The following is a 72,089-nucleotide window of genomic DNA, read 5'->3' on the forward strand; positions in this document are numbered from 1 at the left end:
TTTCCCTGCCTGCCCTGACTGGTTGACTCATTTCTGTTCTCAACTATACCAGTCTCAGATTGATCTCTTTCCTCACTCTCTCCTTGGTTCCCCCCCCCACTGACTAGCTAAAATCCTCCTGAGCAGTTCGTGCAAATCTCCCTGTCAGTATAATAGTCCCCTTCCAATTCAGGTGCAATCTGTCCTTCTTGTACAGGTCGCTTCTACCTCGAAAGAGATTCCAATGATCCAAAAATCTGTAAAGTTGAAATTATGCCCTTTAAATATACGTCTATGTAATTTATAAGCATCAAAAAAGCAAAGGTCCTGGTATGATTGGGTAGAAATGCCTCTTTGTACTCCCTTCTAGTCATTTCTGTCTCCATTTTACCCTTGGTCAATATCATATCCACAGGGCAACTGATCATATGATCCATAGATATCAATTTTCCGAACAAAAAATATTTTTTAAAAATTAGTAGTTATTCGGACAAGTATCAATTAACTGAAGAAAGTAAGCATGCATTTGTTCATTGTGATTAACTAATCGACAGAGATTTCCGATAATGGTTTGGTGGGGGTAATGTTGTTGATGTGGTGTACTTCCAAAAGGCTTTTGATAAAATGTCACACAGTAAACTTGCCAGAACAGTTAAAACCATAAAAAAAAAGGGACAGGGAAAGTAACTATTTTAGTAGGAATACCAAGGAGAGGACTATTAAGCAAAGGAACTGTATTGTCACATAAGGAGACTATCCGGTAAGTTGTCAGCTTTCCAGCCAATTAGAGTTACAGATTCGTAGAAATGTACAGCTCAAAAACAGACTCTTTGGTCCAACCCATCCATGCTGACCAGATGTCCCAACCCAATTTAGTCCCATTTGCTCGCACTTGACCCACATTCCTCTAAATCCTTCCTATTCATATACCAATCCAGGTGCCTTTTAAATGCTGTAATTGTACCAGCCTTCAACATTCTTCTGGCAGCTCATTCCATACAAGCACCACCCTCTGTATGAAAAAGTAGCCCCTTAGATTCCTTTTATATGTTTCCCCTCTCACCTTAAACCTATGCCCTTTAGTTCTGGACTCCCCCACCCCAGAGAAAAGACTTAGTCTATTTACCCTATCCATGCCTCTCATGATTTTGTAAACCTCTATAAGGTCACCCCTCAGCCTCTGATGCTCCAGGGAAAACAGCCCTAACCTCTTCACCCTTTCCCTATAGCTCAAATCCTCCAACTCTGGCAAAATCCACGTAAATCTTTTCTGAACCCTTTTAAGTTTTACAACATGGGAATGGGCTTTCTTATTGAGCATTCTATAGCAATATGGCTGAGTGTCACCAATGTTTTGCATTCACAGACCATCTCTGTGTTCAGTATCAACCAGTAAGGAATGCAGATGCTGGAGATTAGGATCAAGATTAGAGCGATACTGGAAAAGCAGTATTCAAGGAATAGGAAAATCGACGTTTCACCAGGAAAAGGGCTCAGTATCAAACATTCTGGACTACTTCCCTGGACATAATATCCTTCAACTCCTCTTCTAGGGTACATCAGCAATTTAATATGTCTCTCCTCACAGCCATAGCCTCTATTAGTAGGGGTATTGCTGATTTGCCAGCCCTCTAATCGGACCATGAGCTGTTGTTACATACTGCATTCCTCAATAGCGATGAAATGTCCTCCGAGTTCACCCATGGCTTGGAATGTACCTCCTACTGTTGCTGCTCACTGCAGTGGAATTGAGTTGCAATTTCAGCCCTGAGAATGATAGTTTGGTAATCCCTGTAAAATTAAGCTTGATGTAGGAGCAAGCCCGATAAGTTTGTTTGCTTTCTTTTAGGACAGAAAATAAAGCTTGTTGTAAGAATCTCTGGTGTGTACTTGAAGTTATAGGTGAGAATGTGTTTTCTTATAGTACCCTTTTTGTAATGAATGTTCTGAAGTGCTTAAAAATGGAGAAAATCTAAGAATGTTAGTATGAGGTTACATTATGATGTAAGTGTTAGCGATGTATTACAGTCAATTAACGTCAGTGAAAATGAAGGTGTTAACTGTAATTAATTATCACCTAGCCACCTAAAATTTGGAAGTGAACCCACAGAATAAACAAAAGCATTGCGCCACTGTCAGTGTAATACACAAACACCCTTGCTAATGTGATAGATCATTTAATGACTCAACCTGACTAATGGGTCTTTCCAACAGTATTGGAATCACATGAGAAACTGAGACAATATTCCAAATTTACTAATAACAAACTCCTGCAGATGCTGGAAATTCAAAATAAAATGAACTGCTGAGAAGCTCAGCAGGCCTGGTGTCATTTATAGGGAGAGAAAAACAATGTTAATGCTTTGAGACTGAGATGATTCTGCATGATAGTTATGAATAATTAATGGGAGGCACAGTGGCTCAGTGGTTAGCACTGCTGCCTCACAGCACCAGGGTCCCAGGTTTGATTCCAGCCTCGGGTGACTGTCTGTGTGGAGTTTGCACATTCTCCCCACGTATGTCTGGGTTTTCTCTGGGTGCTCCAGTTTCTTCCCACAGTCCAAATGTGCAGGCCATGCTAAATTTCCCATAGTGTTAGATGCATTAGTCAGAGGGGAATGGGTCTGGGTGGGTTACTCCTCAAAGGGTTGGTGTGGACTGGTTGGGCCAAAGAGCCTGTTTCCACACTGTAGGGAATCTAATCTAATCTAACTATGTTCTGAATGATGCTGCCGGATTTGCTGAGTTTCTCTAGCACTTTCTGTTCTGATTCCAGATTTAATTGCAAGCATCAACTGACTTAGACAATTACATTTGCTTTATTTCTCATGGGATAGTGACTGGTTTCTTTTACTTGCACTGATTGTGAGTAGAATTGTGCCAGCCAGGGTGAACAAGCTACATACGTATAACATTGTTATTCAGGAGCTGCATATATTTCATCATCTCATGTAGGCTAGCTGGCGTGTCTAATATGGTATTCAATATAAGATGGACTGTCACATGAACTGTGCCAGTCAAATCATTTGACACATATAGTGTCATAACCTTTGACCCAGAAGCATAGTGGATCAATAGTGGAGTCATTTTCAAGAATGTTTGGAAAGTATTTTTAGAAGTTTTTGTCAATGACAAAGGTATCATTTGCATTTTTAAAAGAAAAAAAATGGAAATACTGTCCTTCTGGTCTAGCAACACTTGACCTAGAAATAGTCCCAACAAGAAGGCAGTTAACATACAACAGCCATGTGGCTGGCAGATATAAAGCAGAACCAGCAGTACGAGAGTTGGAGAGTAAGAGTAATCAGCACACAGAGGCAAAGATTAATTTAAAGAAAATAAGCAAACTTCTCAAAAAGAGGGCAATTTTTATGTTCAGCAGTAAAGGAGACAGGAACTATTGGAGGCACTGTGTTAGTTGACTAAAATGATCTAAAACTTGAAAAGTTGTGCTATTAGTTTAGAGATGCTAAAGATCTAGGTGCCTTCCCAGAAGTTCCCAATTCATGAGCCAGGATGTCATTGATTAAAAGGAACTCTGGAAAGTTGCATCACTGGGGCTGTAAAGACACTAAAAGAAAAATGAGTTATAGAAGTGTACCTTGCTGATGGTAAACTTGTCAATGAAACTCAAAGGTGACAGCTGCTGTTGTAGTGAACTCTCAATCTCCCCTGAATGATTAAAGAACAGTACATTGTGGAACTGTGTAGCTATGTAATGTCTTGCATCTGTGGGGAATGATGAGGGTACTTGTAACTATGTATGACATAGCTTTTGTTGTATTAACAATTTAAATTGAACTTTACTTTTGTATTTTAAGTATCAATTACCTGCTAATTCTTGTTTAGTTTATGTTGCCTTTGATTCGTGTTTAAATATAACTTACTGATGTGGTAAGTTCGAATGATTGACCACTGCAGTCATGGGTATAGGTTTTCAATTGTTTATTCAAGTGTATGCAAGGAGTGTCCACTATAGACTAGCCGAAATGAAAACTTTGCTGAATACAAGAAATTCATCAATTTATATACCTTTAGTCACGTCCAGAAATTCCAACGTTGTCAGTATATAATCTTGAAATAAAAAGGTATATCCAGTCCCAGGTACATATCTTCATTCACCCAGACAAGAAACTGCTTAATCTTATCCTAACCTGACTCTGCATGGTAGTTTGCTCCATTCTTTATCATTGTCTGTTTATTCCCTCTGCCTCCTAATCCCTTCTGATTCCCAATGCCTCGCTTGAAGACTCTGCTGACACCAGCACTAATGGTATATAAGGTTTGCCTGGAGAATTTTGCTCACTATTAACATTTTACTATGAACATAGAAATCTGTATTTAACTCTTACATTACAAAAAGAGAAATCATATTGATAATTTCTTCATTTGGTAAATATCGTTATTTCCATTGATGGCTTCTCCACAAGGAATGTAATACTAGTTTGATGTTCCAGTTTCTTCGTAAGATAATGCACCAGTGTTCATATCCAGGCTCAGATATCCTGAGGGCTAAATTTGATGCCACTGAAAAAGAGTTTAGGTATCACGATGCATGATTACCTTCTTTCCATTGAAAGCAATACAGGGAACATGGCAACGGAGAACTAGATACTTACTTCAATTATGTCAGCACCCAACCAGCACTCTTCCACAAAAGCTTCCAGCATGTTCTGTTTTTATTTCAGATTTCCAGTGTCTGCAGTATTTTACTTTTGTGTTTCTTGGAAGTTTCTCTCTTAGAAACACGTTAATATTAATGATTCTGGGTTATGGCAGCTGACAACATCCTGGCATTAACGCTGATGGTTTGCACCCACAACTTGCCCTGACCCTAGCAGTGTTCCAATACAGTTACAAAACCAGCATTGACCCAACAATGGTAGAAAATTGCCAAGGTGCATCCTACATATGAAAAGCTGGACAAATCTAACCCGGCCAATTATCACCCCTATCAGTCTGTTCTTGATCATCAGTAAAATGATGAAAGTGGTCATTGGCACTGCTGTCAGGCAACACTTGTCCATCAATAACCTGTTCACTGATGTGAAGGTGCCAGTGTTGGACTCAGGTGGGCTGAGTTAAAAATCACACAACACCAGATTATAGTCCAACAGATTTACTTGGAAGTGCAAGCTTTCGGAGTGCTACTCCTTCATCAGGAATCATCAGGACAGCTCCAGAATGTCAGTGATTCCTAGCTGCTCAAACCATGAGCACAAAGGATGCTGGTGTATTCTGAGATATCAACATGTGGTTCTGGGAATGGTGCTTGTTAAGATGGCAAGGACCTTGAATATGAGTGACGTCATGGGGCACAATAGACAATTAATGAGGCAAGTTTGGTAAGATAGGGTGGGAGAACTTGTTAGGTGTCATGGCAACAAACCATCCAAACGACTTGTTCAGCTTGGATTTAGTCAATCAAAAGTAAGATCGAACCCTATATCTATTTTGTATCATTAGCTACTTCTAATCTTTGAGTGCATATGTATTTAGCTAATAACCTTGCGACTTTTACTTGATTAGTCACAGCAGTAGTTTTGCAATAAACTAACCTTTGTCTTCTTTTAAGTGTAAAACTGTGTTGTTCTTACTTTTAAATTTAAACATGAAACTTATACAAATACATCATTAATGGACTGCACCAAGCAGTTGGCTGGTGTGTGGTTGTGACAATAAGTTTCCAAACCTGGACAGGACCATCACTGCTTGGTGTGCTGTTGACAGTCCATTCGTGTCCAGTGAACTAATAATATTGGTCATGTGTTTTTTTTAGTCTATTTCATATATTTTATTAGGAACAATCTGTTCCTTTCTGAATCAAAGACATACATTGTCCAGCTGACAGGCTTTAAAGATTAGATTCCCTACAATATGGAAACCAGCCATTTGGCCCAACAAGTCTTCATCAACCCTCCAAAAAAAAACTCACCCAGACCCATTTCCCTATACTACATTCACCCTTGACTAATGCTATGGGCAATTTAGCATGACCAAATCACTTGGCCTGCACGAGGAAACCGGAGCACCCTGAGGAAACTTGTGCAGACACAGAGAGAAAGTACAAATTCCACACAGACACTCACCCAAGGTGGGAATCAAACCTAGGGTTTCTAGCACTTGAAGCAGTAATGCTAGCCACTGAGCCACCATGTAACCCTCAAACACTCAGGCCCTCTCCCATAGGGAACTGAACCCAGTCTCCTGCATGACAGGCAGGGATACTAACCACTATACTACCAAGGACAGTAAAGACTCCTCATTTGCCTTGAAAGTCTAAACTTTAACAGACAATCAATTATTCCAATTACTGTGGAAAACATAAACAGATATTGTGGGAAAATCTCAGCAGGTCTGGCAGCATCTGTGGAGAGAAATCAGTTCTTCAGAACTGCTGAGATTTTCCAGCAATATCTGTTCTCGTTTCAGATTTCCAGCATCTGGAGTTCTTTCAGATTTTTTGTTTACTGTGGAAAACATCATGCATTTCTGTTGGAGAATGTATTGAATTCTATAAAAATACAAAAAGTTTGATTTTGTGATCAAAGTTATGAATTTAATGACAGAGTTTGAAAATGTGAAAGTCTTGTTACAGTATAATGTTTTCTCTAATCTTAGAATGTTCCAAGCATTTCTGAAGTGTATTAACTGTAATGTGGAAAATGGAAATGATATCCAAATAGCCATGTAAGGTGGTTCAGGGCTGTTTGAAGGCTTTCCAAACATAGTACCTCAATCAGATTTTTGTTCCTCCTCTGCATAATATTTTTGAATATTGTTCTTTAAATTTCAGATTATTTAAGAGCAGATTATAATGCATTGAACTGTAGGCCTTGCAGTTCATTCAGGCCACACATGTGGTCATTATTAATAGTAGCATAGCCATGTTTACACATGTATTGGATCACAGGGTGTATCCACATGGTTTTTTTTAGATACAGTTAAATGTAGTTAAGAGAAGAGTCAACAATAGCAATTTACTTAAATATTAACATTTATTAAGTAATCAAAAAAAATGAAAAGAAAGACAAAGAAAGCAATGAGCTTTATGCTGTTCTGCTCATCGGCACCCCTCGATCGATGGCTGGTCTGGAGGCTTAGGTTTGTTCCTGGCACTATTTGTGAGCCCAGTCTGAAGTGAAGTCTGGCAACTTGGAATGAAACTATCTCTCTTATACCGTGTAACAAACAGCCAGCACAGAAAAGAAAACAAGTTGCTTGCAACTACCAAAAACAAGTTTTGATTGAGCCATCTGTGAAGCATACAGAAATGTTCACAGGACTCATTCAAGGCCATGTGGCTCTAGAATCTCATCAACAATTCTAGCCCTTCAGCCTATCCTATACAACATAGTTTTAGTTACCAGCCAGTTAACAATGCTTTTTCTCTTAAGAAAATGTAAAATGTACATATCTTGATCAATGGCTACCTGTGTAAATGATTCAAAAGATGCATGATCCCCACATTTGAATAAATATTGTTAAGACTTGAAGACAAAGTCTCCAATGTATTTAGTTTTACATCTTTTTGAAATGGGAAGGGCTATTTGGTTTTGAAGAAAGAAACGTTTGCATCAATAAAAAATAAAATTGCATTATATTGAAATTTAAGGCAGTCAATGAAAAATTATGAAGAAGTCTCGCAATTAACATAAGTTTAAAATATTGTGGTATTGTATTTAATGAAATATCTCTATATATTTATAAGCTAACTAGGTGCACTATGATTAAAGTAACTGTCTGTGCTATGCTTGTTTTTAATTTTCTCATGGGGCATGGGGTGTCACTGCTGGTCAGCATTTATGACATAACTCTAGTTGCTCTTGAGAAGATGGTGGCGAAGTGCCTTCTTCAACTGCTGCAATGCTATAGGTAGATCCACTATGTTGTTATGGAGGAATTTTGACCCAGCAAAAGTGAGGAAACAGCGATATATTTCCAAGTCAGGATGGTGAGTAGATTGGAGGAGAACTTGCAGGTAGTGGTATTCACATGCATCTGCTGCTCTTGTCCTTCTAATTGGAAGTGATTATGGATTGAATGTACTGTCTAAGGATCTTGAGAGAATTTCTGCAGTGTGCCTTGTAGATCATACACACTGGTGTTACAGTGGTGGAGAGAGGGTTAGTGGATCTGGTCCCAGTCAAGCAGGCTGCTTTGTCCTGGATGGTGTCAAGCTTCTTGAGTGTTGGAGCAGCATCCCCCTTGGCAATTGGACAGTATGATATCACATTCCTAACAAGTGCCTTGTGGACAGGCTTTGAGGAGTCAGGATGTCAGTTACTTGTTGCACTGTTCCTAAGTTCTGACCTGCTCTTGTAGCTATTGTATTTATATGGTGAGTCCAGTTTGAGTTTCTGGTCAATGATAACCCCAAGAATGTAGATAGTGGGGGATTTAGTGATGGTAACACCACTGAATGGCCGTGGTTATATTGTTTCTTATTGGAGATAGCTTTAACCTATTCATTGTGTGGCTGGAATATTAAATGCCACTTGTCAGCCCAAGCCTGGCTATTGAACAGATCTTGTTGCATTTGAACATGGATTGCTTCAGTATCTGAAGAGCTGTGAATGGTGCTGAACATTGCACCATCATTGGCAAACATCTTCACTTCTGACCTTATGATGGAAGGAAGATCATTGATGAAGCAGCTGAGAATAGTTCAGCCTAGGATATTAGTTGAGAGTGTGTTGCTGGAAAAGCACAGCACATCAGGCAATATCCGAGGAGCAGTAGAATCAACATTTCTGGATTCCTGATGAAGGGCTTATGTCCAAAATGTTGATTCTTCTGCTCCTTGGATGCTACCTGAACTGCTGTGCTTTTCCAGCAACACACTCTCGACTCTGATCTCCAGCATCTGCAGTCCTCACTTTAACCTAGGTTATTACCCTGAAGAACTCCTACAGAGATACCCTGGACCTGAGGTGACTGACCTCCAACAACCACAACCTTTTGACATAGGTCAGACATGACTCCATTGGGCAGAAGGTTTGTCCCTTGATTCCCTTGAATTCCTGTCTTGCTCGGTCTTCTTGTTGCTAGACTCAGTCGAATATGGCTTTGATGTCAAGGGCTGTCACTCTGACCTCACCTCTGGAACTCAGTTCTTTTGTCCATATTTGAACCCAGGCTGTAATGAGGTCAAGAATGAATGGCCCTGGCAGAACACAAACTGGGCGTCAGTTGTCTGATGGAGCATAAATTAGCTGGGTTTTTCCTCCCATCAACCAACCTGCTGTCCTGGTTTTTGTGTCCGGGGCAAACCTGGGCAATTTTCCATCTGCTAGGGTTACAACTGTATTGGAATAGCTTGGCTAGGGGAGTGGCAAGTACAATTATAGGGTCTAATTGCTGGAACATTGTCAGAATCAAATGCTGGAATTCAAAGTAGACAAGCAGTATGCTGGAAGCATACAGCAAGCCAGGCAGCAACAGGAGGTGGAAAAGTCAACATTTCGGGAATAACCCTTGTTCAGGATTGAGGGTGAGTGTAAGGGGAACTGCAGATGTTGGGAGAGCTGGGCAATGGGTGATGAGGTAGGGATAGATAAACACAGGTAGAGGGTATGACCAGGTTGGTCGATGGGAGGAATGAATCCGCTCAGTAACTGTAAGGAAGGGTCCACGAGAGGAATAGAAGGGAGGTGGAGTGGCTGGGAAGGGAGTTGGGGAATGGAAAAGGAGGTTATTTGAAATTGGAGAACTCAGTTTTGCATACGCCAAAACATTGTATGATTTCAAGAAAGATTTGGATATAGAACTTAGAGGTAAAGCGATCAAGATTATGGGGGAAAAGCAGGAACAGATTATTGAATTAGTTAATCAGTGATGACCATAATGAAGAGTGGAGCAGACTCGAATGGCTGAATAGCCTACACCTACTTCTATTTTCTATCTTTCTATGTAAGCATCCCGAAAGGATATGGCTGTGGCTATTGACTCAATCACTTTGCAAACAGCCAAATGACGCAAAGAGGATTTTAAATATTTTTTCCTATATCAGCTACTTTATGAGAATTACACCTCCTAGGAATGCATCAGACTAACTTTTATGTGAATTACATGTTCACATTCATAAAATGTTGAGGCATTAACCTGTTGCCACCAAATTTCATAAAGTATCACAGTATGTGTTTCATCACCGCTTTTCAGGTAGATTAGATTAGATTCCCTACAGTATGGAAACAGGCCATTTGGCCCAAAAACCCCGCACCGCCCGTTTCTACCTCCTGCCCAAAATCCACAAACCTGCCTGCCCCGGCCGACCCATTGTCTCAGCCTGCTCCTGCCCCACCGAACTCATCTCCCAATACCTCGACACGGTCCTGTCCCCTTTAGTCCAAGAACTCCCCACCTACGTTCGGGACACCACCCACGCCCTCCACCTCCTCCAGGATTTTCGCTTCCCTGGTCCCCAACGCCTTATTTTCACTATGGACATCCAGTCCCTGTACACCTCCATCCCCCATCACGAAGGACTCAAAGCCCTCCGCTTCTTCCTTTCCCGCCGCACCAACCAGTACCCTTCCACTGACACCCTCCTTCGACTGACTGAACTGGTCCTCACCCTGAATAACTTCTCTTTTCAATCCTCCCACTTCCTCCAAACTAAAGGAGTTGCCATGGGCACCCGCATGGGCCCCAGCTATGCCTGCCTCTTCGTAGGATATGTGGAACAGTCCATCTTCCGCAACTACACTGGCACCACCCCCCACCTTTTCCTCCGCTACATCGATGACTGTATCGGCGCTGCCTCGTGCTCCCACGAGGAGGTTGAACAGTTCATCAACTTTACCAACACCTTCCATCCCGACCTGAAATTCACCTGGACTGTCTCAGACTCCTCCCTCCCCTTCCTAGACCTTTCCATTTCTATCTCGGGCGACCGACTCAACACAGACATCTATTATAAACCGACTGACTCCCACAGCTACCTGGACTACACCTCCTCCCACCCTGCCCCCTGTAAAAACGCCATCCCATATTCCCAATTCCTTCGTCTCTGCCGCATCTGCTCCCAGGAGGACCAATTCCAATACCGTACAGCCCAGATGGCCTCCTTCTTCAAGGACCGCAGATTCCCCCCAGACGTGATCGACGATGCCCTCCACCGCATCTCCTCCACTTCCCGCTCCTCCGCCCTTGAGCCCCGCTCCTCCAACCGCCACCAAGACAGAACCCCACTGGTTCTCACCTACCACCCCACCAACCTCCGCATACAACGTATCATCCGCCGCCATTTCCGCCACCTCCAAACGGACCCCACCACCAAGGATATATTTCCCTCCCCTCCCCTATCAGCGTTCCGCAAGGACCACTCCCTTTGTGACTCCCTCGTCAGATCCACACCCCCCACCAACCCAACCTCCACCCCCGGCACCTTCCCCTGCAACCGCAGGAAATGTAAAACTTGCGCCCACACCTCCACACTCACTTCCCTCCAAGGCCCCAAGGGATCCTTCCATATCCGCCACAAGTTCACCTGTACCTCCACACACATCATCTATTGCATCCGCTGCACCCGATGTGGCCTCCTCTATATTGGTGAGACAGGCCGCTTACTTGCGGAACGCTTCAGAGAACACGTCTGGGCCGCCCGGACCAACCAACCCAACCACCCCGTGGCTCAACACTTTAACTCTCCCTCCCACTCCACCGAGGACATGCAGGTCCTTGGACTCCTCCACCGGCAGAACACAACAACACGACGGCTGGAGGAGGAGCGCCTCATCTTCCGCCTGGGAACCCTCCAACCACAAGGTATGAATTCAGATTTCTCCAGTTTCCTCATTTCCCCTCCCCCCACCTTATCTCAGTCGGTTCCCTCAACTCAGCACCGCCCTCCTAACCTGCAATCCTCTTCCTGACCTCTCCGCCCCCACCCCACTCCGGCCTATCACCCTCACCTTGACCTCCTTCCACCTATCCCACCTCCATCGCCCCTCCCCCTAGTCCCTCCTCCCTACCTTTTATCTTAGCCTGCTTGGCTCTCTCTCTTATTCCTGATGAAGGGCTTATGCTCGAAACGTCGAATTCTCTATTCCTGAGATGCTGCCTAACCTGCTGTGCTTTGACCAGCAACACATTTGCAGCTGTGATCTCCAGCATCTGCAGACCTCATTTTTTACCCAAAAAGTCCACACCAACCCTCCGAAGAGTAACCCACCCAGACCCATTCCCCTATCCTATATTTACCCCTGACTAATGTACTTAACACTATGGACAATTAAATGTGACCAATTCACCTGACCTGCACATCTTTGGATTATGGGTGGAAACCAGGGCACTCGGAGGAAACCCATGCAGACATGAGGAGAATGTGCAAACTCCATACAGAAAGTTGCATGAGGCAGGAATCAAACCTGGGACCCTGGCACTGTGAGGCAGCAGTGGTAAATACTGAGCCACTGCGCCACCCATTCTTGTATACAACAGCTTACATGAACTTACACTACCAATGGGATTTGGTTAAGTAAGTAAAGAAAAATTTTTTTTTAGATTAGATTACTTACAGTGTGGAAACAGGCGCTTCGGCCCAACAACTCCACACCGACCCCTACATTTACCCCTTACCTAACACTACGGGCAATTTAGCATGGCCAATTCACCTGACCCGCACATCTTTGGACTGTGGGAGGAAACCGGAGGACCCGAAGGAAACCCACGCAGACACGGGGAGAACGTGCAAACTCCACACAGACAGTTGCCTGAGTCGGGAATTGAACCCAGGTCCCTGGCGCTGTGAGGCAGCAGTGCTAACCACTGTGCCACCGTGCCGCCCGTTAAATTGAGAAATTTCACTTCAGTTTATTCAGAATTTTGATCATATGCCAACAGGGGTATTACATTCACATAGGGCACTGGAACACAAGAAGATATTTTCAATTTGGAAGAAATACAATGCAGATTGACAGATTAATACCAGAGATTTAAGGATTTTGCTAAAGCGGGCATTTTGCCAGAGTGGCGGGGGGAGAAGGATTGGTGAAGCATGGGGTGACGGGAAGGGTGAGATTTCCTGCATTAAAAGGGACTTACCTCGGGAGTCAGGCCTCTATTTGCCGAGAGGTGCAAGGGAGGAGCGAGGGACTTCTGGAAAGTTACCTGAAACACTACTCGGGTAGTGTCTCCCACCCATCCTCCTACACTAACCAAAAAAAAAGTTCTGTGCGCCAGATTGGTAAGGTAATGAGTTTATTTTTTATTCCTTATTTTGTCAACAGTCTCTTTGAGAATTTAGAATAGTGGGAATGGAGGTTAGGGCAGTTGAACGTTCCTCCTGCAGAATGTGAGAGATAAGGATCACCACTAGTGTCCCTGCTGACTACATCTGCGGGAAGTGCACCCAACTCCAGCTCCTCGAAAACTGCGTTAGGGAACTGGAGCTAGAGCTGGATGAACTTCGGATCATTCAGGACGCAGAGTGGGTTATTCAGAGGATTTACAGGGAAGTAGTCACTCCTCAGGTACAAGAAAAAGGCAGATGGGTTACAGTCAGGGGATGGAAAGGGAACCGGCAGGCAGTGCAGGGATCCCCTGTGGCCATTGCCCTCTACAATAAGTATACCGTTTTGGATACAGTTGGAGGGGACGGCTTACCAGGGGAAAGCAGTGGGGCACAGGGCTCTGGCACAGAATCTGTCCCTGCTGCTCAGAAGAGAAGGGGAAAGAGGAGCATGGCAGTAGTCATTGGGGACTTCATAGTTAGGGGGACAGATAGGAGGTTCTGTGGGGATGAGAGAGACTCACGGTTGGTGTGTTGCCTCCCAGATGCCAGGATTCATGATGTCTCTGATCGTGTTTTGGGGATCCTTAAGGGGGAGGGAGAGCAGCCCCAAGTCGTGGTCCACATAGGGCATCAATGACATAGGTAGGAAGAGAGATGAGGATTTAAGGCAGAAATTCAGGGACCTAGGATGGAAGCTTAGAGCTCGGACGAACAGAGTTGTTGTCTTTGTTTTGTTGTCCATGCCACGTGCTAGTGAGATGAGGAATAGGGAGAGAGAGGAGTTGAACACATGGCTACAGGGATGGTGCAGGAGGGAGGGTTTTGGATTCTTGGATAATTGGGGCTCTTTCTGGGGTAGGTGGGACCTCTACAAGCAGAATGGTCTTCATCTGAACCAGAGGGGTACCAATATCCTGGGGGGGACGTTCGCTAAGGCTATTGGGGTGGGTTTAAACTAACCCAGCAAAATTGTAGTTCGAGTATAGAAAAGGTTGAGAGTAGGGAGGTCCAAAATCATGTCTCATGGACGCAAGATGGCACCAGCAAGCAAGAAGTTCGTTTGAAGTGTGTCTACTTCAACACCAGGAGCATCTGGAATAAGGTAGGTGAACTTGCAGCATGGGTTGGTACCTGGGACTTCGATGTTGTGGCCATTTTGGAGATATGGGTAGAGCTGGGACAGGAATGGTTGTTGCAGGTTCCAGGATTTAGATGTTTCAGTAAGAACAGAGAAGGTGGTAAAAGAGGGGGAGGTGTGGCATTGTTGGTCAAGGACAGTATTGCAGTTGCAGAAAGGATGTCTGGGGACTTGTCAACTGAGGTAGTATGGGCTGAGGTTAGAAACAGGAAAGGAGAAACAGGAAAACTCCCTGTTGGGAGTTTTCTATAGGCCTCTGAATAGGATAGCAAAGATGATTCTCGATAGGAGTGAGAGAGACAGGATAGTTGTCATGGGGGATTTCAACTTTCCAAATATTGACTGGGAACACTATAGTATGAGTACTATAGATGGGTCAGTTTTTGTCCAGTGTGTGCAGGAGGACTTCCTGACACAGTATGTAGACAGGCCAACTAGGGGCGAAAAGCCACATTAGATTTGATACTGGGTAATGAGCCCGGCCAGGTGTTAGACTTCGAAGTAGGTGAGCACTTTGGTGATAGCGATCACAATTCTTTAGTGATAGAAAGGGAAAGGTATATACCACTAGGCAAGAGTTACAGCTAGGGGGAAGGCAATTACGATGCGATTAGGCAAGATTAAGGAAGCATATGATGGGAAGGAAACATAGAAATGTGGAGCTTATTCAAGGAAAGGCTCCTGAGTGTCTTCGATAAGTATGAATCTGTAGAGCACGGGAGCCGTGGTTTACGAAGGAATGGAATCTCTGGTCAAGAGGAAGAAGAAGGCTTATGTTAGGATGAAATGTGAAGGCTCAGTTAGGGCACTTGAGGATTACAAGGTAGCCAGGAAATACCTAAAGAGAGAGCTCAGAAGAGCCAGGAGGAGACATGAGAAGTTGTTGGCAGATAGGATCAGGGTAAACTCTAAGCTTTCTATAGGTATTTAAGGAATAAAAGAATGACGAGAGTAAGATTAGGACCAATCAAGGATAGTAGTGGGAAGTTGTGTGTGGAGTCAGAGGAGATAGGGGAAGCACTAAATGAATATTTTTTGACAGTATTCACTCTAGAAAGTGACAATGTTGTCGAGGAGAATACTGAGATACAGGCTACTGGACTAGGTGGGATTGAGGTTCACAAGGAAGAGGTATTAGAAATCCTGCAGAGTGTGAAAATAGATAAGCCCCTGGGCCGGATGGGATTTATCCTAGGATCCTCTGGGAAGCAAGGGAAGAGATTGCCGAGCCTTTGACATTGATCTTTAAATCGTCATTGTCTACAGGAATAGTGCCAGAAGACTGGAGGATAGCAAATGTGGTTCTCCTGTTCAAGAAGGGGAGTAGAGACAACCTGGTAATTATAGACCAGTGAGCCTTACTTCAGTTGTTGGTAAAGTGTTGGAAAAGGTTATAAGAGAAAGGATTTATAATCATCTAGAAAAGAATAATTTGATTAGGGATAGTCAGCACGGTTTTGTGATGGGTAGGTTGTGCTCACAAATGTTATTCAGTTCTTTGACAAGGTGACCAAACAGGTAGATGGGAGTAAACCGGTTGATGTGGTGTATATGGATTACAGCAAGGCATTCGATAAGGTTCCCCATAGTAGGCTATTGTACAAAATGCAGAGGAATAGGATTGTGGGAGATATAGCAGTTTGGATCAGTAATTGGCTTGCTGAAAGAAGACAGAGGGTGGTGATTGATGGAAAATGTTCATCCTGGAGTCCAGTTACCAGTGGTGTACCGCAAGGGTCAGTGTTGGGTCCACTGCTGTTCATCATTTTTACAAACGACCTCGATGAAGGCGTAGAAAGGTGGGTTAGTAAATTTGCAGACGACATGAAGGTCAGTGGAGTTGTGGATAGTGAAGAAGGATGTTGTAGGTTACAGAGAGACATAGACAAGTTGCAGAGCTGGGCTGAGAGATGGCAAATGGAGTTTAATGCGGACAAGTGTGATTTTGGTCAGAGTAACCAGAATGCAAAGTATTGGGCTAATGGTAAGATTTTTGGGAGTGCAGATGAGCAGAGAGATCTCGGTGTCCAGGTACCCAGATCCTTGAAAGCTGCCACCCAGGTTGACGGGGTCGTTAAGAAGGCAAACAGTGTTTTAGCTTTTATTAATAGAGGGATTGAGTTCTGGAACCATGAGGTTATTCTACAACTGTACAAAACTCTGGTGCGGCCGCACTTGGAGTATTGTGTACAGTTCTGGTCACCACATTATAAGAAGGATGTGGAAGCTTTGGAAAGGGTGCAGAGAAGATTTACTAGGATGTTGCCTGGTATGGAGGGGAGGTCTTACGAGGAAAGGCTGAGGGACTTGAGGCTGTTTTCGTTGGAGAGAAGAAGGTTGAGAGGTGACTTAATAGAGACATATAAGATAATCAGAGGGTTAGATAGGGTGGACAGGGAGAGCGTTTTTCCAAGTATGGTGACGGCGAGCACAAGGGGGCATAGCTTTAAATTGAGGAGTGATAGAAATAGGACAGATGTCAGAGGTAGTTTCTTTACTCAGAGAGTAGTAAGGGTATGGAATGCTTTGCCTGCAAGGGTAGTAGTTTCGCCAACTTTAAGTGCACTTAAGTCATCATTGGCCAAGACTATGGACGTACATGGAATAGTGTAGATTAGATGGGCTTCAGATTGGTATGACTGGTCTGTGCAACATCGTGGGCCGAAGGGCCTGTACTACGCCTTAGTGTTCATTGTTCTACGATTAAATTATGTGGGTATAGGCCTAGTTTGCATTGCTTTCATTGTAGATGGTTGAGGGTGATCCAATGGAGATATTTAAAATGATGAATGAAAATCAACAAAATTAGATCCAATGAAAGTATTCCTTCTGGTGGGAAAATTCAGAACAAGAATGTGTAACTTTTTAAATAAGAACAAGTCCATTTCGGAGTGAAATCAGACATAACTTTTTTTTGAGCAATGTCTGGTGAAAATATAGATGAGGATTCAGTTGAAGTTTTCAACAGATTGTTGCTCTAGGTAAGATAGATAAAACAATATGAATCTAGTTGTGCAAATGGAATTGAGGTATAGGTCAAATCTAAGCATCTTATTCCTCCTCATGTGCTCCAACAGGAAATATTGCATTGACTTTTGATTCTCACTATGTGTCATCATGTTTATATGGCTTTGCGTATGGAATGAAAACCAAGGATAATAATTAGAATTTGTGTTTTTCTCAAGGAAGAAACTGTTCACAGCTCTAAGAAGAAAGTGGTGCAACAGTTACTCCACCCTGAACTAAACTATTGTACTCTGACATTGCATGAGGAAGTATTTAAAATTGTAAAGAAAGTTTGAAACAAGGAAGAAAGAAAACATTGATAGTTGTTGGTTTATGAATTTTTGCTTCTTTTAACTTTATTGTACCCTGTATTAATGGTCAGCCACTAAATCAATAAGTATTCATATCACTCTTAATGAATCCATTGCAATTGTTTATCCTTCTCTAGTCTTGCCTGTGAAAGATCAAATTATTTGTATTACATCTGACTCTACTAGTTCTTCACCCCACACAATGTCACTCCCTCAAATCTTCATAGTACCAGATGCCAACCAGAGAGAACAGTGAATGCTGATCTACAGTTAAACTGGGATAGCTGCTGATGACATCAGAAGGAAGGTGACATTATCTGAGGGATCAAGTAGTCTCTCAAATGAAGAGCCTATCGATCTGCATTTAACCTTTTAAGATTTAACATTCTGCATTTTCTTTCGATCCAAGCAAAGGTCATTTTTCTATGTCATATTAGGAGAATAGGCTCAGGATGGGCTTCTGTATTTGCAAAGGTCCCCTTCAGCCCCCTCCGAGAAAACTGCAACCTATGAGAAATGGGAGGGAATGCCAACATGCCCCAGTTCAGTTTAAGAGTGGACTATTAGTTTATTCACTTTCTTTCGGAACTTGCTACTGGCATTTACGTAAAAGTTGTGTACAATTTTGACTCTGCTGAAGTGTCACATTTAATATCACTTTTTCCTATGGACAATTGACACCCTAAGCCACAATCAATCCCCATTGGTCCCTTTTGGGAGGGCTGCACTAGGCTGAATCCCCACTCTTGAGGAAGCTGTTAAATATTTCCACTTGTTATAACAACCAACATGTGTTAACCTCTTTGAAGGTGAAATGGCAGAAATACACATCAAAGTGAGTTTCGTCCTGTACCTGTCACTGGATTAATGAGGGAATGGCAAGAATCCCAATCTTATAAAATCAAATAGGCTGGAACCTGACATAACCTGATCCCAGCTTAATTTCCCTTTCTTTGTCACACATTTGTTGAAGATTTATATGAATGCACTAGACGATCCAACAATTCCACATTCAGAGTTTTACTAACAAATTCAGATAAGTATATTGGAAGGATGTTGTGAAAGTTGAAAGCGTTCAGAAAAAATTTGTAAGGATGTTGCCGGGGTTAGATGAATTGAGCTACAGGGAGAGGCTGAATAGGCTGGGGCTGTTTTCCCTGGAGGGTCAGAGGCTGAGGGGTGACCTCATAGAGGTTTATAACATCATGAGGTGCATGGAAAGGGTAAATAGGTAAAGTATTTTTCCTGGGATGGAGGAGTCCAAAACTAGAAGGCATAGGTTTAGGGTGAGAGGGGAAAGATATAAAAGAGACCTAAGGAGCAACTTCTTCACACATAGGGTGGTGTGTGTATGGATTGAGCTGCCAGAGGAAGTGGTGGAGGCTGGTACAATTGCAACATTTAAAAGGCAACTGGATGAGTATATGAATAGAAAGGGTTTAGAGAGATACGGACCAAGTGCTGGCAAATAGGATCTCGACTCAGGCGACTGTCTGTGTGGAGTTTGCACGTTCTCCCCATGTCTGCGTGGGTTTCCTCCAGGTGCTCCGGTTTCCTCCCACAGTCCAAAGATGCGCAGGTCAGGTGAATTGGCCATGCTAAATTGCCCGTAGTGTTAGGTAAGGGGTAAATGTAGGGGTATGGGTGGGTTGCGCTTCAGCGGGTCGGTGTGGACTTGTTGGGCCGAAAGGCCTGTTTCCACACTGTAAGTAATCTAACCTAAAAAAAAAATTAGGTTGGGATATCTGTTCAACATGAATGAGTTGGACCAAAGAGTTTGTTTCTCTCTATGTACACCTCTATGACTTTAATTATATTAGTTGTCATTTGATAGGATGGAACTTGAGTATTGCTTCAATGAGACACATTTTATCAAAGCTTTTCTTCTTGATTTCATCAGGACAATTCTCAAGAAATACCAATATAAAAAGAAACAACATTTTACACTCTATGACCACAGCATGCTGTTTGGTTGGCAGGTTCTGATTGGTAGAGATATTGTCATGGACAAAGCACTAGTTAGGAGGTGATTGTAGAGGGCATAAAAAGAAACAAATATCAAAACAGTCATGTAGTTGATATAGCCAATGTTTAACTCTATAAATACCAAAGAGACTGAGTGAGAGTTGTCTCCAGTGCTTCAGAAAATGTCCTGAATTATAACAATAGCTCATTGTCTAGACGTCTAGGGTTAAGGCTAAAAGCAAGTGTAAGCCCTCCACCTTTAGTTCAACTTCATTTTCCTGGTGACATCTATCCTTTACTCCAATGATTCCTCCAAATAACATAAATGTAAAGGAATTTTTCCATAAATTATCACTGATATAAACTTAAATGACAAGAACTGAAATTTAAGTACGAAAACTGGCAGAAATTATCTGCAAATCAATTACAGTCAAAATAAATGTTCATATTTTAAAACTCAAGAATTTATCTGTTTTGTAGAATCCAAAAATTAAGTTAAACTGGTAGCTATATTTTGAATATTAACTTCCTATCAGAGTTAAGATGGCAATGTAGAATTCCTGTTTGATGTAGGTGCTTAGATATGTTACATGCCTAGTGCAAATGCCAAAAATTTAATATTTTAATCAACCTTTTATCCACTTTCAATGTTTATAGTTTAGCAGAATATATTGGGATTCACAAAGTGGGCACAGATCCAGAGAGTTTTCCAGACCTCCATATCAGGCAATACCATTAACAGTCACAATATAAACAAAAATGGTAAGGAACTGAAACATTTGATGTTCAAAGTGCACAAGTTGGTATGAGTTGTTTTTTCTTGTAATTGCTATTGTGATGGTACTATGGCTTTGAGAAGTGTATCTTGTCCTGTTTTTTTTTAAGTGAGGTTTTAAGGCTGAGGTGCCATGCAATCTACCACAGCCTAACAGACATTGAACATTTCTGATAAAAGTTGGAACAATGGAGGCAGCCTGAATGGGTGTAGTCAAGCTCCCACAGAGCCAAGAGCTTTCAGCTTTTAGCAGTTGCTGTTGGGGTCTTGAAGATGTGGAAGCAATGTTTCCTTCTCTCAGATTTAGCCAAAAGCTGGGGATAGGTTTCCTGATATTGGAGTGACATATGAGACAATCTGCTTTCTGAATTTGTCTTTTGCCAACAGTGTGTTTTGTGGGATGTTACTATATTGAAACAGTTTATTAATAATAACTACTGGACCTATTGTTCTGTTAAGTTTTCCAATTAAGTCCATCCAATTCCTTATTTCTTTTGTTATATTTTAGCTATAGCAGATTAATAAATTGTGTTTTGCTTTAAATCTGGTAGTTTGGCTAATCAAATTGCATCTGGAATGCAACACCTTATATTTAACTCCAAAATAAGCAAAAGTTATGGTCTAGACTATCCTCCAAATATTTTGTGGGAGTTTGATCTGGTCTATAACACAATCAAGTCCAGATTCCACGAAAACATCAGAAGTAGTATCTCGATCATCTTAATTTACTTTTTTTTTACAAAAAGAGATGGAATTGCAGTTACTTCATGCTAAATAGGTAAAATATTGTCATTATTTGACCTTAGCAAATTGCTATTTGTTTCTGTTGCACTGCACCAGGTGTGCTCCAAAGGTTTGTGTGATTTCAAATAAACCTGCTAGACTATAACTGGTGTCATGCGTTTTTTGACTTTCTGTGATAGTGAAAATAGTTGCTGACAGACTCACCTATTGAAACTATTTTACATATTTTTATTGCGTATGTGTTTAACTTTATAGCATTTCATCTGTATGTGCAGTAACTGTATACCAAATTACTGGATCATTCAACAATGACATATTATGATAATATAAATTTTAAAGTTCCAATGCAGGAGTATATTCCTGGCATAAATCTTGTGAGTGAGAGAGAGGAAATCATTCTTTTGAACATTCACCAGGTCTCTGCTCCAAATAGATGGAATAACATTTCTCACTCTATCTTCCACAACTGTCTTGATAAGAATACAAAATGGTTCTTTATTCATGTACATGAATTTATATGAGTGAATAACTATTCAGCCATCAGTTTCTGAATTAGACGTGGAAGTATGAGTGTTAAAACCTTCCATTCAAGGGAATTGTAAAATGCAAACAGAATTCCTCACACATGGATAAAAGGAAAGTTTTAATGGGTGAGCAACTTTGTCAGTAGAATTGGACACTAAATGTAGGATTTAATTTAAAATTGTCCCAAATAGAGATGTAATGCTTGAACAGTAAAATGGTGAAAAACAAACACACACCAAACAAAAGCAATTGGCTGTTTGGATTCATCAATTAATATACTTGCCACCTACAAGCTCCAGCACAATAACACTGCAATTTTCTTTTCCATGTCCCCACAATATTTCTATTCAAGCTTCTTGTGATCACCATTTTAGCTTTTCATGCTGCTCCATACGCAATCATTTTAGAAAACATGTTTTATCACAAGACCAAGTCTGGCAAGTACTCAATCATAACAAAAACATGTAGGACTTCTGACCTATCTTCCACGACATTTATTTTTAAGTGTGATTCAAACAGCAGATACAGAGTGCATACAAATCAAGGAGGACCTGACCGACATTGAAGAGCTCAGTTACTCTTACAGGATGTTTTAAAGCAGAAAATCCGGATTACATAAAGGATGCAAAATCACTAAATAGAGATAGGAACAAGTATTAGATAAATTTACAACATTATAGCATTTTTCCCAAAGACATATTTTATTAATTATTAGGTCATTTCCAATATTGAAATAAAAATATTTAACACATTAATATCACCAATTGATGATTTTATGTATATTATAGAAGTATTGGTTTTATTCCTGACAATACAGATAAAATAATTAAATTGCTTGCTATAAAAATAAGCAGAACTGTAATTCATTGATGGTGCAGAATGATTTCAGCATAAATAAACTCATTTATAAAATAATAGGTACAACAAACTCAGCCATCTGCAATCATTTCTCGATATGCCATTATCTAATACTTATCTCTTTCCCAAAGCCCTGCACTTAATGGAATCTTGGAATTGATAACATATGCAACTTAGATCTACTCTCGATAGTTCCTTTCTTATGCCTGTACACAACAGCATCAGGATATGCCCTAAAAGCTTACATTGCTCCGCAAGATTGTTGAACCGTATTTGCTTTTTAAGTACCCCTCTTGTGGGTAAATTACTCAAATGGAAACAGCTAACCTTTGTATATACGTGAGAGTTTCCAAACAGAAAAAATTTCATCACCTCTATTATACCAGATCATTAGCCACTCTGCATTTGATTTTGTAATTAGCACAGAAAGCACCTACAAGCTTGTACAATGGTTCATGTTTTATGTGCACAACAGCATTATGACATACTTGTGCAGATTTTGTTCATTGTTTTACCTAATCCATGTCAGTAAATAAATGTGAGGTGCTGTATTTTGGGAAAACAAATCTTAGTAGGATGTATACACTTAATGGTAAGGTCCTCGGGAGTGTTGCTGAACAAAGAGACCTTGGAGTGAAGGTTCATAGCTCCTTGAAAATGGAGTCGCAGGTAGATAGGATAGCGAAGCAGGCGTTCGGTATACTTTCCTTTATTGGTCAGAGTATCGAGTACAGGAGTTGGGAGGTCATGTTGTGGCTGTACGGGACATTGGTTAGGCCACTTTTGGAGTATTGCGGGCAATTCTGGTCTCCTTCCTATCGGAAAGATGTTGTGAAACTTGAAAGGGTTCAGAAAAGATTTACAAGGATATTACCATGGTTGGAGGATTTGAGTTATAGGGAGAGGTTGAATAGGCTGAAGCTGTTTTCTCTGGAGCATCAGAGGCTGAGGGGTGACCTTATAGAGGTTTACAAAATCATGAGGGGCATGGATAGGATAAATAGACAAGCCATTTCCCTGGGGTTGGGGAGACCAGAACTAGAGGGCATAGGTTTAGGGTGAGAAATGAAAGATATAAAAGAGACCTAAGGGGGAGACCTAAAGGGCAATTATTTTCATGCAAAGGGTGATACATGTATGGAATGAGCTGCCAGAGGAAGTGGTGGGGGCTAGTAAAACCGGGAAACATTTAAAAGGCATCTGAATGGGTATATGAATAAGAAAGGTTTGGAGGGATATGGGCCAGGTGCTGGCAGGTGGGACTAGATTGGGTTGGGATATCTGATCATCATGGATGAGTTGGACTGAAGGGTCTGTTTCCGTGCTGTACATCTCTATGACTCTAATGAGTGAGGATATTGGCATGGACCTACAGATTCAAGTCAAGTCAGTTTAAATTATCATCTCATCAGGCCATTCAAGAGCTTTATGGCAGTGATTGAAGTGTTGTCCTCCTTTCACAGATGGCCTCTGAGAATTTCCATCTAATTTTGGAAAACTATCTTCCTTAGTAGAATTAGATTTCTTTCAGTATTAAGACGCTGATATCTCTAATTGCTGTGAGATTCCAAACTGGAGGCTGTTACTGATACGTTTGTAGGTCAATTCATAATCTTTTGTCATTTCTGAAACATTGTTTATTTTATGACCTTTACATTATTGCAGGTGGAATCCTCTCCTCAAAGGAACACGACTGTTATTTTTTCTCTACCAGAATCATTTTCTTAGGAATCTCAAAGCTCTGCTCAACCTTTATTGTTCTATGTTTTTCCCTCTGGGAAAATCTACAAAGATATGATAGTTATCTTTACAAATTCCTAAATTTGTCTTTAGAGGTACCAACTCAACAGCTTGAGAACAGCAATTTTTGCTCTGTTACAGTCAGCTGAGTGCTACTGAGTCAACTACACTTCCACAACATTTCCCATGAAAACACTATAAAGGCACAGTCCTATCTTCTTAAGGCCATTTTAGTTTTTTGACAACTTTCTCAAATGACACAAAGTGCATTTCGACACTTTCCCACCAAATTTAAGCACTAAACAAATACTCCTCCTCAAATCAGAAGTTTGAGTAGTGGGTGCTGGCTTATCCTCACTGTTCCCTTCTAATGCCTGGGCTTTAAGCTTTATTCTTTCAGATTCTGATGGTCTTTCTTTCTCATTATGCCATTCTTCTCCTTTGAGTTTTATTCTTTCCAAGATTAATTTATATTTCTGTGTTGTTCTTTCTCCTTCCAATTCATTTCTTTTTCTGTTTCTCTTTCAAACTTGCATTTCCTCAAATTTGAATTGTCTCAACTCCCAAGTTCTTGTTAATGTAATTTTAGGCAATTACGTTTAACCCCCGATTTCCTCCTTAAGCTTCAATGCTGAGCCAATTCTTCAACAATCTCAGCTGACAATTTCAAGTTGACTCCTAATTCCACTGTTACTCCCTTCAAATTGTCCTTTTATCAATTGTCACACCACATCATCATGGCACATCTCTAACTCATTTGTGATATAGTTCAGCCTGTCCACACTGCACCTCAGGGCTCCCTGACACCATACATTGCAATGCTGCTGGCAGACTGCTTTGTTACCCATTTCGTGCATCACAGCAGAGTGCACTGCAGGAGTCTTTGCTTCCTCTCAGCACAGACACTATCACTAGTTTCCATACAAAAGCAAAGAAGGACAGATCTTGACTGGGATAACACACGGATCCGAGGACAGGTGAAACAAAGATGCACACAAGAATTCTTAGAGGCAGGGCATTCTAACCAGAACTCCATCAATAAACACATCGACTTAGATCCCACCTACCTTCCCTTGAAGAAAAAGAACTGGAAATGACATTACCCACGTTAAAAAAACCAAGACCTGTAAATAAAGAGGCAGGAATTACCACCAGCACTTCACTGGAAACTCTCACTCATGATGTTAACTAATCATGGTGATGAAACATCTGAAAATAAACCTTCAAGCTCAGCGAGGTAACTTATATATTTATCATCAACCCGAGCTACAAATCTTCTCAAATATCACTAACACTTCGAATTAACTTCCTACCTCTGCCTTGCAATTTTGCACATTTTTGTCCCATTCAGGACTTTCAGGCTTACAAAATCAGACACAATCTCTTAGGTTTGGCAACAGTCATCAGTCAAAAAGACATCAGGCATGTTTCTATATGATGCTGTGCTACATCATTCTCACATCTGCAGCGCGTGCCACCAAGTTACACAGCAAACACACTGCATTTGCTTCAGTTGAATGTTTGAAAAATTAAAGTGAATGGTATTCTGTCAAGTCTTGGAGGCCGCCAACAGTCAGTGGACACCAACACAGTATATCAAGAGCATCATTCAAGCTCAGCCCAGGCAATGGGACATTGTTAGCTGATCATTTTGGGCGTTCAGGGTCTGAAGTTCCATGTTATTATACGGAGGTGAAAATGTGTTGCTGGTTAAAGCGCAGCAGGTCAGGCAGCATCCAAGGTACAGGAAATTCGACGTTTCGGGCACAAGCTATTATATGGAGGTGCCAGAGTTGGCCTGGGGTGGACAAAGTTAAAAATCACACAACACCAGGTTATAGTCCAAGGGAGTGGGCCATAGTCAGACTTGCCTGTACCGTCTGGGAATTAACAGTTGTCAGTTTGGGAACTGAAGAGAGGTCAATCAGATGTTCTGGGACCTGGGTTTGAAGCTGCCATGGCAGCTTGTGGAATTTGAAGATAATTTTTTAAAAATCTGGAATTAAGAGTCTAATAGTGACCATGAAACTATTGTCAATTGTCAGAAAAACCCATTTAATTCACTAATACCCTTCAGTGAAGGAAACTATCCTTGTTGCCTGGTCTGTCCGATATGTGACTCCAGATCAACAGCAATGGGACTGCCCTCTGGGCAATAAATGTTGGCCTGACCAGCGGTGAGCACATCCTGTGAATGAATTTAAAAAATGAAAATTAACCATCTTCATCTTGGTAAAGCAGCGTAGCTGTAGGTGACAACCTTAAGCGTGACACCTGAAAGGTACAATTCACAAAGACAATCTCAACGAGGACAGAACTGAGTTCCTCTCACCATGAGTTGTAAGTATTTTCAAAAATGTTTTTTTGTGCAACACTACATTTCTTGGGTGTGGAGGAGGGTGGCCAGGTTTCCATCATCCTACCATATTTACAATCTCCTACTGTACTCGTGCTTGTGTACATGCAGCATACATTGAATATCTAGACTATATCAAAAGTCCATGTGCAGGTATTCCCACCTATTAGAGCCCATGTTCCATTTTATGAATGACTATAGGAAACTGTCATTCGTGCCTAATGACTACTCATATCACAAAGGATCTATTCTATATCAGATATTACCTGTGTAGGTTCATTTCAACCATACCCAATTGATAGAACCATGAAACTAGGAGGAGTAGGTTATTTGGCCCTTTGGCTGATCCACTCTTCAATATTAATATGGCACATCATCCAACTCAGTACTCTGTTCCGGCTTTCTCCCCAGACACTTTGATCCCTTTAGCCTTAATCTAATTTGTTCTTCTAAACATTTACATTTCTTCTAAATATCTGGAATTAAGAAGTTTAGTGATGCCCATGAAGCCATCATTGTTTGGCTAAAGCCTTTTAGAAAAGGCAAACTGCTGCCCTTGTTTAGTCCGACCTGTATGTGATAGCAATATGATTGTTAACTGTCTTCTGAAATGGCCTAACGCCTCAGCCAGTTGTAAAAGAAACTCTCAAAAATGGAATTAAACAGGGTTGATCACTTGTTGACCCTCCTTACTGACATCAAGGGGTGAATGTCAAAATTGGGGGAGCTGTCTCACAGATTAGTCAAACAACAGCCTGACATTGGGTGCAAAGTTTGATTCCATGAATATGACAATATCTCCATCATCAGCATCCCTGGGCATGTTCTTGTTCACCAGCAAGACAAGTCAGCAGAGGTAGTGCACAGTGGCACACAGTCAGAAGGGAGTCACAAAAAGAGAATTTACAGAAAAATCTCGGTAGGTCTGGCAGCAACTGTGAAGAGAAATCAAAGTCAATATTTTGGGTTCAGTGCCCTTCTTCAGAACTATAGTAGTTAGAAAAGAAGTTTTTTTTTATTGGAGAAGTTATGGTGGGGGTGGGGGGGGGGTGGGTTAGAAGTAAACAATAGGTAGAAATAGAGCTCAAAGAGAGAGAAGGACAGTTGGACAGACAAAAGAATGGCTAACAGTAAGCCTAGGAGAATGAATGGTTGCTAGAGGGTACTGTTCATGGCTATTTATGGATGGTGTGTGAAATAAATCCATGACGCCGGTATCCAATCACCAAGTCATTCACACATGCATAATACATGATACTGATCCAGCTAGCTCAGAGCCTGCTCCTATAGTGACCAGAACCTCTGCCATTCCTGTTTATATCAGTCAGCCAGGAATTCTTGATTGGACCAGGTTAACAGCCCCAGTCAGGGAGCTCATATTTCATGATTTGGAGACCTCATACCTCATGACGTCCACCTGGCTGACTCCATTCCAATCAATATAATATGTAATAGCAGACCTGGTGAAAACAAGTCCTGGTGGATGGATGAACATGGGAGTAAAAACATGGGAGAAGGTGCTTCATGCCCTAAAATTGTTGAACTTGATATTAAGTCCAGAAGGCTGTAGAGTCCCCAAGTGGAAAATAAGATGCTATTCTTCCAGCTTGCGCAGAGCTTTGCTGGAGCAATGCAGCAAACCTGAGACAGGTATTGCCCATAGAACAGGGTGGTGTGTGGAAGTGGCAGACAACTGGAAGCTCATGGTCCTTTTAGCAGACGGAACATAGGTGTTCTATGAAGCAGTTACTCGTCTGTGTTTTGTTTCCCCAGTTAAAGAAGATCACATTGTGAGCAACAAATGCATTAGACTAGATTGTGTGAAATGCAGGTAAAGTGCTGCTTCACCTGGAAAGTGTATTTGGGCCCTTGGATACTGAGGAGGGAGGAATTAAACAGACAAGTGTTGCACCTTCTGGGGTTGCAGGGAAGGTGGTGTGACAGGTCTCCCAGGAGGGAATGATCTTTATGGAAGACAGGCAAGAGACAGGAGGGGAATGTGTGTTTAGTCGAGGCATCTCGCTGTAGGTGGCGGAAATGACAGCTAACAATCCTCCAAATGTAGATGCTGGTAGGATAGTAGATGAGGACGAGGGGTCACTATTGCTTTTGTAGAAGAGAAGAGAGGGTGATGTGGGCTTAAGTACGGAAGATGGGTTGAATCCGACTGAAGGCTTTGTCAACTGTGGTGCTGGGGAATCCTAGGTTGAAGAAGAAGTTAGACCTTTCGGAGGCTCCCTTGTCTAAGTTGGCATCATCAGAACAGATGCAGCAGAGACAGAGGAACTGGGAGAATGGAATAGAGTCTTTATAGAAGGTAAGGTGCGAGGATGTATAGTCAAGGTAACTGTGGGAGTCAGTTGGTTTATAGTGAATATTAGTGGCCAGCTTATCTCCAGGAATGGAAACAGAGATGTTGAGAAAGGGCAGGGAGGAGTCGAGATCGGCCAAGTGAAGGTGACAGTGGTATGGAAATTAAAAGCAAAATTGATAAACCTTTTCAATGCCAGATGAGAGAGGGAAGCATCACCAATGATATCATTGATATACTGGAGAAAGATTATGGGTGCATCCAGAATAGGATTGAATCAAGGAATGTTTGACCCATCCCACAAAGAGACGGGCATAACTGGGGGCCATTTTGGGTACCCATGGCCAACCCTTTGACCTGAAGGAAGTGAGAGGAGTTAAAGAGAAGTTGTTCAGGGTGAGGACAAGCTTGGCCAGGCTGAGGAGGGTGTTGGTGGATGGGGATAATTCAGACCTTTTATCCAGGAAGAAGCAGAGAGCCTAAAACCACCTTGGAGCCCACAAACTGAGAATTCTGAAACTGATACAAAGCATCAGAGGAATCTCGGATGTAAGTGGGAAGGGACTAAATAAGGGGAGAAAATAAATGAGTGGAGATTGGAAGAGACAGGTTCTGTGGGGCAGGAACATGTACAAAACAATGGGTTTCCTTGGGCTGTCATGTTTGTGGATTTTGGGAAGGAGGTACAAGCGAGACATGTAGGCTTGGGAGACTATGAGTGTGGACACAGTGGGGGAGGAAAGGGAGATAACTGGATGAAATAAGGTTCGTGACCATTGTGGACATGATTGCCTGTTGTTCCATGGTGGGGGAGATAGGTAGATGTATCTAAGAGCTGGCACTCAGCTTCTGCAATATTGAAGTCAGTCCACCAGGCAACAGCAGTACCACCCTTATCTGCTTAATTATAAAACTAGGGTTAGATCTGAGAGCACAGAGTGCAGTCAGTTTACAGGAAGATAGGTTGGAATAGGTGAGGGGGACAGAAAAACGGAGAAAGCCAATGTCATGTCAACATTCTCAGTGAACAAGTCAAGTGCAGGTAGAAGGTCAGAGGGATGGGGTCCAGGTGGAGGGAGAATGTTGGAACTGGGAAAAGGGGTCTGTGGGCATGGAGAGGACTCTTAGCCAAAGAAATGAGCACAGAGGCAATGGAGGAAGAGTTCAACATCACGTTATGCCAGGAATTCACAAAGGTGGGGACACAGAGGGCTAAACTGAAACCTTTGCTGAGTATAGAATGTTCAGCATCAGAGAGCAGAAGGTCAGACAGATAGTAAATACATGAAAGAGGTGGGGTTGTGAGAGGGGATTTAATCAGAAGGAAGGAGAGGAGAGGAAGGTTCTGGAGGGCTATGGATATCTGATTGCATCTTGTGTTCCTTGATGCTTGAAAGGAAAAGAAAATGCACATTGAAAATGTAGAGGATAAAGTGGAACTGGGGAGCAGTGCAGCTTTGACCGAGCACCACATGATGCTGTTGGAGAGAGTGGTCGAGAATTTGCATATGATTATGCATGGCACTGAGAATGAATTTCAGTATATGGTGAGAAGTGTTGAACATCATAGAGACACTTGTGATCCTGAGTAGACTCAAATCTTGAAGGATGAAACTTGAATTGGAATTCATGTGGGGTGAGTCTGAGCTACAGGCAATCACTGAGGAATGTGATGTAGCTTTGGAAATTAGTTTACCAAGTACCTCATCAAACTCCAGGAGCGACAGCGAAATTAATGACGGTGAATAAGAAAAAAATTGGAACTGAAATCCTGTCAGAGAAAGGAGCAGAACATCTTCAAGGTGGACACGCCTGGAAGAGATGTGGCACTGAGTTAAACACAAAATAAGATGGGAGTTATCTGGGAGTCTTCACCATTGGTCTGAACCCCACGATGTCTCAAGGCATCAAACATGGGTAAGGAATCGTCATGCTGATTTCTAGGTACCAAACCCTTTGGCTGCTGAATCAACACTGTTCCATGTTAAACTCCCCTTTGAGAAATCACTGAAGGGATCAAGGGTGTAGGGTGTACTCTGGGTGGGTTCTTGAATATCCATCACCAAGAGTGATTCAGCAGCATTGCAATGTACCAAAAATGGTAAACCTTATCATCTGTTTTCTCCAGCTACTTAAAGAAGGAATCAGAATTTATATTTGACCAAATCAGAAATAAACAGACAGAATTCCTTGCCTAGCAAGAGGCAATGTCTTTTGTTATTAATATGTCAAGGTAACAAGGTACCTCGGTGATTGGCTACCGATTGGAATTAAACAACAATTTATTTTATATTTCTATAGTATCGATAATGATGTAGAAAATGTTCCAAAATTTTTTTATAAAAGTGTAAGAGAGTAAGACACTGAAATCATATGCTTTTTTTCTGGGATAGTCCGAGCATGATCCTAGGCAAAATCAACAGAACAGCTGAAAAGCCAGAACTCCAAATTTACAATGATGCCCTTGTGGGGTAAAACCAAGCACTGTCACCTCCACCATAGATTTCAGGAAGATCAAGGGACATTATTAATGATTGTTCAGTCAAAACACCATCATTGTTCAGATTGTCTTTTAGTCAAGTAAGAAGCAGTAGTAAGATGAGGAAGTCCTAGAATTTGTACCACCATGTAAAGATAAATTACTGATACATTTCCTTCTAATTTTCCACCTTTCAAAGCTTTACATCCATATTTCCTAATAAGTTGATCGTTTGACATGATGATCAATTTTGTGTCTCTGATCTGCACCACCATGGAATATTTCCCTTGGGATTCAGAACTGAATGCGATCGTCAAGGTGCAATCTCTCAACTTCAGCATAATAGCTTGAAACTCATCATGCAACTGATACGGCAATTTGTTTCAGCTTTCTGTTCCCTTTGTTGGTTGCAGCTCTGGATAATCAAAGCTACTTGCAAACTGCTGAGGTCAATCAGAGCACTCATCTTAGAAATTGGTTTGTGCTGTTCATGATTTTCTAGCCATTAAAGAGGGAATGTTTACTGAAAGGAGCACAAATGTTTGTGAATGGTTGGAGGGGGCTGAAAGCTTAGAAATTGACAACACAACAGGAAGCTGGTAGTTTCTACATTCAACTGCACCTCTAAAGGTAACCCTTTAGGCATTTTGTTAATTTCAGTATGTTAATTGCTCATCAGGAGAGTTTGGCATGAAATCTGCATGCACAACCTCCCATGCTTCCCAGAACTTATCTGCAAGCAACACGAGAGCATTGTAGTAATTTGAGAGTACTAAAGAAAGGACAGGTCAATATTTTTCATTCTGATCAAAACTTCACTCTGATGTAAGAGCAGAAGTAAACCATTTAGCCCAATAAGTCTGCCTTGCCATTCAATGACATCATGGATGACCTGATCATTGTCAATTCCACTTGAATTTCTTGTGGTAAAGAATTCCACAAACTTACTTTTTTCTTTTGAGAGAAGGAGTTCTCCCTTATCTTTTAGTTTTTAAAAAGGTGCTCATGAGGAAAATGGCTGGGTGAAGGGCCAAGGTCCTTTTCCCAGGGTATGGGAACCCAAAACTAGAGGGCACAGGTTTAAGGTGAGAGGGGGAAAAATTTAAAAAGAACCTGAGGGGTAGCTTTTTCATTTAGAAGGTACATGGAGCAAGCTGCTGGAGGAAGTGGTGGATTTCTGTACAATTATAACATTTAACAGGTATCTGGATGGGTATATAAATAGAAGGGTTTAGAAGGATATGGGCCAAATGCTGGCAAATGGGACCAAGTTGGATTGGGATGTCTGGTAGGTATGGATCGAAGGGTCTGTTTCTGTGCTGTATAACACCATGATTCTATCTGTGCACAATTACACCCATCTCCTTCCACTCAAGCATTCCAGAAGTATTGTACCCTTACTTTGTATTGCCTGTCCTTGTTCTTCCTCCCAAAATGCATCACTTCCCAGTTCTCCACATTATACTTCATCTGCCACCTGTCTGTGTACTCCACCAACTTGTCTATGTCCTGATGAAGAGCTCTTGCTCGAAGCGTCGATTTACCTGCTCCTCGAATGCTGCCTAACCTGCTGTCCTCTCCCAGTACCACTCTCTTGACTCTGTCCTTTTAAAGTTCTACGCTCTCTGCTTCATTATTTAAAAAGTCTCATAGTTTGAAAGGTTCATCGCATCCACACACTTTTGAAATTGTCCCCTGCACACCAAGATTTGAATCAATAAAACATATTAGAAGGCAATGATGTGATGTTAAGACCATAAGACACAGGAGTGGAAGTAAGGCCATTTGGCCTATCGAATCCACTCCGCCATTCAATCATGGCTGATGGCATTTCAACTCCACTTACCCGCATTCTCCCCGTAGCCCTTAATTCCTTGTGACATCAAGAATTTATCAATCTCTGCCTTGAAGACATTTATCGTCCCGGCCTCCACTGCACTCTGCAGCAATGGATTCCACAGGCCCACTACTCTCTGGCTGAAGAAATGCCTCCGCATTTCTGTTCTGAATTTACCCCCTCTAGTCCTAACGCTGTGTCCACGGGTCCTAGTCTCCTCACCTAATGGAAACAATTTTCTAGCATCCACCCTATCCAAGCCGCGTGTTATCTTGTATGTTTCTATTAGATCTCCCCTTAATCTTCTAAACTCAAATGAATACAATCCCAGGATCTTCAGCCGTTCCTTGTATATTAGATCTATCATTCCAGGGATCATCCGTGTGAATCTCCGCTGGACACACTCCAGTGCCAGTATGTCCTTCCTGAGGTGTGGGGACCAAAACTGGACACCGTACTCCAAATGGGGCCTAACCAGAGCTTTATAAAGTCTCAGTAGCACAATGGTGCTTTTATATTCCATCCTCTTGAGATAAGTGACAACATTGCATTCGCTTTCTTAATCATGGACTCAACCTGCATGTTTACCTTTAGAGAATCCTCGACTAGCACTCCCAGCTCCCTTTGTACTTTGGCTTTATGAATTTTCTCACCATTTAACAAGTAGTCCATGCTTGTAACATAATGTTATTGTCACTGGATTAGTAATTCAGAGATCCAGGTGATCTGGATCATGGTAGAGGCTCTGATAATATTCCTGCGTCATTGCAATCCTGTGCTGTTTTCATTTTGTCCAGTCATTCACAGGATGTGAGCGTCAATTGCAACTTTAGCCTCCACTTTCTGTCACAAATTCTCCTTCAGAGAGTGGTGGTTAGCTGTCTTTTTTAGTTATTACTGTCTTTGTGGTTTAGGAATATTGCTGTGCATTTAGGAAGTGATTTTAACCTAACAATGTTGAAGGAATTGTGATATAATTACATGCCAGCTCATTATGTGCTGAGCTTTGCAAGCAAGAGTTGGGGTGAGTATAGTCAGCCCTCTGCCAATTGTGAACAATCAAAGAGATGGTCCGCACATCGTTGGGAAGATTGGTCTTTCCTCACCTTTTTTAAAAAAAAAAGTTTAGGACAGTAGTTCCCTGGCACATTCTCCATGGCAACACCTTGACCATTCAGTATTGGCTTGCCAATCAATAGGTCTTCTCTCATGCAGTATAAATTGTTCCCTTTTTAAATTTGCCATTTTTGTAATTGACGGTTGCAGGATGAAAAGATTCAAAAGCATGCCTCCTTTTCAGTTATACTCCAGTTATGGGATGTATTAGACAAATTTTTGGGCATCATTTGTTGACTGTAAATCTGGGGAAGAAAAGTGATATTGGATTAAGGTGAAGATTATAATCCATCCAGTGCTGGTTTGATAGATAGGGTTATAAGGAATCGGGTTGATAGAAAGCGCTTCTCAAAATGGAATGTGTTTGAATGTGCCACGGTATTCGGCTTTCCTGTATCTGATTGAGTCCTTTATAGTGCTTTTAGCATTTAATCCTGCTGCTGAACTTCTGAGCAACCTTCAGTCATGTATTTTAGCTTTCACTGGCATACTACTTCCTTAGTCATTAGGCAACATTATCTCCCTTCACACCCTTACAGCCATGAATCTTGTATCCAGAATGCATCACTAAACTGAGGCACAAATCTAGAACAATGGAATTCCATTCCAACAATTTTATATTATAGTTTCCCATTTCTAGAATCTATTAAATGTTATCTTTACAATGTTTCTTTATGTACAGGAGTTGAAACAGATTCAGATAGATTATTATCATACCTGATTGATACATCCTTAGGCCAATTACATTATATTGGTTGCATTAAAAGGAATCATTACCAGATGCACTGCAGTTAATTCCAGGTTTACTGCATGCAACTATATCCCCACCTGTTCACCTTTGCACTCAGCATGTTATCAAATTAAAATCGAACACTGCACGTTTCTCATATGGTTGCCGAATAGTTCCTGTCAGCAGAGTTATCTGGTATAAGTGCCTCTTGTTTTCCAGTATACTGTAGCCAGTATTGTAATAATTGAGAAAAAAAACACTAAAATTACTTGCTGTTCAATCAAAATATTTTACCAGAAATCAGGCAAACATTTTGGGATACTGTTCTAGTGGTTTAAATTATCACTGGAAAATTATAAATGCAGTGAATTTGTACACCAATTCTTCAATTTGCATCCCATTAAGCAAGGCTCCATGCCAGGTATATCCCATTACAATGTTTACTGATTTATATTTTAAATGCAGATATGATTATGTCTATTCAATGCCAGATAATTTGGTGTTCCCACTGAAGTTGGCACTTTTACAAAATATCCAGTCTAACAAAGGTAATAAAATATTAAATAGCTGTACTTGGAGATTGAAATAAAAAATTTTCCAGCCAAAAAAAAGTGATGCATTAAGAATCATCAAAGCTTGGTAGAGAGTGCTCCCTGCTGTTTGGTTCTCAGACATTGCACCATGATTATGTCTGTAATTTTCTATATGCCTTTTACTTCATAAGCCAACTGGAAAGTACTTGTGAAACCATTAGCAGTGAACATTGCATGTAAATATCAAAATCCTCAATATTTTATGGAAAAAAGCACTTTTTTTTTCTTGGGTTAAGGAAGATAAGCCTGTGACTAGAAACTGCACAGAATGCAGGTGTGGAAAACATTACTACAAATAGAAGTTAGAGTTTGTATTAAACAGAAGGTTCAGCCCCAGTTGCATAAATTGTTTTGGCTTATGAAGTCAAAACAGAATGTAATTCACTTGGAAATTTGAATTTGAAAGGCCACAACACATTGATCTCAAATGCTTATCGCCAAATCCGATACAACTGTGAGTAATTTATATATAAAGATCGGGAGGAGGGAATTCTCATTCTTCATTTTATTTTGCTTCTTTAGATTTTTGCAAGTTTGTGTCAACCTTCAGGGGAGTTAAAGATAGCCTTAGATCAATAGCGGAATATATAAAAGAAAAGCTTGACAAAGACAGATGCATATCCATCAAAGCAGAGACAGAAGAGTTCATAACAGGAAATAAAGCAATGGCAGAGGCCAAATTTTAGATATGTTTTAAAAGGGAATGTGGGCATCGCTAACTAGGCCAGTATGTCATGTTCATGCCTAGTTACTCTGGAGAAAGAACTGAGCTGTCGTCTTGAAACACAAGCTTTCGAAGGAGCTTGTACTCCGAAAAGCTAGGACTTCCAAATACATATGTTGGACTATAACCAGGTCGTGCATGATTTTTACCTTTGTCCACCTCCTGTTCAACATTGGCACACCCAAATCATGGCTTCTTAACCCACAGCTGTCCTCAGTTCTTGGTGTGTGGGAACTCCCACAGAGCAGTAAGGAAGGATTTTGTCCCAGTTGCAGTGAAGAAATGACAACATAAATCCAAGTCAGGATGATATATGACTCAAAGGGGGACCTGCAGCTGATGGTATTCCCAAGCATCTGCTGCCTTTATCCTTTAAACTGATAAATGGCACAGGTTTGGGTGGTATTATCAAATGAACTTTGGTGAGTTAATGCAGGGCATCTTGTAAATGGTACGCACTGCTGCCACTGTACATCAGTAGTATAGGGAGTGAATGTCAAAATTAGTAAATGGGGTGTCAATCAAGTGGGCTGCTTTGTCCTGACACACAAACAACAATTGCTGAAGGGACTCAACAGCTCTGGACAGCATCTGTGGGTTGAAAGCAGAGTTAACATTTCAAATCCAGTGACTCTTTATCCTGTCCTGGATGGTGTCAAGCTTCTCGAGTACTGTTGAAGGTATACCTATCCAGGCAAGTAAGGAGTATTCCAACAATCTCCTGACTTGTGCTTTCTAGATAGTGAACCAGCTTTGTGGAAACAGGCAATGAGTTAGTCAACTCTTATGGTCTTGTGGCTGCAGTATGAACATGGCTGGTTTAGGTCCGTATCTCTTCAATGAAACCTCCAGGACATTGACACTTGACAGGTTCAGCAATAGTAAAGTTATTAAATGTCAAAGAGCTATGAATAGATTCTCTCATTGGAAATGGCCATTCTAATTTTTTGGGTGGCACTGTGGCTCAGTGATTAGCACTGCTATTTCTCAGTGCCAGGGACCCAAGTTTGATTCCAGCCTCGGGTGACTGTCCTATGTGGAGTTTGTACACTTTCCCCATGTCTATGTGGGTTTCCTCCCAGGTGCTCCAGTTTCCTCCCATAATCCAACGATGTGCAGGTTAGGTGATTTGGCCATGCTAAGTTGCCCATAGTGTTCAAGTATGTGTAAGTCAGGTGAATTAATCAGGGGTAAATATAGGATAATAGCATAGGGAAATGGGTCTGGGTGGGTTACTCTTCAGAGGCTTGATATGGACTGGTTGGGACAACGTGCCTGTTTCCACACAATAGGGATTCTAATTCTAATTCCCTGACATTTGTGTGGCATGTATGGTGGTTAGCACATATGCTGGTCGCCACTTATCAGCCAAACTCTGGATATTGTCCTGATCTTATTGTGAATGGACATGTGTGTTTCAGTAGCTGAAGAGTTATGAATGGTGCTAAATATTGTCCAATCATCAGTGAGCATCTCCACTTCCAATCATATGTTGGACACCACAAGGAAATTGATGAAGCAACTGAAAATGGTTGGGCTAGGACACTAACCCATGGACCTCTTTTGAGGTGATGTCGTGGGGCTGGGTTGATTGAACTCTTAAAACCGCAACTGTAAATCTTTGTGCACAGTACGACTCAATCACAGAAAGATTCCTGCGCCATTACTTTGTATCTAGTTTTGCTGTGTGATCATCTTCAGAGGAAGATTCAAGAACATTTGTTAAAATAATTCCGATCTAAAGGTTTAGTTTTCACATGAAACAGAATTAAGTATTAGTAAAGAAAAAAGGTAGTATTGAAGAAATTAATAGGATTGAAAGGACCCAATGGCCTACATCCAAAAGTGTTGGAAAAGCTTGATAGTGAGTACTTGGGTGATTGAGTTTCAACTACTGTAATGGTGTCTGCAGATTGGGTGTACATTTACAACCTTTCATTCTTTTAAGAAAAGAGGAAGAGAAAAGAAAAAGAATTTTAAATCTGTTAGCCTAACATCATTCAGAGTGAAAATGGTACAATCTATAATATGAGAATTTCTGATGAAGTTCCACATGAAATGCTACTAAACAAAATTAAATGACGTAATCACCTAAGACAATTAAGAATTTTTTAACAAATAGAAAGCAGAGTTGAGTAAATGAATCATTCTCCAGTTGATAGACTGTGACCTATGGAGTACTGCAAGGAATCATGGTTAGGCCTCAGCTGTTCACAATCTGTGCTGAAAAATGTGTTGCTGGAAAAACTCACCAGGGAGCAGGAGAATCGACGTTTCGGGCATAAGCCCTCCTTCAGGAATTCTCTCCTCCTTGGATGCTGCCTGACCTGCTGCACTTTTCCAGCAACACATTTCTCAGCTCTGATCTCCAGCATCTGCAGTCCTCACCTTTCTCCATGTTCATAATCTGTATCAATGATTTGGATGAAGAGGCCAATTTTAATTTTCCCAGGTTTGTATATGATCCAAAACTTGATGAGAATGTGAATTATAAAGAGGACCTAAAAAGGCTTAAGGGAAATTTTTAGAAAGGGTGAGGAGTGAGCAAAAGTATGGCAGATGGAATATATTGTGGAAATATTATATAATCTGTTTGGTCAGAGGAACAAAGGTCAGAGTATTTCTTGAATGGTGAGAGATGGGAAAGTTGTGGTGTTCAAAGAGTACAGTATAGTATAGCACACTGGTGAGGCTGCAGCTGGAGTGTTGTGTACACTTCCAGACCCCTTGCCTCGGAAGGGTACATTTTGCTATAGAGGAAGTGCATAGAGGTTCCTAACACTGATCCCTGGGATGGGGTGAGATTGTCCTAAGATGAGAGATTGAGAAGATTTAGCCTGTATTCTCTGGAGTTTAGAAGAATGAGAAGCAATTTCATAAAACATAAAGTGTTAACTAAGAGCAGGATAAGTAATTCAGCTACTTGAGTTGCTCTGCCATTTAATATACTTCTGGCTGATCTCCTCTCAACCTCAACCCACCCTATTTTTCTCCCTGCTCCCATAACCCTTTAACACATATTTTATTAAGTAATGTTTATTTGCTCCTTATATTTAATCAGTTTCCTGGCATCCATCAAACTCTGGGTTGAATTCCCCAGAGTCACAACCTCTTTAAAAGAAGTAATTTCTCCTCACCTCTGTTTTAAATCTGTGCGTCCTTAGGGTAAAATTATGATATCTCATTGCAGGTTGCCTCACAAGAGGAATCATCTACTTTTTCAAGTCCCTTGTACATGTTACGTACATCAATTGGATCTCCTCTCATTCTTCCAAACTCGAACGAGTATAGGCCTAAACTGCTTTATCGCTCCTCATAAGACAAGAAACTTACCAAATTCTTAAAAGGATAGACAACATGCAGGAATATGTTTCCCTGGTTATGGAATCTAAAACCAGAGGACACAATCTCAGAATAGAAAGAATTGAGGACTGAAGTAAGAAGGGAATATTTCTCTCAGTAGGTTGTGAATCTTTGAATTTTCACAACCTGAAAATTTCAATCAAAGAGTAAGTTCAAGAGAGTGATTTGAGAGATTGAAATTATTAATGATCCAAGAGTATATGGTTTGGTGCAGGGATATGGCATTGAAGTAAGTTTGATCAAGCAGGATTTAAAATCACAAACTAGGCTTGAGAGGATGAATGGGTTACTCCTGCTCCTACGTTGCTATGGTACTATTTTGAAAACACAAATCATCTCTTTTGTTAGACAAATAGTATGACATTTAAGTCATTCCGCCTGATAAAATTTAAGACATTATAGATCACTGTTTCAGGATGCAGTTGAAATTAATAAAATGAACAAAGCAGGATAGCAATTGGACTTCTTGTTTATTCCCATTTTAAGTGCAAGCTGTCTGGAACGAGGGATGTTTTAGAGGATCAATGCCCTCTGCTTGAAAGACATTCTCTGAAAAACAAGCCCACAGGGGTCCAGTTCAGGATGTTCAACATTGTGTGAGCAGCATCAGAAAATCACCAAATGAAATATTGGCTCAGGTACTTCAGAGGTGCCACAGCATCTACTCCCCATGGAAACATGGTCCATGTGATGCCTCTGCTAACACTAAATAGACCTGAGGCCCAATATGTTGAAGGAATATGGATTTCAGCAGAAGCATCAGTGTAGCAGAAATGAATACACATACAATCTGAATAGTTTGGTGAGGGGAGGGTAAAACTTTAAAAACTTGGGCCATAAGATGTAGGAGCAGCAGTAAGTCATTTGGTCCATGTCTGCTCCACCAATCTAAAAATCATCAAATCCACATGGTTGCCTTATCCCCACTACCTTTTACTGATTAAAAGTCTTTCTCATCCTTGAAAATAGTTAACAAACTAACATCGAACAGCTGTCTGTGGTGAAGAATTCCACAGATTCACTACTCACTGAGCTCCTCATCTCTCTTAAATAATAACCCCTGACTCCGAGATTAGACTAGATTCCCTATAGTGTGGAAACAGGCCCTTTGGCCCAATCAGTCCACACCAACTCTCCACAGAGTAACCTACTCAGACTCCTTTCCCTCTGACTAACATATCTAACAATATGGGCAATTTAACCAACCAGCACATCTTTGGACTGTGGGAGGAAACCCACGCCGAGAATGTGCAAACTCCACACAGTCTCCCAAGGCTGGAATCAAACCTGGGACCCTGCTACTGTGAGGCAGCAGTGCTAACCACTGTGCCATGTCCTCCTAGACTCTTCCACAAGGGGAAATAACTCTCAAAATCTACACTGTCAAGTTCCCTAAGAATCATATATTTTAATAAGGTTATTTCTCATTTATCCAAACTTGAATATGTATGTGCAATCTTCTAAACCTTTCCTCACAAGAAAATTCCTGCATTTCTGGGATCAACTTCATGAATCTTCGGACTGTCTCCCTTTCCAACATATCTTTCCTTAGATCAGGAGACCAAATTGTTCACAGTATTCTATGGGTGGATTAATTAGTGTCGTGTGTAGTTTTAGCAAGTCTTCCTGTCTTCATATTCTGTTCTTTTTGATGTATAGGCTACTATTCCATTTGCCACCCCTATTACTCACTGAATTAGCTCTTTCTCATTCATGCACAAGGATTCTCAAATACCTCTGGGCTGAAACAATCTGAACAACCCTAGCAACCGAACAGTAGTCTGCTGTATTGCTGTGGACACGGGCAGTATTCACTGCTCCTCGTAACTCTACATCTAGGTGAGGTTGAAACTTCCTTTGACAGACTCCAGTGATCTTTTTTGAGAACTGCCGAGGTTACCACTGTAGAACTGGAGCAACACATCCCTTCTAACCTGTAGAAAAAGGGGTCCTAATTCAAGCAGTGAGCCCTTTATTTGAATATGAAGAACCAATATGTATAATAGGCTGATCTCATTCACTATGACATTTGACCTATTTCTGATGCTCTTTGGGTATAAGAGTTTAACTTAAATTGGATAACTATGCTACATTTTTCTACATGGGAAACAGCTAAAATGACAGCCAATTTTACCCTGCTAAATTTGCATTTCTAAGGAAGTGTTGGTTGTTAGAACATTTTTCATATTTTCCTATTAGTTTTGCTAAATCCAAAAATCACAAAAACAATGACTAATTTGGCTGTTTATACATGGCAAATTGCCTAGAACTATTTGTATGACTGAAATTAACCAGAGTTCACTTGAAACAATGATCCAAGACTTGACACTTGTTATCCTTAAAAACTAACAAGGTTTTGTCTCATAATGGGATTGAAAATCAACAAGGCTTCAGGGGCAGCTATGTGTGTGTTTTTTTTTAATCAAACATCACAGAAGGGGGTACAAAAGAGGAAAGTTATTTCAGACCCCCTACAGCATTGAGAAGAGCACAAAGAAGTTTCTGAACACCAAGTTCAATTTTGCAGTAAATAGAATGTATGCTTTTATAAGGGAGCAGAGTGCTGATTAGATGTGATTCAGCTGTGGGTGCACATGAATGTTTAATGCAAGCCACAAGTAAAGCAAGTTGGTGCTACAAAGATTCTGATTATGGATTTATAATCTGTTTAATTTGGCTGCCAATCATCAATAATAGTGATAGAAACGCAGTTATTTAGCACTTCCTTCAAGAGGTGTTTCGTTTACATGGTTTTAATTTAAAATTTTCAAAAAATACTTAAAATATCACCAGTGACTGGTAAGTATTTTAAAAATAGTTTACATTCTTTTTGAGAAAAAGAGACCAGTCAGTTATTTAGCTCTTGTAGAATAGGTATCAGCCATGACTGAACGATGCTAACTTTGCCTCAGCCAGAAGATTGTGGTTTCATGTCCCACCCGAGCAATTTCATCCATATTGATACTCCAGTGCAATGATAAAGAGATGTTGCATTGTTTGATGAGATGTTAGCCCATGTTAGAGCTATCCTCTCACATAGATATCAAAGATTCCAGGATATTTATTTGAAGACTCAAAGTTCTCCCAATATTCTAACCAATACTTATTTCTTGACTGCCATCACTTTAAAAAAAAATTATCTGCTCATTATTACATTTCTTCTTTGTAAGACTTCCTTGTGTGTAAATTGTCTGCCATGTTTCCTTTGTTATAATAGTGACACTTCAAACGTTAACCCCTTTAGCAATATTCTGAGATTGTGAAAAGTGAGATAAATCCAAGTCTCTTTTTTGTTCTTTTTAGCTTGTCTGTTTGAAACAATTGTCATTAAGTTCAGAACATCAATGGGCTAATTGAAATATTAAGTAACTTTGAAAATAATGGTGAACAGAACAGAAAGAAAGTGTTGTAGGTTAGTTTGAAGTTCTCTTACTACAGCAAATTACTGAGTTTTATGACCTGAGATCGGTGACATTGGACGTTTAATGCAGTGCAGTCACAAGGCATAAGTAAAGCAAGTTGGTGCTACAGGGATTCTGACTATGGATCTAAACCATTTAATGTGGTTGCCATTCATCAGTGATATCATTGATAAACCGTGTTTACTTACTTAGTGTGGAAACCGGCCCTTCAGCCCAACAAGTCCACATCGACCCACAGAAGCGCAACTTACCTAGACCCATTCCCTTAAATTTACCCCTTCACCTCACACTATGGGCAATTTACCATAGCCAATTCATCTAACCTGCACATTTTTTTTGGACTGTGGGAGGAAACCCACACAGACACTGGGAAAATGTGCAAACTCCACACAGCCAGTCACCTGAGGTGGGAATTGAACCCAGGTCTACTGGTGCTGTGAGGCAGTAGTGCTAACCACTTTACCACCCATAATTATCCAGCACAGACAGATGTACTCTTCAATGAATCAGAAAATAATGCAACGTATAATGGTCACCGGACTGATCCATGGGTTCATAGACCTATAAGAACAGCTTGAGGAGATTGGGTTTAATTCTCTAGAATTAGATTAGATTAGATTACTTAGTGTGGAAACAGGCCCTTCGGCCCAACAAGTCCACACCGACCCGCCGAAGCGCAACCCACTCATATCCCTACATATACCCCTTACCTAACACTACGGGCAATTTAGCATGGGCAATTCACCTGACCCGCACATCTTTGGACTGTGGGAGGAAACCGGAGCACCCGGAGGAAACCCACGCAGACACGGGGAGAACGTGCAAACTCCACACACAGTCACCTGAGGCGGGAATTGAACCCAGGTCCCTGGCGTTGTGAGGCAGCAGTGCTAACCACTGTGCCACCGTGCCGCCCAATTAGAAAAATGAAAAGCATGCAAACTAATACAGGGTTTATCAGGGAAGATGAAGGAAGGATGGTTTCTCTGGCTGGGATGTCTGATCAGGGGACAGAGCCTTACACTGGATAAACCACTGGATAAAGAAGAATTTCTTCACTCAAAGTGATGCACCTTTGGTATTCTCTAACCCAGAGAGCTATGGAGGCTCAGTCATTGAGTATGTCCTAGAGAGAAATCAATAGACTTAAAGGAATAAGGTGAAATGTGGGAAAAAGGTATGGAAGTAGAAAATCAGCAATCGATAAAATGTGGAGCTGGAAAAATCAATGGCTAAGTTTAATGGTAGAGTGAAAGGGCAACTGCTGCTCCTATTTACTGTGTTTCTAAAATAAAGTAGGATAGGATGTACAGTGTTGGTCTGTTACTCTGAGATGTGATCCTTAATGGCTTTGAGTTATTGCTTCCTCAGTCTGGCTGAGGCTCCTGTCCCATTACACAGGTTCGTGCAGAAATATGCTATGGTTTTGGCAGCATTCTGGAAAGAACTGGTCAGTTTCAACACTGGTATGCAGTGTGACTTGGAACACACTGTCTAAAGTCTGCCAAATATAACAAGCAAACTTTTTTGCATGATCTCACAAATGCAAGACGTGCCCAGTTCCAATCTGACATACAAAAGCACATTTCATTTAACTAATATTGATGTTCCTTTCTATATTTCAAACTTTAATGTAATTTTAATTGATAATGTGTGATCAATTTGAACTTCACACCCAGAATTAAGGAATCCTCTCATCCATTGTTCATTGCAACAAATACATTCAAGTGGATAAAATGCATTTTAAATATAGTTTTGTTGCTCTTGAGTGAATTTTCAGTTGTTACATCTGTCTTGAGTCTTAGACATGTAAAATAAAATTAGGATGGGCAAAAAAATGGCATTTATTATGAGCTGGAAGTGTGTGCTCCTGTCGTATTGGTAAAGACAAAGTCTGGAAGTGTTTCAGATTAATCCTCGATTTGTTACATCCAGTCCCAGGTAAGGTTCCCCAATTTATGATTCCAGATGGATTCCCAGATGAGGGATGAACTGAGTCCATTAACTTCATGTTTTAAAAGGAGTTATTTTAACCAGGCTTTATTGAGTTGACAAAACGTTAGTTTATTCATGACTAAACACAAGAAGAATTAGTAATACAGGGATTAGAAAAAAAGGAGACTTCAAAAGAATAAAAGTTAAAGAAACAAATTAATCTGGTTCTGAATTGTTCATGAAAACTGAATAGCTGAACATTGAGTATATTGCGATGGAGATTACCAACAGTGTTTACGTTGGTAATTGAACAGTCAGCTTCACAAGCCTTAGTTTTGCAGAATCAGATTCTGTAGTTGAGTCCTTTTGATTACGATTTAAATTCAAACATTCCAAAGAAGGAGTTATTTTGTTGAACTATATCTTTTTTTGTCTGGCTGTTCACTCAAAGTGAAAGATTTCCAGCACTCCAAGTGAGAGAATCATTTTACCTGTAACACAGGGGTGACTAGAGGATAGTTTCTTGACTGTAATCCCCACAGCATGGCTACTATTTGAATCTAAGCTTGTATACAAGAGAACATTCCAGAAAGCATTAAAATTGGTTTTTATCCCTTTTACTTGTGTATTTGTAAAGAGGAAACACGTGTCTGCAGTTTGGGACATAATCCAAAGGGGATGGCCTTCTATTAACCAAGAGATCATCAGCCCCTCATTATCTTTTAGAGTCACTAGGATCACAGCCCAATGCCTATTGTCTTGCCTCTTCTCTGCTTAGAAGGCTGTTGTTTCATGTTCTCTTCCTCCATTGGTGTGACATGCTGTGGCATGTTGCTATCCAGGGAGCCACCTATTTTATATCCACAGCTATTTTTGGCTGTATCAGCTACCTTTTTAAAAATGCATTTCAGAATTACAACATAAAAAATGTCTACAATACACTTTGGTCATGATATCATAATACTTTTTTTTCATTTTCTTCCTTCTAAAAACAAATGTTACAAAATAAAATTACCTTTCCCCTTGTTTCCATTTTGGGATTAACATCTACAACTTGAGATAAAACATTTGCTTTGGTCTCTGATCTCAGCCTAGTTCAACATGGTGGGCATTGTACGTTCCGGTTCTGGTTCTGGAGTGAAAAGATGAGTCTTTTGATTGGATTATTGTAAATGAACATTATTGGAGGGGAGATGAAGGCAGGATTGATTATGACTATGACACTGCCTGCAATAAACTAATTTGTTGATACTGACCAGTGAAGTGCACTTCAACATCAGTGAGTGGGATTGACTTTCATCCATAGCACAAAGCGATTCAACTTTAATCAGGAGGAGAGCAGAGTGAACAGGCTGTGGAGACAACTAAATATTATCTGATTTGAAAGTTATTAACCTTAAGTGATTGGTTTCTCTTAACCAATGTTTCTCTCCCCTCAAAAGCAACCTGAACTGCTTAGAATTTTACAACCTTGCTATTTTGCTTTTTAGATCTCCCCGTATTCATGTTATATTTGCTTTGTTTTACCGCTGGATTATCTGCATCATTCTCTAAGGGGTATGCAATGTTCCATGCAAGCAGTTATTTTGAATAGTCTATCCAGCTGCTATTTCAGAGCCAAGGAATAGGAATGAAAATCAATACACTGGCTTCAAAAAGCACACAGCAAGGGAAAGAACTGACAAAAAAAAATGTAATAAGGTGAAACTTTTACCCTAAAAGGTAAAGTTTCAAAAGTATGAAGGAAAGGATAGCAAGATCTCCACACGTCAGTGACATGAGTTGAATCATAGAATGATTGGTATGCACTACCACAGTTTTGTACTACTGAGAGCAGATGAACTACATTTAATTTTTGACGTAAGTGAAATCTTAGCCCAGCTGGTGTTGGAATGACATCAGTGTATAAAATAATAAATTCTGTTCTAAGTTGCAGTTAATACTTGAGCACGAATCCAGAATCACACCACAATTCTTCACAGTTCTACCAGAGCCTTCTCAGCTCATGACATTTTTTCTGCAACTTGCATATTTTTATCCCTACTTATATTTTTTTCTTTTTTTTTCATGATAGAGGTGAATGGGAGCACACTAACACAAAGTATGGAAACCATTTAAACTGCCCTGAAATCAAGGTACACCTCAAGAATTGCCAAGCAGAAGGAAAAGGTATTGGATATAGGAAAAACACCTGTCATCTTAATGCTATTCTGTATTCTTCCTACCAATGATTTTTCTCTTTTTTTTTTTCCTCTTCCTCCTTTCTTAATTTTGTAAATTGCATTTTTCCCTTTGCTAACTTGCTTGTCTGTCAATAATTGCCCTGATTTTGGTTAAACTTTGTTTGGATTTTGTCACCTTTTTTGGTTCTTTCTCTGCCTTCCTCATTGTTTTTTCTTTAGCAAAGCTGCCCCTGGAGGACAGAACTTCACTTTAAGATGTATCTTTGCATCTGTTTATTTATGATTTTCAATATTTTTATTTGAACAGTGATACTGTCTTGGACATACTGAGGTTGAATTAACCAACTTATACGTGCTAGGAGGATACTTTATAGAGTGATGGTGGGGTGGCTGTGATGGTTCTTAACATGTTCTTGATTAACCTCTGATTAAGCATATGGGATACCCACCCACCCGAGAGAAGTGGTATCCTACTAGATAATCAAATTTCCCAAAGTTTTTAGATTCGTGGCAATTAATTGAGTGGTCATTTAAAGGCCAGTTTAAGCAGTTACATTCTACTTTTCTATGCACTCTTTCTGAGATAGGAGAACTTTCTCAAACCTGCAAAATGTTCTTGGACTTATGTAGCCCCAATGTTGTTTCTCCACTCCTGAATCTGTGGTGCAGCCAAACCACACTTCAAAAAACTAACTCTCTTCGTCAGGGATAGTTCCTTTACATGTTTAGTACCTGATACATTTTCCACTTTCATCCATTAGCCCCAGCTTCACTCCCATTTGTTTTGAGGAGGACAGTGATGCTCTATTAAAATCAAAACTGTTGAGTTAAAATTATTCTAGACTCATTGCTGAAAACTCACTACATTTATTCATTACATCTGCATAAAGTAGTTGAACCAAAATGTACCTACATTGTTTTTTCTCCTTACCTTGTGCCTATGGCTCCTTATTCCAGAAGATGAAGAAATGTCAAATGCATAGTTTTGCTTATTTCTGAAGAAGCTTAAAATTGAAGAATTCGGTTTTGGGAAGTTTTTTTTGTTTCTTTGTTTTTAAATTTTAGTCTGGCTTCAGGTCAAATGAAAGAATGCCTTTTCTTGGAGCAGGCTGTTTTGTAAGCTTTCAGCTCATGGACAATTGATGCTGAAGTAAGCATTACATTGATAATGTTTCTGAAAATGCTGATGATGTATAATAGCAATGAGATTGTGAATGATCTGCTTCATAAGTGAGTCTAACAGCAACTGTCTGAAAGGCTCAGGGCTGGCTGTGACACATTTACAGGTTCATACATTAGTACGACAAAAAACAACTTTGACTTCTTGATTTATTAAAGTGTATTTCATATATCTTCACTTCTGCCTGAAGGCAGGGACCTTGTTGTTTATTCATGAAACACACCAAAGTGCTGAGTTTTCTTATTACTATGAGGCCAACGGGTTTAGGTAGCCTCTTAACAAATAAACTAACTAATGCAACCATGACTTAGTCAGTCAGCACACCTAAAAACAGAGGGACAAGCTCTAATCCCATGCTGGATACATGTGAGGCCAACATTGCGTCAAAGAATTCCCAAAGTGGAAATTCCTCACCCCCATCCTTTCATATGTTGATGGACAGGTTGAAGGTAGATGGAAGCTCCAGCACCATCAGGCATCAAAGATAGTTCAATACTGAACTATGACTTGTTAAAACAGTTGCAATAAACAAGTAGATTTCAGCCGAAGTTATAGTGGGAATTTACTAGGAAGATTAGGAATATCATGCCCTACTAAAATTACAGAGAAAGAATAAGGAAGTGGGGTAGTGGTTATCTCCATGTCAGTTTTCAGTCTATCTGTTCTGGTTCAATTCTCAATAGTACATTACTGTTATCTGCAAGATATGCCCACCTCCAGCTCTGAGGAAAGACAGATGCCTCAAAGTACCAGTAATGCTGCCTCCTACACCCACCACTGCACAGATGCAGACACCTTGGTGGCTATTTTTGCCATGTGTCATTGCCGTACCTCTTCAGCTGGTTGCATAAGAAATTCCCAGGTTGCTGGCACTCCGAGGGCTGTCACCTGCTCGCCTCTAGATAGCAGAGGACTCCGTGGTGTCAGGAATCAGGGTCTACATTCACGTCAGTGGGGGATCTGTGCAATCTAATACAAAGGTTGCATAACAGTGGCAAAACCATTGGGACTCTGCCTCGACCATGTGAGTATCTGGCTGCCTCCATAGACAGGTTGGCAATTGCTAGGTCCAGCAGTCTGAGTCTGCTAGATCTTCACACCATCTTGCCCTCCAGGTGTCCAGTCATTGGTCAGCACCAATAGTAAGGTAACAGGGGAAAGAGGAAACTTGGCCTCGCTCCAGGTGCCCATTCCTGACAAGGGCAGTGCCAGTAGACACACAACCTGATAAGGAAAGACATAGATTCCCACAGAAGTCTCCTCTCGGGATAATCCAAATGTGTTGAAGCCTAACTGATTCTAGTAGCAAGTAGTCATTTAATTCCTCTGTTGCCCCAGTAACTGCTTATTTTGTCTATTCTAAGATTGTTCATGACAGGTGTGGATGCTTGATTAGTGAACAATAAAATAAGGCTGAGGTTCTCTATTAGGAATCTAGAGGTTTGTTGGCACTATGTGTTACAAACTGAATAAGGTAGACAGTGTGAATACACATGATCAGTGCCAAAACTGCGCCAGCTGCTATGTTGATAAAGACTAAAATATAGCTGTCCAGCCACAAGGCCTTAAACAAACATTAGGCCCTTTCATGACGTTCAAATTGGGCTTGAAAGTTTATTTCAATGCATGTTCCCAAAATTGACAGAGCAACTCAGCAAGACTGCACTTTCCAATCTGGCAATCTCTACCACCAGGAAGGACAAGGACAGCAGTTACATGGGAACACCACTCTCTGCAAATGCCCCTCTAAGCAACTCACCATCCTGACTTTGCAATATTTTTCCATTTCTTCACTGTTGCTGGATCAAAATCCAGAACTTCCCTTCTTAAATGCCCTGTGGGTGCACTTACCTTGCCTGGACATGAATAGTTTAAGAAGCAAACTTTGTCCTGAATATATTGTCATGTGGAATGCTTTTTACATCCTGGGAACTGACAGTTGCTGGCCTATTTTGAATGTCTCCGTTGCCTCCATATTCTTCTCCGACTACCATAACACCCTTCTCAAAATCAACCTGAGATCAACTGCCAGCTGTATTGAGCCTACAATGTAAGTCTCCCTTGCTGGGGTGCTGCCTGGTTTTAAACAGCAGCTATCTGCAGATCACCAAATAAATTTAAATGAGGTTCTGATGACTCTGCCTTGAGTCCATTCGTTCTGCAGGGAGCATTCCATACATTGAGCTGGCACTGCCAGGCTGTCAGTATCCAAAGTCAGATTAACTTTTTCTGCAAATGCACATTTTTCTCTTAATGTGCATCTTACAGTTGTGGGATCCACCAACTAGATTGAAAGGAGATTTAGACTGATGGGGATTGTATTTGTTAGTTTATGGTGTTAGCTGATAAAAATCAAAATAATGCTGCTAAATAACATGGTGTGTGTGGTCAAATTTTCTGATCCCATAGTGCAAGAACTACACACAATTCATTGTGCTTCAGTGTGGTTATTTATGAGATTGTCCTTTCCTGAGTTCCAAACAACTGAACTACAATAAATGAACTCATGGAGTTAGGCACGAAATGAACTCTGCACACTTTTTGGATCCTGTGACTAACATCTGTGGCAATTTCTTCTTGCATACTTGTTTATTTTTTTTTTTCTTTTTGCCCCTCTGTTCCTAAAACAATAACCATGCTTAGCCACAGTTCCATGGATTGAAAGTACATTGTGAATGTTCTTGTTTGAAACTGAGCATTGAACAGATTAACTTAAAGAAAAAGAGATCAAATCTGGAAAGCTCATTTCAAAGCTCAGGATGTTCTCAAAAGATTCAGTCAATAGCATTAATTTTTCCAAAATTAATCACTTCTGTAATGCTGTCAAACAACACCTGGCAAGGTTTCACAAACCGACATTACAATTGCTTCTGTGGTCATTAATGTAAAGATGCTGGTTGTTGACAAAGAGAGTCCTGCAGCTGTTTTTGGAACAACATTGTGGGAATCTTTGTATCTCCTATGAGATTAAGAATGAATATCTAATCTGAAACATGGCACTTTTGACAACACAACATCCTCAGTACTGCACTGAAGTATTTGGCTGAGGTTACACTGAAGTGGAAACATTTGAAGCTCACAGGGGTGAAATATAAACACAGTTTACTTCTTTCTTGGATGTAAATGGATAATTGGCAGACGATAGTAGATTACATTGTCATAATCCCTGAAGCAAATGCAGTGGTCTTGAGAATATATTCCAAACTCCACAGAATATGGTCATCTGTTGCTAGGCCAGAGAGATCCATATTGCCACCAACACCAGCCCCCAATCACCAGACCTCGATATACCTATGAGCTGGCATGCCACTAGGACTCAGTCTGAATTCTTTGTCTGTCAAATGCCATGCTACATCAGGCTACCCAAATGGTGCCCACAGATTGATTGTTTTCTTCTGGGCATCAAGACAGAATTGCAAGAATTCCAAGCTCAAATGGAGCAACAATTAATATTTCATGAGAAGATGATGCTGATTGGTTTGCAAGGAGACTCAGTGATACAAATGTTCCATTGACAGTGCAGCAGGGAACAGTTAACTCAAACAATATTCATGTTCTCAACCACTAAGCCACTGCTGTTAGTTCAATTAAAATTTGATCAAATGTTGATATTGGGATTTGAACCTCATTGAGAAATCTCTTCAGCAGCAACATACATCGAGACTTCCAATGTAAAGTGCATTGTTTAATTGTATACAAAGGGTGAACATTTCCTGGGAATTCATTTGAACTCGATGAACAGACACAGACTAAAACTGATATTAATTTTAGGTCAGGAGGTGAATGTGTGTATAACTTGTAAATCTGGGAGGAAACAAAAGTGTATCAGCTTGGCTTTAGTTATATCCTATGAGAAAGTGAGGACTGCGGATGCTGGAGATCAGAGCTTTTCCAGCAACACATTTTTAAGCTTTAATTATATCCTACAAACACTAGCTTTCTTGACAAGAGCATGTTTACAACTTGAAAGAGAGGAGAATCTTATGCTCGTGCCTTTGCATTACTATCCCAGTCCTTAGAGGATGGTGAGGGTGCAAAGCGATGGGAGGATGGGAAATAGGAATCGAGATTGGAGTCTGCACAAAGCAATTAGAGGGTTGAAGGGTCAAAGGTCATGGGGAAGGACATCGATATATTAGGCCCTATAATCTTTTGTTTCAGACCCTGTCTGTATTGGAATGAGTATCATATCATTTTTTTTCCTCTACAGTGTGGAAGCAGGTATTCAGCCCATCGAGTCCACAGTGATCCTCCGATAACATCCCATTAATTTCAACCTAGCTATACATGAACATCCTACTTGAGAATTACCAAAAACTAAACCAGTTTGAGTCCTCCAGGAACATGTAATGTTTTTATTCTGGCCTCGTATTCACTTATTCTCGCACCGGGGACTGTTGTTAATCTTAACAGTAACACATTTAGCAAAGTAAGTCCTGGCAAAGTCTCAGATATTGAGTTGCTGAACATAAATTGACATAAATAGCATGTCTTCTTTTTGCATTCAACAACGTATGTTCACAGTAATCTTAAACAGTGGAAGTTCACTTTATACTCTTATGTAAAATGTCTCTTCCTTCAGAAACTAAAACAAGAAAGCCTGTTACTTCTTCTAGGTTGATAGAATTATTTTTAGGATATTTCCTAATCAACCTCTTCAGGGATGTTTTTACACACCTCTGGAGCATGCCTCCTAGCTTAAAGATATGTTCACTGCCACTTTCAAAGTTAGTGCTTCCCAATAAACCTGTTGGACTATAACCAGGTGTTGTGTGATTTTTAACTTTGTCCACCCCAGTCCAACACCAGCTTCTCCAAGTCTTTCACAACAGTCACCTTTGTTTCCCTGAGACAAACTTTATTGTACAAAGGCGATGCTGCCATCTTCAGGAAAGGAGTGAATACATGGAATTTAGGCTTGCCATATGAATTCATGGTTTATTCGTAACATGAAAATGGCAAATACTTATGTGCCATTTATAGTTTCACTAAAATTGCTATCTCCAGTCTTGTTGGACCAACTTGGAAACTGATTGAAGAAATAAACATTTTATGTGCATCTCGTGCAGTAATCCTGTGAAAGGCACAGAACTCCAAAGTAATTTGTACATTATTAATGCAAAATTTCAGCCAAATGTAAACAAATTCCATGTAGTAGGGAAACAGTACGTTAATAGTATTTATTTTTGAAAGCCTTTCAACCAACAATAATTAGCAAACATGTTTATACACAAAAAAAGTAATTAATTTTGGTTGGAAGTATGGGGATGTTACATATTACTTGAAATATACAGTGTGGGTGGGGTAGGGGAACAATGGGATCTCAGAGTACAGATACACAAAGCACCAAATGTTGTGCCACAGTCTAGGCCATTAAATACAAAGCAAGTGTTAGGCTTTATTTCTAGAGACACTGTGTTGAAAATTGGTTAGATCATACTTGGATTACTGGTTACAACATTATAAAAAGGATACAAAGACAATGGACAGAAGATTTATGAGGGTGTCACCAGAAAAGAGTGAATCTCCCTAGCAGGAAAGGATTGTCCGGCTTGGTTAATTTATCTTGGAAAAATGAAGACACTTGCTATAGGCCGATTTTCATCACCACTCATATTCCATGCTTCCATTCCAAAGCTGATCTTTTCTCCCTTTTGAATCTTGATGAACGTAAGAGACATTAAGCTTAGTTTAGACTTACAGTGTGGAAACAGGCCCTTCGGCCCAACAAGTCCTCACCGACCCGCCGAAGCGCAACCCACCCATACCCCTACATTTACCCCTTACCTAACACTATGGGCAATTTAGCATGGCAAATTCACCTGACCCGCACATCTTTGGACCGTGGGAGGAAACCGGAGCACCCGGAGGAAACCCACGCAGACACGGGGAGAACGTGCAAACTCCACACAGTCAGTCGCCTGAGTTGGGAATTGAACCCAGGTCCCTGGCGCTGTGAGGCAGCAGTGCTAACCACTGTGCCACCGTGCCGCCCTGTGATGAAAAAACTTCAGCAACGCGTCTCTTCTTAATGACTGCTAAGTTCAGATGGTATTACAATAAATAATTACATCGCAGTAATTACAGTGCTACATTAATTTAGAGGCACAGGAATCTTTCCATTTTCCCTCTGCCTATTCCCGTGTCAATCTTCTGTCCAATCTACAGAAGTAGATTAAATGTTTTTGGAAAAAGCATATCCAGGTATGCAGCTTAATTAAACTGGTGATATGGCTGACTGTGTAATGACGCCAACAAAATGGTGACAATATCCATGGAGTCATCTGACTTTACATCTCCAGATAAAGGGAGATGATAATTCAGAATTCAAGACCGAGCAGATAACCATATGATGCACAAGATTCATGAAAATACTTGATTTAGTTTTCCATCAAAATATGAAAGTTTCAATGTTTACCACCTAAACTTGAGAATACGATCATCACGTTACACAATTCTGTCATCTGACATTGAGAGCAAAATGCATATTGATAAGTGAGTCAAGGATGGTAAGAGAGACATCTTGTGCGAAACTCTGTGGATTTACATTACAGTTCCATGTGATCAAACATTACTATGACATAGTTCATTGTACAGATATTCAGTAGCTATTCTTACAGCAAGTGCATAGTTAATTCTTTATACAATATATGCAATATGTTATCAGGTAAAGAAGAAACATCAGTACACTAGGAATGCTCAAAATGAATCAAATCAAATTGGCCCTTTGTAATAAAGTAAAACAAAATGATATGCAAGAGCAGCCAGGAATGGACTATTGCCAATATAGATGCAAATCATTTTCCTGCTGATGTTATTACCTCAATATTTCTTTTCCTAGTGTTAGAGGGATAAGTTAGTCATTTACATCTGTGTGTGGCACAAGAACTGGTTTTACTTTTTGAAAGAAGTTGTTCCATCTATTTCTGAGGATTCCACAGCAGCATCAAGTCAAGTACAATCAACAAGTTTTTTTAATGTCCATGGGGCTAAGAAAGTATGTACATGTGGGTTCTTGGACCACCTGCGCACAATGAAGTCTTCACAAACAGAAAATACTTTGAGCCATGAATCTGCTAGACCTCCGACATGGTTACTATCTTCCCAGAGCTTTCTCATGACTCATGTAGCCCAGTAAACTTCAATTTGACACAAAAGTTTAATGTGTCAGCATCAAAGGGATAACTAATGCTTTCTTTATAATGTTAATTTCTTTAGGGAGGTCGGGGTGGGGGCTGGGTGGACGAGGAAGATAAAATGATTCAAAGTGTAGTTAAAAGCTATCAGCATAATTTTAACCTAAGTGGGGTTTAGAACTGTACAGCATGGAAACAGATCCATCAGTCCAATTTGTCCATGCTGACCAAATGTCCTAAATTAATCTAGTCTCATTTGTCACCATTTGGCCAGTATCCCTCTAAACCAATATACCCATCCAGATGCCCTTTAAATGTTGTAATTGTACCAGCCTCCATTGCTTCCTCTGGCAGCTCATTCCATACACGTACCACCCTTTGCATAAAAAAAATCACCCCTTAGGTCCCTTTTAAAATTACTGAAGAAAGCAAAAAGTACAAAATCAGCGTGCTCAAAGGAGGAGAAGCTCTGAACTGTGCAGCCAGAGAGCACAAGGCTGTGAACAAAGAATCAGAGAGAGAGAGAGACAGTCTGTGAATGAAGTGGACAGAGAGAAAAAGGCTATGAGTCAAATGGTTGGAGAGCTCGAGATAGTGAGTGGAGCAGTTAAAGAGGGTGATGTTCTGAGTCATGTGGTCAAAAGGCGTGAGGCTGTCAGTAGAATAAGTCAGAGACAGCAAGGTTGTTCGTGGAGTGATCAGAGAAAACAAATGCATCTGTAGCAAATGTGTAAAACTGAAGAAATTCCAACTCAGATTTATTAATTTGGAAGCTGAGTTGAAAACATTGCAATGCATCATTGAGGGGGAAAGTGACCTGAACACTTAGTTCCTGAAGGCAGTCACACCGTTAAGATAAGGCAGTCTAATTCCATCCTAGCAAGGTGCAGAAGATTGTGATAATGAGTAAGGCAGGAGAGGGGTCGGAGAATTATGGTGCAGGAACCTCAGTCCTTGCAATTATCTGACAAGTTTGAGATGCTTATCTGTGTGGTTGAAAGCAAGGTCTGTTGGGAGGAGGAAAGGACTGACCAGTGTGTCTTGGTTCACAATGCCTTTCAAGTAGCAGGAGTAAAAAGGAAAGGAGTGATAGGAGAAGATTGTATAGGGAAGGGATAGACACTGTTCAGTACAAAAAAATTGCATGAGTTCTTAAGGCTATGACTCGACAATGGGACATCTGCTCAGGGTTAGAAAGGAAGTTGGAGTTGAGGTCAGGGGTGATCCAGTTTTCATATCCACGTAGATACCAATGACACAAGTAAGAATGGCAAAGAGGTTCTATTTAATCAGAATGAGGAGGTAAGCAATGAACTAAGGAGCATATCCTCAGGAACAATAAACTCTGACATTTGCTGATGATTGTACACTGTTCAAAATCATTCACATCTTCTCAGACACTGAAACAGTATGCATCCCTACACAGTGAATCTGGTCAATATTCAGACTTGCACTGACAAGTGACAAGTAACATTTAAATCAGGGAATGACTATCTGCAACAAGAGTGAATCTAACTATTGTCCATTGACATTCAATGGCATTATAATTGTTGAATCTCGTACTGTCAACATCTGGGGATTGACTGAAAACAAAACTTCATGAAGAAGGGCTTATGCCCGAAACATCGATTCTCCTGCTCCTTGCATGCTGCCTGACCTGCTGTGCTTTTCCAGCACCACACTCTCAACTCTGATCTCCAGCATCCGCAGCCCTCATTTTTCTCCCCGAAAACAAAACTTGACTAACCAAAAAATACTGTACCTACAAAAGAAGACCAGAAGCTTTATTCCAGCAATATTACTGAAGACTGGAGCTGCAGAACTTGCTGCACTCCTGGCCACACCATTTCTGTACATTTACAACACTGCCAGGTACCGAACAATGTGGAAAATTGGCTAGTTTTCCAGGTTTGGGCTGAAAAGTAGGAAATAACATTTCCACCATGCAAATGTCAGGCAATGACCATCTTCAATAAGAGACAATGTAACCCCACCTCTTGACATTCAATGGCATTGCCATTACTGAAACTCTAACTATCAACATCCTGGCCATTACCATTGACCAGAAGCTCAACTGAACTCGCCATATAAATGCAATAGCTACAAAAACAGGTCAGAGACTAGGAATGCTGCAGTGAGTAATTCACCTCCTGAATCTCCATCTACAAGGCAGAAATCAGCATGTGATAGAATACCCCCCACTGCTCTGGATGAGTGCAGCTCACAACACAAGAAGCTTGACACAATCTAGGACAAAGCGACCCCTTGATTGGCATGACATCAACAATCATCTACTCCCACTACCGCTGATCCACAGTAGCAACAATATACCATTATCTACAAGATGCACTGCAAAAGTTCCCCAAAGATCCTGAGACATGACCACTTCCATGGAGCAGGACAACAACAGGAGATGCTTGAGATGTCAACCATGGGAGCAGCAAGTTCCCCTGCAAGCTACTCATCATTCTGCCTTGGAAATATGTCACTGGTCCTTTAGTGTAATTGGTAAAAATCATGGAACTCCCTCCCTAATGGCATTGTGGGTCTCCCTACAGCAAATGGAATGCAGCATTCTGGAAGATAGATCACCACAATCTTCTTAAGGGTAACTAGGGATGGGCAATAAATTCTGGCCAAGCCAGTAAAACCAACGACCCATAAGTGAATTAAAAAAAAACTATTTACAGTGAATGCAGGAGCAAGTGATAAATTCCCAATGAGTGTGCAGGAAATATAGAGGACATAGAGATAGCTATCTACTACTTTGGGAGGGTTAGGATAATGAGAGCTGTTGACTGGACATGATACATGACATAATGAGATGTTTAGCCCTTGAGCTTTGATGAGCTACATTGACAAAAGAGAGAAGATGTAGCAATTACCCATCTGAGATGAGGATCATTAGCCTTCTTGCTATACTGCTGTGCATTGTGTTTCACCAAGAACATTGCACTTACCCACACTGCTATCTGTGTCCAGGTTGGCTGTGTCTCATGGCATAGCCTCTTTGTTAGCACTAGAATATAATACTTCCGTCCTCCTCAACAACCTATCCATCAGCCCTGGTGATGAACCAATGACTTAGAGCAACCAGAAAACAAACTTTCCAGCTCAGTGAGCTAACTTACATATTTAACATTGCAAGTTCCCAATGTGAGCTACAATTCCTAGTTTTCAATGTCTACAGTTCTGTGGAGCTAGGGTTTAAATACAGAGTTAATGGAGTGAATGTCACAAAGTCCTGGGAGAGGTGCATACTTCCACCTCTCCTGCTGCATGGTTCCAGGGCAGGCACCAAGGAGTTTAATTGCTTAATTACTGATGTGAAGAGCAGAAGATTGCATGAGAGAAGTTATCATGTAATGGTAAACTGGTTGCAATACATCTCACTTGAAAAAATGGGAATTTTAGACATAGGAGCAGAAATTAGACCATTCAGCCCATCGAGTCTGCTCCACCATTCAATCATGGCTCATAGGTTTTTCACCCCCATTCTTCTGCTTTCTCCCCATAACCCTTGATCCTCTTGACAATAAGAACTTATCTATCTCTGTCTTAAAATACTAAATGACTTGACCTCCACAACCTTCTATGGCAATGAATTCACCATAGATTCTCTAACTGAAGAAGTTTCTCCTTATCTCTGGTCTAAAGTGTCTTCCCTTTACTCTAAGGCTGTGCTCTCAGGTCCTAGTCTCCTACCAATGGAAACATCTTCCCAACGTCCACACTGTCCAACCCATTCAATATTCTGTACGTTTCAATTAGATATCATCCTTCTAGACTCCATCCCATATAGACCTAGAGTCCTCAAAAGTTCCTCACATGTTTAGCCTTTCATTCCTGGGATCATTCTCGTGAACCTCCCCAGTAAATGAATGTGGGTGTTCCTGATGACCACAACATTCACCCACCTCCATTGTCAATTCAACCTGACTCCAAGGATGGAAGGCCCTACCGATTCTTCATTTGCCTTGCTCAGATAAAATTATAGTGAATGGGTCCTTTACAAAGACAAATGCTCAAACGTCACTCAGATATTAAGCTTTTCATTCCTGTGACCATTTCTCATGAACCTCCTCTGAACCCACCCCAGGGCTAATACTTCCTTCCTGAGATATGGGACTCACAACTACGCACAATACTTTAAATGTGGTCTGACCAGAGCATAATAGAGCCTCAGAAATGCATCCCTGCTAATATATTCAAGTCCTCTCAAAATAAATACCAACATTGTATTTCTGTCTCAAACTTCCCAGTTCTTCCATGAAAGATCATTGCTTTGCCTCTTACAAGCTAGAGTCCCAGCAATGGTCATTCCTCATCTCAGAATATTGCATGTTTGAATGGCTGTCATTGGGGGGAGTGGAGGGAATGTTTTCGGCTGGCTTTGGGTAGCAACATGGGAAATCCCCCATTCAGAAATCTTGCCCGAGAAGTGCTTTTCTGATGCAGATACCCTCCGTAGAACATCTCAGCAGAAACAAAAGCAGAAGCAAAATGTTCAATAGTCTTTCAAAAGGAAAGAGAAAAACTAAACTTTTAAAATACAGAGAAGACCAGATGACATTTAACAAAGCATTTAATGCAGCAGCAATGATGGGCTGAACAGTTTCCCATTAGCCTGTAAAATTGCACTGTTTCTTATGTATGGATCTGCATTAAATAGATTCTTATTAGGATCTGAAGAAAAGGTGGCTAAAAGGGTCTGAGGGTCCAGAGCAGCCAAGGTTTGTTAGATCTGAGAGAACTGATTGAATAGTATTCCCCTGTTCCTGTGTTACCAGACCTAGTTTTATTATTGTAGCTCTTTTGTATCACAAAGATAAACTGCTTCCAAAAGGGCTAAGACATTCAGGAATATATTTCTGCATGATTTTCATTTGCAAATGTTTCCACATTAGGCTGTAATGTTACAGTCTGCCAAATATGTTCTTGTCTCATGACACAGATTAAATCATCTCAAATGTATACGAGAGAATAATAAAGCAATTTCAGGGCTTTTGAAAAGTCCTTAGGGCTTGATCCTAATAGAAGTCTCCATTTTTTTGCATCACATTACTTAATTTGAATTGGATTGTTGATGAGATTCAAGATTTGTGCTCTATTAGACTTGAATTTTAAGTGGATCAAGAATTCTACTTGTCATCTCATCAGTCCCTCCCAGTTTGTTATCAAATATAAATTATTAGTTTTGGGGGTTGGGGAGCATGTTGGGTGGGACGTGAAGGGGTGGTGGGGGGTTCTGGTGGAGGAGGGACAACTTGCTGTTGTGATGTTGCACAACCTGATTTTGTTTATCAAATCCAAGATCTGGAGTGCTGACTCTGTTTATTAATCCCAATTGGTGATATAGCAGCAAGACTTTACCTCACAGTCTTATCAATTTTAAGTTTTATTTTAAAATTTTACACAATATTTTAATGAGTAGAATTTCCATGTGAGATCCCAGAACTGGGTCTCAGTATTCCTAGTGAACATGAAGGTGCAGGAGCCCTCTTTACTGGGGACTGGCAGAGAAGATCACTGCACCAGACCCATGCCGGTCAGTTGCCACCCGGTCAGTGGTGTACATGTCACAAGATCAATAACCTTCACACTCCATGAGAATAAGCACCACTATCTAGTCTCTACAACCAAGACTGACACTCTCACTATTGCATGCAGCATAGAAGAATTCAGAGAGTACAGCACAAGAACAGGCCCTTCAACCCACCACTCCTCTGCTAACCATGATGCCATTCTAAAGTAATCACAGTTGCCTGCACATAATTCATATCCCTCTATTCCCTTCCTGTTCAAGTCTCTGTCTAAATGCCTGTTACACATTGTTATTGTACAAAAGTAATTTCTGTCTTGAGAATTATCAAAGCCACAGCATCTTTCCCCACTCGCTCTCATCCACCCTGACCCTGTATTTCTTACTCACTCACTCGGAATACTTCATCACCTTTCCTCCAGCCCCCTTTGTCAATTCCATTGGTTTGGTTTTTCCCTGTTAATACTGTAACTGTATAAATTATTAACTAATTGACATGAAGTCATTTTGGTCACCCTCATCTATATTGACTTTGCTGTATAGCTTTTCCAGTACTTATCATCTTTCTAGTTGATGTCTCCTCACTAAGCACATTCACTCCTCATCCAAATCCATTAATTTCCGGTCATCAGGATACCACATCACTGGTTAAGCAATCCAAATAGGAAGGTGAGGAAATTCATGCATTTGAAGAGAAACTCAGCCTCTTTTTATTCTTCAGTCCCTCAACCAGTGATAGTTTCAAATACGCAGGGCAAAGTGATAATAGCTGCCCCTGCACAACCAGGCCATCATCATGACCCTCACAGCCATTTAGCCAGAGAGGTGTGCAGCCTGCTTCTACAGCCTCCTTGGAAATAGGAGGAGCACTACATAGAAGTGTCAGAGAGTGGTGGACATATATTGCTTAGAATACAAACTGGACTACAGTGGTGTTCAGATAAGTTTATTGAAGCATATTAATTGACAAACCTGTACATAGAAAAAAAATAAACCATTCATAATAGGTATATAAAGTTTGATTTTGTTATGAGGTCACACAATCATTTCTTTTTCAAGTTGCAGCTTATCATGCCTCATGTGTCATAAGATGCCTCATGTGTTCAATGCCCTGCCTTTGCTCTCTCTAAATCTCTGCCCTGCCTTTCAGGCCTGGTTTACTCTCCTGCAATGTTCTGATCTTGAAAAACAACACTGGAAATGCAACTCTTCTATAAGTTAATGTTTCTGAATGGGTTAATGTTGATGTTACATTAGCTCTACTAATTCCACTGAGGTCACAAAGAGTCTGTGGACAGAGACAAGGACTTCTACTCCAGCTAATGGTGGGAAGTAGATGGGTCTGTACCAGCTCCTAGTATTTAGGACCAAATTACTGACCAAATGAACAGTTGTTGTAGCCAACAGCAATCAACCTTCTTGATCTCTCTGAATATATTCATGAAATAGATAATCTATGGTGATGTATGCTTAATCACTAAATAAACTCATAACTAAGTAAAGACAAGGATGGCAAATATCAAACAATCCTTACCCAGTATCCCGTACTGGCAGAGGTAGCAAATGCCACAATGTTTCAACCGTGGTCATCTGGAAAATTACCACACTTCTCTGGCTACAATGGTGTTATGCACGGACTCATCATCCTTTTGATGACCACATTGTGACCATATCTCCATGGTCAGTCTTCCTCCTCACCTTCCTCCTCCTGCTGAAATTCTTCCTCTCCATCTCTGTTCCAGGTCTGATGAGAGATCCCAATCACTCCACTCTGGCTCCAGTGAGTGTATTTGTGATCGGGCTGGCAGTATGCTCCAACTAACATGAAAATACCATTGCCAGGTGGTCTAGAGGCTCACCTGAGCAAGGGATACTATGCCTTGAACAACTCAATGGCTTGTTTAATTATATTCTTTGTTTGAAGATGGCTTTCATTGTACCTTCTCTAACTGCAGTAGTCACCTACTCTGGGGATACCACTTATCCCTGAGTAACCATCCATGCACCTCAGTACTGATCTAAAATTCAGTGCAGCCCTAATTCCGTAAAAATACATCAGTCTTGGAAACTGCAGGATGAAAGCATAGACATGCACAGTGGCATACAGCGAAAAGTGTTCAGTCACCACAATCTGGCACCATTTTTAGGTACAAAAGAATAAAAAAAAACTTACTTAATTAGAGTTCATCTTCATCAGCTGGGGTCCCAAACACGGCTCCAGCAAGGTCCCAACTCATGGTTTACTGCAGCCAGAAACCCCTGTTATGTGCACCAACACCACTGAAGTCAACATCCTGTCACCGCAAAAAGAGACCCCTTTCAATGACTACCCAGTAGCTGCACAGTTAAAGGGTAGTAGCCCTTTCTGTTAATATTGCCAGATTGCATTCTTCAAGTGAGCCCTCACTAAAGCAGGCATGCAGTCAACCATGCACTGCACCTACACAGGAAAACCCTGCCATCCATTGTATCTAAGATGCTGCATGTATTGGTATCAAAAGTGATGAGCTATGCCACCCTTATGAAAAGGAAATCGGTGACCATGTGAATACATATGTATGCAGTGGGAGCTTCACACTTATTACTGGCTGAGCATTGGAAGAAATAGATTGCAAAAATATTTAAGAACACAATGGACTGCAATGCCACTACCATTGAGTGCCTCTGGCCTGAAACTGCTTGAGGAAGGGTGGACATCTCAGTCATGATTTTACTGGAATGTTTTGGTCTCCTCTTGCATAGTGTCACACACATGTCAGGATAAGTGAGCCCATTCATATAAGTTATTTCAATTTGATACTGATTGCTCCTGTCAATGTATTCATTGCTTGGAGGTGCCCTGGAGCTACATCTATTGCTGAAGGAACAATTTTAAAGTGAGCAGCAGACTGTCAGACCTTTGAGGCACCTATCCCTGTCAAGTAATTAGTTGAGATGGATTTGGTCTCGCAAATACCTCACTCTCTTCCCTCGCTCTCTCATGAGAATTTCTTTCCTGACAGATAATGGCTGACTTTGTTAAATGGAAGAAGAGGTTTACAAGATATTGTTGAACAGCATTCCCAATTACTCTCTAACGAGGTATGGGGAGACACGTTTATTTGGAAGATTCCAAAATACAGTCAAGCATATGAATGAATGAATGAATGATTGAATGATTTATTGTCACATGTATATAGGGAGATACAGTGAAAAGTGTTCAGTTATTACAATCTGGCACCATTTGAGCTACAAAAGAATAAAACTTCATTGGCCAGGGTCCCAAACACTGCTCCAGGACTTCTGCAAGATCCCCACTTGGGGCCAACTGCAGCCAGGAGCCCTGCTCTAGGCACAGACATCACCACAGTCAGCAAACTGCCACTGCAGAAAGAATCCATGCTCCAATCCTACCATAGCTAAGAGCCTCCATTCCGCCATCATTGCAGCCGACGCCCCGCCACTTTTCCAGCATTCTATGCATCAGGCCTACAAATAAGAAGTCATCGCTGACACGTCTCTGGCTAACTTGACTCCAGTGGAACATCCACAAACAAAACGTAGAGAGTGAAGATAAGGAGATTTAATGTACCTCTTATGATGGCAATTCCAACATCAGTGGACATGCATGTAGAGTTATTCCAACTAGCAAAATAAACAAATAAAAATATTGTGGAGTTCTATGTATGCAGGAAATTCAGAATTCCAATAAATGAAAATAAAGATTTTGCCATTCTAGGCCCATTCCCAACTTCATAATGGTGTTGAAAGCTTGCATATTCTATGTGTCTTCATCATAGATCTTGCAAGTTGCATACCAGAAATAGGAAAATCATTTGGTAATTAAAAAAGTGAGGAAATTAAGGTAATTAATATTAGCAGAGAAAAAGTGCTGGAGGAACTTACTTGGTTAAAATCTGACAAACCCCGATGGCCTACCTCCTAAAGTCCAAAAGAAGTAATTACATCGGACTGAGTATTATTTTCCAAAATTCCCTAGATCCTGGAATACAGCATTTTGAGAGATTGCGAATGTAAAACAACTATCCAGGAAAGGAGAAAGAGAGAAAAGCAGGCAACTACAGACCCAATAGTGCAACATCACGAAATGGCTGGAATGTATTATTAAGGAATTCTTAACAATCAGCATAGAAAATCATCATATGGTCAGACAATGTTACCATACTTTTATAAAGGGAGATGGTGCTTGTCAAGTTGATTATCATGTTTTGAGAATGTGACTTATAGATGAAGGGAAACTAATAGATTTAGTATTTCTGGAATTGCAAAGGAATTTAATAAAATGCCACATAAAGCTTTAATAATGTTAAGGGCTGATGAAGTTGGGATCATATATTATTAACAAATGATTGGGTAATCGATAGGAAGCAAAGATTAATGGGGAATTTTAACGTTAGCAGATTGTGATTATTGTAGTCACGCAAGGATCAGTGCCAGAATCAATATTAATGACTTGGACAAATAGAATAATGTATTTACATTTGTTGATAATATAATGGAAATGATGATACAGGTGGAAATCTAAGCTGAGTGTGAGCAGTTAGAGAGGTTACAAAGAGATAGACAGGTTCAGTGTGGGCAATAAGTTGGCAGACTACAAAGTGGGAAAATCTGAGGTGATTCCTAAGAATAGAAAAGCAGAGCATTTTTAAAAGTGTAAGATTTGTAAATGTTGCTGTTCAAAGAGACTTGTGCGTACTCGTACATAAAAAGTTACCCTGTATGTAGAACAAGCTATTCAGAAAGTAAATTATATGTTGGGCTTAATTACAAGTAGATTTGAGTCCAGGAATAAAGAAGCATTGCTGTATTGTTTTGGTGAGACAACAACTGGAATACTGTAGTAACTTTGGTCTCAATTTTTAAGGGAGCATTTACTTGCATTGGAATCAATACAGCAAAGATTCACTTGTTTGGTAAAAGTAAAGAAAACAAAAAGGCAGCACAGTTCCAGGGGACCTGGGTTCAATTTCACCCTCAGACAACTGACTGTGTAAAGTTTGCACATTCTCCCTGTGTCTGGATTTCCTCCGGTTGCCCCGTTTTCCTCCCACAGTCTTAAGGTATTCAGGTTAGGTGGATTGACTATGTTAAATTTCCCATAATGTCCAGGAATGCACAGGCTAGGTTGATTAGCCATGGGAAATGCAGGGTTATAGGAACAGGGTAGTTAGGTAGGTCTGGGTGAGATGCTGTTCAGAGGGATGGTGTGAATCGATGAGTCAAATGGCCTAATTCCACACTGTAGGGATTCTATGATTCTATAATTCTGAAGAATCTTAAATGGGTCGGTGCTGTTCCCATTGGCTGGGGCATGTAAGTCATTGGATAAGTCTCAGAAAAAAAGGGATGAGATTAAGAGAAATTTCTTCAGTCAACTGTTGATGAATCTTTTGGAATTCTCCACTCAGAGGATTGTGAATGCTCTATTATTCAATACTCTCAAGGTTGAGATTGACAGATTTTTAATCTCTCAGGGAATTAAGAGATATGATGTGATGGTTGGAAAGTGGAGTTGAATCCATGACCAACCAAGATCATACTGAACGATCATGACTTGACAGATCATATACAGTCTACTCATGTGTTCTTGTAGCCTTGTGTTGTCACATTAGCTAAAATTAGTTTGAAATATCATCAACGGATTTAATTGCTCCAGTGAAAAATAGATCAAAATATAATAAGCTTCTACATAATGTACTTCAAAGACATATTTCAAATCTACTGTTAGTATAAAGGAAGGTCATAAGTCATTTAAAAGAAGATTCTGTAAATAACTACATTTCATGGACAAAACTGTTAAGTAATTCTGAATGAATCATAAAATTCTTAAGCGTCAGCAAGGAACTAGAACATGAGTTACTTCCTTTTTTTGGGCTTGGCAGCTAATATTCAAGGAATCCAGTGGAGGTGCAGTGTTTGTAATTTTGGTTTTCCCACTTTATTTCGTGTGGAGAAGGATATGTACAATCCACAGAGCTAGTCGGGACAACTTAGCTTTCACCTGGGCAGTTAATCCAGATCTGTAAAAGCCATTTTCCTGCGGACACCAAATTATTTTATCTGAGGATGATGTGGTCAGAGTGGACTAAGTAAGAATGAAAATGAAACAAAGGATTTAAAACTCAACCAGATCAATTCTGGTTCTGATTCTAAACAAACTACCCAAGGTGATATGTTTGCAATTCTTGTATGTTAGGGCAGGGTTGAAGATGACAGCCTAGTTTATACAATAATAATCATCATTCTTCCTAACTGTATCCAAATCAGTATTTTGTAATACTTGGCTGGAAAGTATGCGGGAAACTCAGAGACTGGCTATGTAAGCTCCAGGCCACTAGAGATTGTGCAAATATAGGTTTTGTCTTATGTTTGGTCATGGTCAGATTGATGTTGTTAATTTTCCTTAACATAGGCTGGACTGATGAAAGTACCTAGTGAAAGTCTCTGTGCATAGCTAAATGTGTTATTGGTGGACCCAAGTTAGCATTCAAGCAAATGAACATTACATGTAGACACACACAAACTGCACTTCAGACAGTGGTTCTGAACTGTGTTGAGTTTCTTGAGTGTTGTTGGAGTTGCATTTTTCCAGGCAAGTGGAGGATATTCTATCACAATCCTGACATCCTGTGAGGGTGAAAGGAAAGGCTGATAGGTATAGGGAATACTGGATGATGAGAGAAATTGAGGGCTTTGGTTAAGACAAAGAAGAAAGCGTATGTCAGGTATAGACAGGATAGATTGAGTGAATCCTTAGAGTATAAATGCAGTAGGAGTGTATTTAGGACGGAAATTAGGAAGGCAAAAAGGAGACTTTGGCAAATAGGATTAAGGAGAATCCAAAGGGCTTTTACAAATACAGTAAGGACAAAAGGGTAACTAGGGAGAGAATAGGGCCCCTCAAAGATCAGCAAGGTAGCCTTTGTGTGGAGCTGCAGAAAATGGGGGAGATACTAAACGAGTATTTTGCATCAGTATTTACAGTGGAAAGGATATGGAAGATATAGACTGTAGGGAAATAGATGGTGACATCTTGCAAAATGTCCAGATTACAGAGGAGGAAGTGCTGGATGTCTTGAAATGGGTAAAGGTAGATAAATCCCCAGGACCTGATCAGGTGTGCCCTAGAACTCTGTGGTAAGCTAGAGAAGTGATTGGTGGGCCTCTTGCTGAGATATTTGTATCATCGATAGTCACAGGTGAGGTGCCAGAAGACTGGAGGTTGGCTAACGTGGTGCCACTGTTTAAGAAGCGTGGTAAGGACAAGTCAGGGAACTATAGACCAGTGAGCCTGACCTCAGTGGTGGGCAAGTTGTTGGAGGGAATCCTGAAGGACAGGATGTACATGGATTTGGAAAGGCAAGGACTGATTCGGGATAGTCAACATGGCTTTGTGCGTGGGAAATCTTGTCTCACAAACTTGATTGATTTTTTTGAGGAAGTAACAAAGAGATTGATGAGGGCAGAGAGTAGATGTGATCTACATAGACTTCAGTAAGGCATTTGACAAGGTTCCCATGGGAGACTGGTTAGCAAGGTTAGATCTCATGGAATACAGTGAGAACTAACCATTTGGATACAGAACTGGCTCAAAGGTAGAAGACAGAGGGTGGTGGTGGAGTGTTGTTTTTCAGACTGGAGGCCTGTGGCCAGTGGAGTGCCACAAAGATCGGTGCTGTCCTCTACCTTTCGTCATTTACATAAATGATTTGGATGCGAGCATAAGAGGTACAGTTAGTAAGTTTGCAGATGACACCAAACTTGGAGTTGTAGTGGACAATGAAGAGGGTTACCTCAGTTAACAACAGGATCTTGACCAGATGGGCCAATGGGTTGAGACATGGCAGATGGAGTTTAATTCAGATAAATGTAAAGCATTGCATTTTGTGAAAGCAAATCCTAGCAGGACTTATACACTTAATGGTAAGGTCCAAGGGAGTGTTGCTGAACAAAGAGACCTAGGAGTGCAGGTTCATATCTCCTTGAAAATGGGGTCGCAGGTAGATAGGATAGTGAAGAAGGCGTTTGGTATGCTTTCTTTTATTGGTCAGAGTATTGAGAACAGGAGTTGGGAGGTCATGTTGCATCTGTACAGGACATTGGTTAGGCCACTGTTGGAATATTGCATGCAATTCTGGTCTCTCTCTTATCGGAAAATGTTGTGAAACTTGAAAGGGTTCAGAAAAGATTGACAAGGATGTTGCTAGGGTTGGAGGATTTGAGCTATAGGGAGAGGCTGAACAGGCTGGGGCTGTTTTCCCTGGAGCATCAGAGGTTGAGGGGTAACCTTATAGAGGTTTACAAAATTATGAGGGGCATGGATAAGGCAAATAGGCAAAGTCTTTTCCCTGTCGTTGGGGAGTCCAGAATTAGAGGGCATAGGTTTAGGGTGAGGGGGGAAAGATATAAAAGAGACCTAAGGGGCAACTTTTTCACACAGAGGTTGGTAAATGTATGGAATGAGCTGCCAGAGGAAGCGGTGGAGGCTGGTACAATTGAAACATTTAAGAGGCATTTGGATGAGTATATGAATAGGAAGGGTTTGGAGGGCTATGGGCCGGGTGCTGGCAGGTGAGACTAGATTGGGTTGGGATATCTCGTCGGCATGGATGGGTTGGACCGAAGGGTTTCCATGCTGTACATCTCTATGACTCTATGACTGTATCTACTTTGTAGGTATTGGACATGCTTTGAGGAGTTAGAGAATTTGTTTGCCTGATCCAAGTTTGTTTTTGGTCAATGGTAACCCTCAAGATGTCGACAATTGGGGATTCAGTGAAATAATACTATGAATCTCAAGGGAGAGGGTTAAATTCTTAAAAACAACATATTACAGATATAGATATCTGAAATAAAAATAGAAAGAGTTCGAGAAACTCAGTTATTCTGGCAGCCTCAGTTTCTGACCTGCAGATGGTGTGGTGGGAGAATGGGGATATCACAAAGGGCTGTCACATATCCAACTTGAAGGCCTTTGATGAAGTAAGTGCAACCAAGCTTTTATTAGATGTAGTCTAGACTGTGTATCCTGCTGAGGTATTGGTATACAATGCAACATCTGTGTCTTGGCATAGGTGAGCAGTAAACATAAAACAGATCGACAAACAATTCTTTATAATATGTGCCATCTACCTAGTAAATAGTGCATGGCATCATTGATTTACTTTACCTGACAGTATCCTTTAAAATATATTATCTTCTCTCATATCTCTTGCCAACCTTTATATGTGGGCATGTGTTCAGCATTCACTCTAGTTGCCTCTGATGTCCCAGTTTGTAATGAGGACAATTTTACTTTTAATGAAAGAAAACAATTTGCATAAGGCTGTTCTCTTCACTAACTGTCACATTCTATACTAGGGACGGCCTCACATTGATTACATGCTCAGGGTTTTCATTTCTTGAGTTAACAGTGTATTTATCTTTACCTTCTCAATTGTTTACTTTTTCTGCTCTCTAGGCCTCTGTTGAATTTATTTCTTGAATGAGACTGAATCTGCAGAAACTGTTCATTTAATAAGTTTCGATCTTAACCATAATCCAGTATGAAAACATTTTTCCTTTTTTCATTCATTCATGGGATGAAGGCTGGCATTCATTGTTTATCCCTAAATTTGTTTGGGAAGGTAATAGCAAGATACCTCTTGAAACACACCAAACCAAGCACTTTGATGCTACTAAAGACTTGCTTTGCTGTTTCAAAGGGAGGTTAAGAGTAAACTACATTGTTGTGTATCTGCAGCCACAGATAGAGCAGTAAGGATAGCAGTTTTGTTTTCATTCAACAATGTTAATGGACAAACTGAGGTCTTGTAACCATCTAGAAATTTCACAGTCAACGTCACTGACAATATTTAATTTATTGCCAATTAATAATTTAACCTAATTAAAATTCTTCAGGTTTTATGTTGGAGTCTGAATTCATGTCTGCAAAATATTAATTCAGACCTATGGTATTATTACAGTCACAACACTATTTACCTGAACTGGAATTCAAATTAACAAAGGCTGTGGTGGGATTTGAACTCAAATTCACTAGTTTATTAACATAAACCCTTCATAACCATGTATAATTTACAGCTGAGAATGGCTCAATGAAATAGATTATTCAAGTACAACATTGCTCATTTGCCAAACCAAGTACCATTTCACAATTAAAATTCTAAACAAAATGCTCTGTTTCCATTTTCATGCTATTCAGATGTGAGAACCTTTTGTACAGTAACTACATAGAAATTTGATTCTATTGAAATCCTGACATGTTTTACCACTGGCCCCAAGAAGATTAATCTGGTAATATATCAATACATTTTTAACAAAGCAGCTTTCTGTGCTATCTCAGTGAAGAATACTGTGGAACAAACTTGATTAGAAACAAAAAAAAACTGCAGATGCTGGAATTGAAAATAAACAGGCAGGAGGCTGGAAGTACGCAACAAGCCAGACTGTATCAAGAGGTCAAGAAGTCGATGTTTCGCTTGTAACCCTTCTTCAGGACAAGCTGTGCAAGAAAGTTGCTGCCTGCCTATTCTTCATTACTCCCAAGAGTTACTGGGTATTCATTGAGAAAACAGTGCAGAGCAATATTCCTGGAAAATTAGAGGCAAAGTAAACTGAAATATTTTCAAAAGCATTAACAATGGTGCATTTGCACATATTAAAAGTCAAAAAGATATTTCTTGTCTGTAATCTAGAATGTAGAATTCAGAGGCATTGCTATGTAATTACACACAGTCAATAAGTAAAAAATGAGAGTCACACTGCTCCATATCAGAAATATTTTATTGTCTTATTCTCTCTGCATGCTGTCTTATGGGAAAGTCATTTTATATTACACAGAGCTAAAGTGTCAGATTGAAGTTTGAAATTTAACAATAAATTATGCAGATTGTTTGAACCTG

Source organism: Hemiscyllium ocellatum, chromosome 2 (assembly GCF_020745735.1).
Source record: "Hemiscyllium ocellatum isolate sHemOce1 chromosome 2, sHemOce1.pat.X.cur, whole genome shotgun sequence".
NCBI classification, from domain to species: Eukaryota; Metazoa; Chordata; class Chondrichthyes; order Orectolobiformes; family Hemiscylliidae; genus Hemiscyllium; species Hemiscyllium ocellatum.